The sequence below is a fragment of the Ornithorhynchus anatinus genome, chromosome 14 (assembly GCF_004115215.2).
Source record: "Ornithorhynchus anatinus isolate Pmale09 chromosome 14, mOrnAna1.pri.v4, whole genome shotgun sequence".
NCBI classification, from domain to species: Eukaryota; Metazoa; Chordata; class Mammalia; order Monotremata; family Ornithorhynchidae; genus Ornithorhynchus; species Ornithorhynchus anatinus.
Genome location: NC_041741.1, coordinates 3,223,925 through 3,284,872, shown reverse-complemented (window position 1 = coordinate 3,284,872; position 60,948 = coordinate 3,223,925). Strand labels below are relative to the sequence as shown.

The 60,948-nt window shown below is 49.8% G+C and overlaps 1 protein-coding gene across 4 annotated transcripts; it reads right to left on the bottom strand.

Moving 5' to 3' along the window:
• Nucleotides 1-365: 365 nt before the first annotated feature.
• On the bottom strand, nt 366-49,865 carry DDHD1 (DDHD domain containing 1). Of its 4 annotated transcripts, XM_029079033.2 has the most exons (14): nt 49,383-49,865; nt 28,224-28,397; nt 23,527-23,628; nt 21,345-21,473; nt 18,449-18,596; nt 17,630-17,736; nt 16,041-16,147; nt 14,179-14,441; nt 11,724-11,799; nt 10,785-10,934; nt 9,902-10,154; nt 8,049-8,261; nt 3,597-3,680; nt 366-1,343 (listed from the first exon to the last, which is right to left on the bottom strand). In XM_029079033.2, exons 1-14 carry the CDS (start codon nt 49,831-49,833, stop codon nt 1,162-1,164), a joined length of 2,439 nt encoding a protein of 812 aa, XP_028934866.1. In that variant the 5' UTR covers nt 49,834-49,865; the 3' UTR covers nt 366-1,161. The 4 variants fall into 4 exon arrangements, with proteins under 4 accessions (XP_028934866.1, XP_028934868.1, XP_028934867.1 ...); XM_029079035.2 differs by lacking the exons at nt 3,597-3,680; nt 23,527-23,628 and adding an exon at nt 27,212-27,232; XM_029079034.2 differs by lacking the exon at nt 23,527-23,628.
• Between the last annotated feature and the right edge of the window lie 11,083 nt (nt 49,866-60,948).

The window sequence follows — 60,948 nt, the reverse complement described above, 5'->3', positions numbered from 1 at the left end:
ATGTTGTTTGAAAGAAGAGTGCATCAGCACTGATTAGCTCACTCCTCTCAAGGGAGCCAGAGATCTTAAGGAATCATAAGCAACATCAAAACCTGCTCTCACTAACTGGGATCCGCTAACAGAATTCTACGCGCTTACGGATTCTCTTCGACACCCTAAAACCTCGGTACAGCGATCATCATCGTTCACCATTTTCCTTCCGGTGCTGCACTTCCCTGGCCCTCTCTCAAGAGTAGCTCGGGATATCAGTCTAAAGTGGAGTTCAGGGGAAAAAAAAACCAATCCCGTTTTTTGTAAGGTACGACCTAAAAGCAAAAACACGTTTTAAAAGCTTACCTTGCCCCAAAAACGGAACAACAGTTGTGTCATTTGTGTGAAACCACAAACTTTTTTAATGAAAAAAAATACTGAAAGTGTGCCACTGTGTCCAAATATTCATCTGAAGAATACAAAGATATGTCTTTCTGAGGAAAAAGTTTCTCAATGCTGTAGAAAATAAACGTGGTTCTTAAATTATGCCCAAAGAAAGCAGTAAAAAAAGTAATGCTTCATACACTGGAACAATTAGTCAGAGGTAATAAATTATATAAATACAGTAGTTCATTTGCTTCTGGCTTTTACAGCATTAATTTTCTAGAACAAGATGAAGTGAACACATCCTTTAAGCCTGCAGCTAGACTGGCCTCTCAGTCGGAACGGGGAGAAACGATTTCAACGAAGGTTCAGGGAAAGAAACACCACCCCTCGGCATTTACTGATACATTCAAATAAACAGGACCGTGGCAGTTTAGGGTTTGTAACGACATATATTTTGTTAATAAGTTAGATGTCATCGACTAAGTCATTTCCATACTCTAGACAAACCCAAGAGCGGTTATGATTTTCTACCATACAAGGTCTCCCAAGCCTTCCTCACCCACAGTTCTCTGTGTGATGCTACGTGGTATTGACACTGGAAAGAAAAAGAACGAGAACTTGGAATCAACTTCTTCGGCACGGAAAAATGCTTCAAATAAAACTAAGGTGCTTTGAAATTCAAGTTTGCTTGCTCTTTAGAAACCAGATCGAATCCAAACCGGGTTAAACCTGAAACCTCCACGTCTTTTCACCCGCGGCTTTTTGAACGTGCAGTTTTCTGCCACTGAAGTGCTTTCGAAGAGTTCAGATGGGCTCCAGGCTCCGTTTCTCGTCCTCGTCTTGCTCGTGCTTGTACATGAAGGTTAAAAGAAAGAGGGCGATGTCCAAGGAAGACCAGTACGCGGTGTGGGACGTCACCGCTGACCAGTACCGGCTCTCCACCAGGCCTTCTCGGAGCTCAAAGTCGATCCTGTGATCCAGTTCCACTGGAAAGAGCACGACAAAAAAGCAGACAGTTCAAAGAAAATCTTTCTTTTACCAGACACCCAAGAAAGCCCTAACCAAGAGCCAAAACGGCTTAGTCTAGTCTTTTGTCCTTTTTTTTCTTTAACCCCCCCCCCCCCCCGAAACGGTATCTGTTAAGCACTTGTTATGTGCCAGCCACTGTACTAAGCGCTGGGGTAGATACAAGATAATCAGGTTGGACCCAGGTCCTGTCCCACACAGGACTCACAGTAATAATCCCCACTTTACAGCTGAGGTAACTGAGGCCCAGAGAAGTGAAGTGCCTGGCCCAAGGTCACACAGCAGACGAGTTGGGGGAGCTGGGATTAGAGAAGCAGCATGGCCTAGTGGATAATAATGTTGGTATTCGTGAAGCGCTTACTATGTGCAGAGCACTGTTCTAAGCGCTGGGGGAGATACAGGGTAATCGGGTTGTCCCACGTGAGGCTCCCAGTTCATCCCCATTTTACAGATGAGGTAACTGAGGCACAGAGAAGTTAAGTGACTCACCCACAGTCACACAGCCGACAAGTGGCAGAGCCGGGAGTCGAACCCATGACCTCTGACTCCGAAGCCCAGGCTCTTTCCACTGAGCCACGCTGCTTCTCCGATAGAGCTCAGGTCTGGAAGTCAGGACCTGGGTTCTAATCCCGGCTCCGCCACTTGCCCGCTGGGTGACCTTGGGCAAGTCATTTCACTTCTCTGGGCCTCAGTTCTCTCATCTGCAAAACAGGGATTAATGAGCCCCGTGTGGGACAGGGACTGGGTCCAACCTGACTAGCTCCTATCTACCCCAGTGCTTGGTACATCGTAAGCGCTTAACGTACCATAAAAAAGGAATACTGCACTCTGCCTCGATCTCTGTATTATCAAAAACATCGATAAATAAGCACGTGGCTAGGCAGTCTGCTTCCTCTGACAACTATCTGCGTTGCCCTGGCTCGCCTGACAGAAGTAACTGATTGGCTCCTACAATTCATATGGAGCTGAAGAATAAAGATCCACAGAATTTCAAAACCATACTCTGCAAGCGGCTTTGTTTAAAAAAAACGACAACGAGAAAACAAACCTCCTCACAAAAAGCAATGAGGAATAGAATAAAAATCCCACCGCACCTATGGGCACCATCAAACGGAAGGAAGTATCTCAAAAGGACAGAGTTGGGCAGGAACTCTAGAGTGCGCTTGCTGCGGGCAGGGAACGGACCTGCCCACTCCATTCATTCAATAGCATTTATTGAGCGCTTACTATGTGCAGAACACTGTACTAAGCGCTTGGAATGAACAAGTCGGCAACAGATAGAGACGGTCCCTGCCGTTTGACGGGCTTACGGGTCTAATCTAATACAATCTACTGTATTCTACTTTCCCAAGCGCTTTAGAACGATGCTCTGCACAGAAATAAATGCTCAAAAATACGACTGATTCGCTGCTAAATACCATCGATGACGATAAAGTTGGAAGAAAACACTGTGGAGAATACCTTGGGCCATCGTGTACGAGGGCTAAAACATCAGGAAGAACAGAGGGGAGGGAAAAAAGAGAGAGAGAGAAGGGGAAGAGGTGGAAGAATCAGAGATGAAATGTCAAGACTCATCTGCTGGAAACTCAACTAGATCCTAAACATGCTTTGCTTTTCCAAGTGATTAAACGCTTCCTTTCATGTGTATACCGAGAAATCATCCAATGGTGAGAAGCCCGGAGGAAGAGTTGAGGTAGAGCCAAGAAGTTCAATCTAGTTTGCCCAAACCCTTGGGATAAAATGAGACATCACTGTCAAACTTGCAGAGACCAAATGGTGATCTTACTTAAAATTGGGAGACCAAGGAAGTGGAGAGTTACAAGTCCCTTGCATCTATATACACCCATTTTTTTTTTTAAACAGTCCAGGGAGAGCCTCGGAGAATTTTTTTAAGAGTGAAAGCAGATTCGGAGAAATATTAAGTGCAGGAACAAAAATAAGTGCGTTGAATGTCTGCTGCTGGGATGTTTACGTTTTTCTTGCAAGAAAGGAATTATTTAAATTTCAGTTTTAGGGCAAAACCACCTCAGTTTGCTTGGCGTACGAGACCTGGTTGGTCACTTCAGACTGATTAAAAATGAGGGAATCTGGGTACAGACCCAAGATGGTTGTTTTTAACATCCCAGGTGATTTCATTTGACGAATGGCTCAATCCAGTTGTTAAAGTGTCGGAAAGGTGTTATTCCCAAGGCTGTTCCCCGACTATACCATACCGATGAAATCGCCTTTATTCTCCATTACATTTCCCGGGAAAAGAAGTTGTGGGAGGTTAAGGAACGATTCTTGGAGTCTGAAATCTGCGAAAAAACAAAACAGATCATTGCTGAAGGGGATCCGTCGAGAGCTTGGCAGCTAATCGAACTGATCTCCGACGGAGCCTTGGCCAAAGGGCATGGCCACGTTCTCCTGATGTGAGGTGGAAAGCGGAGAGACTTTGGACCACTCCGAAGAGCCCTGTATTCGCCAGAGAGCAGATACGTATAACGCCGGTACGGAGATCAGCGTGGCGTTTCCTATAAGCACTCACACAATCTGGAGTTGGCTTCACCCTATCCTGGCGGAGGAGAGTCCGACGGATGTCTGGGATGCTTCCTTGCGCGACGCGAAGCGGGCAGAGAGCAACGATTCAAGCGGCCAGAGCATTTGGAGAGCAGCGGAGAGGTAAAGGAAGGGCCGGACGGTCCCGGGTGCCTCCTAAGGCCCCGGAAATCGACGTTCCGAATTGGGCCCAAGTCATCCCAGCTCGGACCAGAAAACGGAGCGCCTCTGCCTCATCCTTTGGCAGCGGGGAAATCGGCGTCAGGATCGGGGCTTCTCAGAAAATGGGGAGGGGGAGGAGGAAGACAGGAAAGGGGGGAAGAGCCCCCGGACGGTATCGCCACGTCCGGGAAGAAGGACTGCCGGAAAATGTCTCCCTCACTGATTTGTGCACGGAAGACTGGAGAGTTGAGGCCGCTAATTAAATAGGATATTCCATCGATCAATAATAATAACTGTGATATTTCTAAGCACTTACCGCATGCCAGGCACTGCACTAAGCATATATGGATACAAGCAGATCGGGTTGGACAGAGTCCCGTCCCACGTGGGGCTCCCGGTTTCATTACACGTTTTACAGATGAGGTCGCGGGCACAGAGAAGTGAAGTGACTTGCCCACGGCAGACAAGCGGCGGAGCCGAGATTAGAATCCACAACCTTAACCGGACTCTCGGGCCCATGTTCTATGCGCTACGCCACGCTGCTTCTCAATCCAGGACATTTACTGAGCACCTACTATATAGACAGCATTGTACTAAGCATTGAGGAAGGTACAATACAGCAGAATTAGCATGCGTTCTCTGCCCAGAACGAGCTTCCAGTTTAAAGGCGATAACAATGAAGAGTAGCTCAGAACATCCAACTCTCAAGGGGTTCGATCCCCAAATCTCTGTAATGTTCCTCAATTCCCTTATTTTCTATTTTACTGCTTGTTCCACATATTCATGGGAACCTGAATTGCCAGAGGAGGAGGACATTAAGTCCCACTAGCTTCTAAGCTCCTACTGGCAGCGATAATGTCTATTTCCTTCCTTTCCCATGTGCTCACAGGAGAGGCCTTCCAAATAGTCTTGATTGACTGATCGATTACGATTTAATCAAAGATTGCAGAGACGAGAGAGCCAGAGACCGTCTTCAGGGAGAAACGCTGGCCAAAATATAAGAACTTAACTTGGACGTGCAAATTGAGTTGGAGAAGAGGGGTGGCCAGGAGGGGCAGACGCTAAATTCCCCCTTGCCGCCATTTTATGACTACCCCACAGGCAGAATCAGGGCTGAGCAGCAGTTCTGCTCACACACAGATGTATTCTTATTACGAAGAACAACTGGAGTAGTTAAAGCACTTACTATGTGCCAAGCTCTGTTCCACTTATAGTAGGATAATCAGGTTGGACACAACCTCTGTCCCAAATGGGGTTCACGGCCTAAGTAGGAGGGGGGAGAGATATCGAATCCCCATTTTCCAGATGAGGAAACAGAGGCCGAGAAGTCAAGCGAAGCCCCCTCCTATCTCACCTGGCTACTCTCCTACTATAACCCAGCCCACGCACTTAGTTCCTCTAATGCCAACCTACTCACTATACCTCCATCTCGTCGATCTCGCCCCCCGACCTCTCTCCCTCGTCCTGCCTCCGGCCCGGAACGCCCTCCCTCCTCATAGCCAACGGACAATGACTCTCCCTCGGCTTCAAAGCTTTATGAAAGGCACACCTCCAAGAGGCCTTCCCTGAATAAGCCCTTCTTTCCTCTTCTCTCATACCCTTCTGTGTCGCCCTGACTCGCTCTTTTACCCACCATCCCCCAGCCCCACGGCATTTATGTCCCCATCTGCAATTTACTTCCACTGATGTCTGTCTCCCCTTCTAAACTACTAGCTTGTTGTGGGCAGGGAACGCGTCTCTTTACTGTACCCTCTTAAGCATTTAGTACGGTGCTCGGCCCACAGTAAGCGCTCAATAAACACAAGTGACTGACTGAAATGACTTGTCCAAGGGCTCGCAGCAGGCCAGTGGCGGAGCTGGGATTAGAACCCAGGTCCTGTGATTCCCAGGCCCGGGCTCCTCTCACCAGGCAGCACCGCTTCTCCTCTCACGCTCTTCCGGGCTTCCCGCGGCTCAGGAAGCACCAGGCAGGCGAGGCCACTTCTGCCGACCCACCCCACCCCCTAGGAACCGGAGCGTCTTCCAGGTTAATCCCGCCGCCTCTGAATTGCGTTCCGCTCACTGGGCTGCCGTGTCCTAAGCTCGGGCCACCTCTGGGCATTCGGATCCTCTGGGCTCAGGAAAAGGGGAGAGGAAAACCGAGGATGCCGAAGACAATCCCGTTCGACACTCCCTCCTTCTGTCTACTAACTCAGTAGAGAGAGTGAGACCTACAGGCCTTCTCTCCCGAACCTCGTGATTCACAAACACACACACACGAACCCTCGAGACTAAATCTGTTGTGGCCTGGGAACGTGGTCTATCCACGTGTCTCCTAACTCTGGTACACCGTTGTATGGTACTCTCCCAAGAGCTTAAGACAGAGCTCTGCACCCAGTGAGCACTCAGTAAATACTGACAGGACAGTGCGCGGCAGGCGGTAAGCGCTCGATAAGTACCACTGGGCCCGGAGATGCATCCGCTAGGCAGAAAGGTCTCAGGAGATCTGAGCCCAACTCACGGACAGAGAATTTCGGCCATCCAGTTTTCAAGGCTGGAATGGGAGCACGGATGAGATCGGCCCTGGAAGCATCTGGAACCGCACAATTATTCCAAGCATGAACAGGGAGGCGGCGTGCCTGGCGGACAGAACCCGGGCCTGGGGAGTCACAAGGACCTGGGTTCTAACCCCGGCTCCGCCGCTTGTCCGCTGTGTGACCTTGGGCAAGTGGCTTCACTTCTTCGGGCCTCAGTTCCCTCGTCTGGAAAACGGGGATGAAGACCGAGAGCCCCACGAGGGACGGGGATCGCGGCCAACGTGATAACCTCGTATCTACCCCAGAGCTTCCAACAGTGCTTGGCACCCAGTGGGCTCTGAACAGATACTATCATTATTATGCCCAGCCACAGCTAATTGGAAAGGAATCTGCAGATGCTTTAGCTGTGATGTCATGAGGCTCCGGGCCAAGTCGGTGCCCAGCTGAACTGCCAAGACCATGGGGGCTAAAATTAGTCTGGGGGCCTGGCCAGGCCCGGAGGCCTGGAGCGGGCCTCGTGCCGGGGATTCGCCTTGGCCAAGGCTTTCCTCCCTCAGGTGACGGTATTTGACCTTCGAAGGAATACGTGATGATAATAATAATAATTATGGCATTTGTTAAGCGCTAACTATATGCCAGGCACTTTACAAGCAACGCTCTCAGTGGCGCTTCACGTTCCTTCCCCTGAGAAGGACGGGTCATCAACTTCACCTTGGGATTCTGATGGGCCACTCGCATTCCCTCTTGACGTCTTTATTATTATTATATCTTATTGTAATGTAATAATAGTGGCATCTGTTAAGCGCTCACTACATACCAAGCACCGTACTAATCGCTGGGGTCGATATTCTTAATCCCCATTTTCCAGAGGAGGGAACTGAGGCTTGGAGAAGTGAAGCGATTTGCCCACAGAAGATAAGTGGCAGAGCGGGGATTAGAACCCAGTCCCTTCTGACTGCCAGGTTTGTGCTCTGCCCATTATGGCTTTTCCAGTGCTGTGCACATAGTTGGAGCTCAATAGATATCACTGATGGCAAAGGAAAGGAAAATTCTGATCACATCAAAAACTGGTTTCTAAAAATCGAGGGGGAGGGAGACGAGGGTACCAGCACCCATTCCATTTGGCCGACTAGATCGCTTTAAAAATCAGTACGCAATTAAAACCGAAGCAGACCCCAGCTCCCGCAAGCGGGCCGAGAGAGAATTAGCCAATTTCTGGAGAGAGCGCGAGAGAGGGAGAGTCATAGGGACGGGAAAGGAGAGAGAGGGAGAGAGAGAAAGGAAAAGAGGGAGAGAGAGGAAAAGAAAGGAAGACAGAGAGGGAGAGAGGACGGAGGGAGAGGAAAAGAGAGGGGGGAAAGAGTGAGGGGGGAGAGAAAGGGAGAGAGGAGGAGGAGAGAAAAGGAGAGAGAGGGTTGGGGAGGAGAAGAGAGGATGTGAGGCACTAACATGTGGAATCCAGGAAGCCGGAGCCGCTGTGAGGGAAGGGCTGGGGTCCGCCGACAGGGACGACCGCCTGGGCCCCGGGAGCCTTCTTGTCTTCGCCGCTCTCCATCCCTTCTTTCGACGACGTCTCCGACGACTGCGACGAGGTGGAGCTGCTGGACCGCCCGAACCTGGAGAAGAGCATCCCTCCGAGCCCCTTCCCGATGCTGGCGGCTCCTGCGACGGACACACACACACACACACACAGGCGGAGCTGTGGCTATCCCCGTCGAGCCGGCCCACGGCCCGGCTACGCCCCACGCTGGAGGCCCACGGGGCCGGATGGGCCACAGCGCTCGGCAGGGCTGCCCGGCGGGGAAACCCCCACCCTCCCTCCCTCCTCCCTGCATATAAAACCCACCCGGCCTTCCTCAACGTCGCCACATAAATCTAGACTATTGAAACAGATTCCGTTCCTGAAAGCTAAAGAGACGATTCTGTCCCCAACCCTTCTTCCTCAAAGACGTTTAATGCTTACGATGAAAATCCCGTCGGCAATAAAGCCAGGGCGACAAGCAATTCAAGGGCTCGGCTGGCCCTTAGGGATCCAGGGCTCCGTCCCACAGAACATTAGCCGTAGAGGGAATCGGCGGGGGAAGCAGCATGGCCTAGCGGGGAGAGCACGGGCCGGGGAGCCAGAGGACCTGGCTTCTCATCCCGGCTCCTGTGAGACGTGGGCCAAGTCGCCTAACTTTTCTGCGCTTCACTTTTCTCAACAGAAAAATGGGGACTGCATTGACTGCGAGCCCCACGCGGGCTAGGGCTGTAAATGGACCGAGGAACTTACAACGGTGCGTGACACATAAGAAAGTGCTTAACAATTTCCCTTAAAAAAGTAAATACATAAAGAATCTAATCTGGGAGATTTTATTATTCCTGTTTAGACCGCCATCTCGTGGAGATAGTGCACTAAGGCACCTTCTGGTTTTGTTTTTTTTAAACTTTTGGTATTTGTCAAATGCTTGCTACGTGCCAAGTGCCAAGTACTGCACTAAGCACCGGGATAGACACAAGCTAATCAGGTTGGACACCGTCCCTGTCCCACAGAGGGCTCACAGTCTTAATCTCCATTTTCCAGATGAGGGAACTGAGGCAGAGAGAGGTGAAGTGACTTATCCAAGGTCACCCGGCAGGCCAAGTGGCGGAGCCGGGATTAGAACCCAGGTCCTCTGACTCCCAGGCCCGGGAGCTTTCCACTAGGTCACCGCTGTTTCCCTCTAACGGAGTAATAAGCCTGAACGGACCTTGTGGCCTTCGAAACGGTTCCATGTGGAAAGCCCCCGGTGATTCTCTGGAGGGACAGCCGGGAGCAGGGCGAGGTATCTGGGCCCCGAAGCAGGTCCCGAGCTCTCAGCTCCACAAGCAGGAAGGCATCCCGGCCTCGGGGCGACACTTTTCCGGGCACAAAGACTAGACTGCTTCCTTTTAGGGTCAAACGGCTACGGAGGACTGTGAGCCCGTCGTCGGGTAGGGATCGGCAGCGTGGCTTAGTGGAGAGAGCCCGGGCTTGGGAATCAGAAGTCGTGGATTCTAATCCCGGCTGCGCCACTTGTCAGCTGCGTGACTTTGGGCAAGTCACTTCACTGGGCCTCAGTTCCCTCACCTGTGAAATGGGGATTAAGACTGTGAGCCCCAGGTGGGACAACCTAATCGCCTTGAATCTCCCCCAGCGCTTAGAACAGTGCTTGGCACATAGTAAGCGCTTAACAAATGCCATCATCACCATTATTATTATTGTCTCGGTTGCCAAATTGCACTTTCCAGGTGCTTATTAAGCGCTCGACCAATTCGAGCGATTGAATGAATGAATGACTTACCCAATATGCTCGCCTTGCCTATGTTGGTGATGGATTCCCCGTAGTGTCTTCGGGACATGACCGGAGAAGTCACTGGGCTCGGGATACTTGACAGGCTGTCGCTCTCTTGGGCTGAGGTAGGTTCTTTTGCTGGATTGAGAAAGCTCGGCTTCATGTGCTCGTACGGTAAAGGGTTTGTGGTGTTGTACCAGTGGATCTGGACGGGGGAGATGTTACTGTAGTGCTTCAGAATTAACGGTTCTAATCGATAGGCCTTGATTTAGATAGGCACAGGAAAGAAAAAAAAAAGATTACGCCACAGGATGAATCGGGACGTGGGTAATTCTTCGCAACAGGTCATGTCCTTTCTTTTCTGAATCGACAAAGAAATACCACCGTAAGACCGTAAAACAATAAAACGCTGGACTTGTCCAACTTCTTTCTTTTTAATGGCATCTGTTACGCGCTTACCGTGTGCCAGCCACTGGGGTAGATATAAGCTAATCAGGTTAGACCCCGTCCATGTCTTACGGACACTCCCCATTTTAATAATAATAATTGCGATATCTGTCAAGCGCTTGCTATGTGCCAGGCACTGTACTGTGCTGTCCGACATGGGGCTCACAGTCTTAAATCCCCATTTGGGAGATGAGGTGAGGGAAGCCCAGAGAAGTGAAGTGACTTGGCCAAGGTCACACAACAGACACGGGGCGGAGCCGGGTTCAGAACCCAGGTCCTTCTGACTCCCAGGCCCGGGTTCAATCCTTTAGGCCACGCTGCTCCTCTTGAGGAAGTGTTGTGAAGAGTAGAGGAGCGGCGAGGGGAAGAAAGCATCCCGCACCGCTCCCCCAGACACCGTCGTCCCCGCCCTAAGTCCCTCCTCCCCCCGGGCGGCCCGACTCACCACCGGATCCGTGGGATGGAAAATGTTGAGCAGCCGGTTGCAGATGACCCGGGGTAGGATGTGGTCCTGGCTCCCGCTGGTGCCCGGTCGGATGCCCCGTAGGGCCAAGAAGACGGCCAGGGGGGACCCCATGCAGAAAAAGTTTTCTACCTAGGGACAAAAGACGTTGGACCTTCTAGGTTAGAGGCTCTGGTTTTCCGGAGCGGTATTCTCCCGTCCACCGACCCAACGATTCCCATTCCGGCTGGATCCTCCACCCCAGATGGCTACGGAGGTGCAGCCAAAAAGGAACGGGGAGAGGGCCTGGGGGTGGGGGAGGCTCCAATTTAGTGTCACGTTGTCTCTGGATTCCAAGGGCGGACGACAGTCCGCCCGCCGTCGCGCCCCCTTAGACCGTAAGCTCCTCGAAGGTGGGGTCACATCGTCTAATAATCAACACTAACTACTACTTTACTCTCCGAAGTGCTCGGTACGTGCTCTGCCCAGAGTAAGTGCCCAAAAAAGAGTACTGACTGATTCGTCGAGGGCGGACCGAGTTGCAGAGCAGGGAGAGGCCGTTCCTGGATCAGCTGTCCGATTCCGTCAGCAACTACTGTTGCAATCCTGGAGCAAATTCATTCGTTCATTCAATCCTATTTACTGAACGCTTACTGTGCGCAAAGCACTGTACTGAGCGCTTCGGAAACGCTTGCGATTCGCCCGCAAACAGCGGGCCTGGTGATCCGGGGACATGGAACCATAGTCATGGGGGCAATCTGGCACTCCACATGCGTGGGTTTAGTTTTACGGCTGCGGATTCGATTCCTTCACTTCTCTACAACCTTGGGAGTACACGGCATCGCTCGGACGCAGCAAAAGGGCGGTTAGAGAGTAGCGAGAAACAAACGAGTCCACTCACTGGCTTCAAGTACCTTTTATCCTCCCTTGAAACTTACATACCTTAAATTTTAAGGCAGGTGTTTTGGTCGTGTCTACTGACTTCAGGCCTTGCAGCCTCTCTTCTATTTCTCTCATCCTAAAAAATCGGTAAGAACGTGGACAAAGTATACGTTGTTCAACTTAGCGGGTTTGGAGAGGTTCTTGTTAACAGACAAATGGAACAGAGTGACCTTTTTAGCCCTTACTGAGTTAAGCTAAACAGAGGCTGGACCTTTTCCCTTCTGACGATCAAGACCGATCGGGTATAAGATCAATCAATCCATCGATCAATCAGTCGTAAAGGACGACATCCTGTGGAGCTGAGGAAAAGCTTCAGGAAGAACCTTTCTGACCCAACTCGGAACAGAATAGCATTTCTGCTATTTCTTGGGGCCGTCTGGATTGTAAGCCCTAGGTGGGCAGGAAATGTGACTGTTTATTGATGTATTGTACTCTTCCAAGTGCTTAATACAGTGCTCTGCACACAATAAGGGCTCATAAATCTGACTGAATAATGAATGGGCTAACTGTGGCCCGGACCGTGTTGAGCCAAAGTTAGCCTGGTCCCCAGGCATTCTAGCGAGATGGTGATGGTGGGGGTTAGAGGAGTGGCCAGATTCCTGGGGCTGGGGGCTTGGGATCCCTGGCTTCTCAGGTACCAGGACCCCAGAGGAGGAAGGGGAAGATAGCTTGGGGGACTGAGGAACAGGGATCGACTGTGGACAGGGATCGACTGTAATTCCCAACTGTGGATTCTTTATTATTATTTGTAGTAGTAACAATAATAATATCTGTTAAGCACTTACTATGTACCAGGCACTGTACTAAGCTCTGGGGTGGAGCTAAGCAAATTGGGTTGGACACAGTCCCTGTCCCATGTGGGGCTCACAGCTTCAACCCCCATTTTACAGATGAGGTAACCCAGGCCCAGAGAAGTGAAGTGACTTGCCCAAGGTCACACAGCAGAGAAGGGGAAGAGCTGGGAGTAGGTCTCATGACCTTCTGTCCGAGCTCTAGTCACTACGCCATACTGCTCCCTAGTGCTTTTTTCTTTTTATTCTTTTCTTCCTCTTTATTTTTTTCCCCAGTGATTAATTAATTAGTTCAGTACTCTGAACTAAGGGGCACAATTACTATTATTACTATTGCTGCAAAAGGTGAGTGATTATATACCGCCGAGTCCCCTCATCAGCAGTGCAGTGATGCAAGCAAGAAGCTCAACATCCACTTGGACGGTAGTAAGCGGGAAAAAGCCTCATTCATTCATTCATTCATTCATTCATTCAATACTATTTATTGAGCGCTTACTATGTGCAGAGCACTGTACTAAGCGATTGGAATGAACAAGTCGGCAACAGATAGAGACGGTCCCTGCCCTTTGACGGGCTTACAGTCTAATCGGGGGAGACAGACGGAAGAACAATGGCAATAAATCCACCTGGACTGTAGTAAGCGGGAAAAAGCCTCATCCACCCGGACTGTACTAAGCGCAAAAAGCCTCACGCCTAAACATCTCCCCGGACTTTTGATTAATCCAAAATGAGTTTCGGTGATTCATTCATATTTATTGAGCGCTTACTGTGTGCACTAAGCGCTTGGGAGAGTACACTACAATAATAGACTCGTTCCCTACCCACAGTGGTCCTCATAAAGACATGGCCTAGAGGCTAGAACCCAGACCTGGGAGTAAGAAGGACCTGGGTTCTAACCCCGGCTCTGCCCCTTGTATGCTGGGTGACCTTGGAAGGGAAGCAGCGTGGCTCAGTGGAAAGAGCCTGGGCTTTGGAGTCAGAGCTCATGAGTTCAAATCCCAGCTCTGCCACCTGTCAGCTGTGTGACTGTGGGCAAGTCACTTAACTTCTCTGTGCCTCAGTTACCTCATCTGTAAAATGAGGATGAAGACTGTGAGCCCCACGTGGGACAACCTGATTCCCCTGTGTCTACCCCAGCGCTTAGAACAGTGCTCTGCACATAGTAAGCGCTTAACAAATACCAACATTATTATTATTATTACCTTGGATGAGTCTGAGTCCCACCTCCCTCAACTGTAAAATGTGGATTAAGGCTATCAGACTCATGGGGAACAGGGACTGTGTCCAACCTGATTAGCTTGTATCTACCCCAGCGCTTAGTACAGTTCCTGGCACAGAGTAAGCATTTAACAAATACCATAAAAAGGAAAAAAAAAAAGACGTGGCATGAGAAACACTGCCATGTTAAGGTGAACGATCTTCCCATTTTAGAACAACAAGGGTCGGAGGTCTCATCAGCACCTACGGCGCCGGAAGAAAGTCAGCTCGTCGTGAGCAGGGAACGTGTCTATCGTTGTACCGTCCTCTCCCAAGCGCTTAGAACAGTGCTCTGCACGCGGTAAGTGCTGAATCAGGATAATAATAATAATGATGGCATTGAATGCAGGGGAGTGAACTCCGGCCTGGTGGCGGCTGGGGAGGGAGGAAGGGGCGGGGACCCTTACCGTCGCTGGGTTATGTACAGCTCGTCGAGGAGATGGCGCTCCTCGAAGCTCAGCCACCGATCCGCGGGTTCCTCCCTCTCTTTCTGCAGCAGCTGCTCGTAGAGCCGTACTGGGTTCCACCCGGTCATTATGTCGTAGGTGATGACGCACCCCAACGAGTGCGACACGATCGACACTTTACCCCCCTTTGCCTCGAAGTCCGGATTCCGGGAGCAGAAGAGCGAGTACAACCGATTCAGCTCTTGCTGAAGGCCTTTCACGAGCTGTGGGGAGAGAGAGAAAAACAAAGTCTCGATACCGACTTCAGCCCTCATGAGAAGCAGCACGGCACAGTGGATAGAGCACAGGCCTGGGAGTCAGAAGGTCAGGGGTTCTAATTCCGGCTCTGCCACATGTCCCTTCTGACCTTGGTCACTTCTCTGGGCCTCAGTTACCTCATCTGGAAAATGGAGATTATGCGTGAGCTCCATGGAGGACAGGGACTGGGTCCAGCCTGATTAACTCGTATCTATCCCAGCACTTAGAACATTGGTCGGAACATACTAAGCGCTTAACAACTGCCAACATTATTATTATTATTATTATTTTGTGGAGAGCACCGCTTCGATGCTGATGAACTGGGTCTCCCCGCTCGCCATCCTGCCTTGCCTTTAGGTGTCAATTTCAGCACGTCGGCATCAAGACGGTCAGAAGCCACGTCTTTGGCATTTCCGGGGTGCTCGGGCATTAGGGAAGTGGGGCGTTGTAACCACCCTGCGAATTTCTCGCACCGGTCTGGAACTTGTCGCCAGGATGCTGCCAGGCCGGCCGGCCCCTAAATCACATCGGAGCCGTCTCGATTCCGTTCCAACCTCCTCCTCTCTCCCTGCGTCACCCGTGAGGGTACGGCTTAGGGGGCACGTTTTCATCAGCACCGTTCCATCGCCGAAAGGCATCGATGCGGGGGCTGGCTAGTGAGAAACCCCGATCATCTTCGAACTGCCGACCCTTGAGTGCTTTCTGCTTCCTGTCTTTGTGCATGTATTTTCAGTCTTGCCAGAGAAGCATATTAGCTTTTCTTCTCTGTCCACTCGACTCGACTTGATGGAGATCCCAGTCTTTTTCCAATCAGTTTGGTTTGCCATCTCCATATGAGCGGAGCCCATCCTTGCCATTCATGATCAAGACTGATGTCCCACCTCCCCCCACCCCCTATGAGTGGGGGTAACTCGCCCAGGTAGTGACAACAGGCAAGGCGCGAAAGGCAACCGCTGGTTTTGGGAGAAACCGAGAAACTTCATTTTAATGCGTCTTCAGTGGAATCGAAAATATGTTGTAATCTCAACTCCCTGAGCTGCCTCCCTACCGTATTCTCCTCTCCCAATCATTTAGTACAGTGCTCTGCACACAATTTAACAGACACATTCCCTGCCCTCAATGAGTTTACAGTCTAGAGGGTTATCACGCCAATCCCGTCCCCTCTGTGTCGGCTTGTGACCTTTCCTCTCCCTTTCCTGCCCCTTGGCCACACCTCCCCTTAGAATCCCAGGGTTAAGATGTCTTAGGGAGGACAGTTCATTTTCACAGGCCCAAGCACTTCTGTTTCACGAGCATGATTAATCGACTGCGAGAGCGACCCAGTTGTTCAAAGTGGCCTGAGATCGAGGGTGAGCATATTACGTCCAAAGTCCAAGGCCGGACTTAAATTACACCTTCAAATACCCGGTGTGTGGAGCATTGCATGCAGGCTATTTACCGAAGGGAGTCCTCTTCTCATCCCACCCCAACTCTTTTAATTGGGGTGGAAAATCCATGCTAGCATCCAGCACTCATCTGTTCGTATTTGGAGGCACCCAAGGTCAACACTGCTTCAAAACACTTACTTCATCTCGATAAAGTGGACTGGTATAATACATTATGTCCATCGCACTGCTGTTCAACATGTCCCTTAAACCTCGTACTTTGTCGGGAGTAATGGAATCAACAGTGTCTGGAAAATAAGAGGACAACGGAGTCAAACATTCCCATCTTGACGCGCCTGGCTGCTAGAAGAGTCGGTGGCAGATTACGACCCAACTTAAAACACTGGGTGAATCCACCCGTTCACCCTCTTGTACTGGCTTGTGTCAGCTAATGAAGAGGGTTCAACCTATTCTTACAAATGGCCGTTATATTACAAGTCACAGAGAAGATGCTGTCTCGGATGCAAATCGATGAAGGGCCACTCTTCTCCCATTTGAGAGAGATAAATTCTCAAATTCTCCTATTTGAGAGACTATTCTCCCGCACTCCCCACTTACCCCAGCACATTTTAAAGAGGGTGGATGTGTGAGCACATATTTGCACGGCTAATTTTGGTTAAATGGATGGATTAACATCACACTAGGAACTCAGTTTCAGATATCCTGATCTGGGTGTATCTACAGCTAATCTCATGTGGTGCCTTTTTTCTTAAAGTAAAAAGAACATTAACTGAATGAATGTTTCTCTTATTGTAATGGTGCTCTTATTTTAATAAGTCTCACTGAGTTCCATTCACGTATTAGTGAGATTAACTGGTTTTGAAAAGGTAAATGCACACCTCTGCCTCTATTATTCTGCAGGGATTTTTGAACCTTCTAATACCAATAATGATGGTATTGGTTAAGCGCTTACTATGTGCCAAGCACTGTTCTAAGCACTGGAGCACCGTTTTAAGCGCTGGAGATGAACTGCTACGTCAATCTTCCGACCTCCTGAGGCAGTCAGGGCCACTGTTCTTTCTCTGTAATACTCCCCAAGATAAGGAATGATAAGAATTTCATAGGTCCCAAACAGAAGTTCATAAAGTAGGGCTTCTTCTGTAAATCAATGGTATTTATTGAGTGCTTACTGGGTACGGTGCTCTGAACTGCATTTAGAGCACTGTTCTAAGCACTTGGGAGAGCACAAAATAACAAAGTTGGTAGATGTGATCCCCACCCACAAAGGGCTTAAACTCCAGAGTCGGGGAGAGAGATAGTAAATTAAATTAGCCAGAAGCAAATCTTCAGAAAAGTCTTAACATGGTGACAGTTTTTCAACTTTTGGGGTTTGAGTTACTTGGGAACAAAAGTACCCCTCTCACGTTTCTTTTCTAATGAGCTTGCTCTCTGTCCCCAAAGGGCTCTTCTCAGTGGTTTAGAGGTATTTTTGAATGCCAAAAAAACTCAGATAATTAAATACAAAAAAGTAAGGTTCCTTTTGAAAGTGAAATTCAGTGCCTGTATTCGGACCAGAGATTGGACGCTATCTCCGGTCATCACACGTACATACCGGAACCTCTAAGACTGAAACATCGGGACGGCTGAATGGAAAACACTCCAGTTGAGAAGAATTTCAGCGCAAGATAGGGTTAACGCCATTTTTGTAGCTGCAAATAACTACGACTACCTTTGGCCGGGATAAGCAGTAAACCAGTGACTGAGATCCTTCCCTTCTGTAGTGAACCTACCTCCATCAAGTGCAAGTTTGGATCGCCATTCCACCGGCAGGAACTCCACATGCGTTGCATGATTGGAAAAGTGCTTTTCTTCTATTTTTCGTGCAGCATCTCTCATCCTAAAAAGGGGAATGCTTTCATTAGCGAGAAGCAGCATAGCCTGGTGGATAGATCCCGGTCTGGGGTTCAGAAGAACCTGGGTTCTAATCCTGGCTCCGCCGTCTGTCTGCAATGTGACTCTGGGCAAGTTTCACTTCTCTATGCCTCAGTTCCAAATGTATTCATAATTTCAAGGGTATTTATTAAGTGCTTATTACGTGCCAGGCTCTGTACTAAGCGCTGGGGCAGATACAAGCTACTCATGTTGGACAGGGTCCATGTCCCACACGGGACTCACAGCCTTCGTCCCCATTTTACAGATGAGGGAACCGAGGTCCAGAGAAGTGGACTTGCCCAAGGTCACGCAGTACACAAGAGGCAGAACCGGGATTAGAACCCAGGTCCTTCTGATTGGCAGGTCCATGCTCTGTCCACTAGGCCACGCTCCTATATTAAAGAGTCGACGGGCAACGCATGTAGATTTAGGCTCCTTTTGCAGTGATCTGAAAACCAAGGTTCATTGTCTGCGGACCAAGTTGTGGGCTGGAATTTAGTTTTTCCACAGGGCATCTTCTTTCTAGACCAAAGTTCAAATTGCAGCCTTATGGGTCGAGTGGAAAACGGCCTTTCAGAAGGCCTCCGTCTCCCACGGGCAGAGAGAGACGGTCGCGCTTTCTGCCCAAGGGGGAAGTTAGATCTGGCGAGGGGGACGATAGAGACGGGAGAACTCACATGGCTGTGTTTTTGATTATTCGTCCTTGGTCCATTTTCTGCCCAATGCCGTGCACGACAAACACAATGTGAGTGGTCTGCGAGGGCTTGTCTTCTAACGTGGCTTCTTCTACGTAGCCTCGGTGAAGTCTGGTTCCGCTACTTGAAGCTGTAGAGAAACCGGGATTCTAGTTGGCGGCCTTGCTCTAAGAAGAGTGGATTTCTCCTTTGTTCCCCAAATAGGAAAATACAAAAAAAAAAATCCTACAGTGGATGTGCTGGTTGTGGAGGGGGTGGAAGAGATGAGGAGAGTAAGAGAGTTGGGAAACGTTTCCAAGCTTAAAGTTCAGGTGTTGAACTGGAAACCAGGCGCATGGATAACTGCACACTGCTAAACACATAGGATCAAACTTTTGCCAGGCTCCAAACCAGGTTTAAAAGAGAGCAGGGCAAGGAATTTACAAGCGCAATGGTTTTTTGCAGTTCCTTGGTCACTATACATCGTATTTTTGTTAATGTCTGTCTCGCCCTCTAGACTGTAAGCTCGTTTTGGGCAGGGAATGCGTCTGTTATATTGTATTCTCCTAAGTGTTTAGTGCAGTGCCCTGCCCCCAGTAAGCGCTCAACAACTCGATCGACTGACTGACCAACTACAAGTCTTTAGCAAGGATTCCCCCAGGTTTAAGCCAAAAATACTTGTGCCAGTCAATTACCATGTACTTTAGTGCCTCATGATATTCCTTTTGCTTAATTGCTTTCTACTTTAGTTGAAAACTGGAGTTCGCAATCATCGCCACACTTCTCCACCCATTCCAATATTCAGCTCATCGTGGGCAGCAAACGTGTCTACCAACTCTGTTGTATTGTACTCTCCCAAACGCTCAGTGCAGTGTTCTCCACACAGTAAGCACTCAATAACTACAGTGATTGATTAAGCAAAAAGCAAACAAAAAAACCCCCAAGTCTGGTGACATCCTCCATCTTGCCAAATCTCATGGGCGCAGCTTTGCCCTAATCCTCCCTGACCTAGCCACTTCTGACCCCGTGGATCACTCCCTTCTCCAGGAAACGTGACCTAACCTTGGTTTTCCTGACAGAGTTCTCCTCCTATGTCTCTGGCTGCCCCTTTGCTGGATCCCCTTCCAACCCTCACGCTCTAAGTGTGGGTGTCCTGTTTTGGAACCGATCCCTTCTCATGTTACCCTAACTTCCTCGGGGAGCTCATCCGCTCTATTGAACCGAAGGACTCCCATTCCATCTTGTTAGTTCTTTCTCCTCCTCTGCCTTCTCCCATTTCCCCTTGCCTCCGGGATCTCTACAAAGGATGTCCTTCCCTACAAGACTTTCAGCTCATGACGTCTACACCCCAACTCACGTTACCTCTCAACTTTCCCACCACAGTCAACACCAGCCCCATCGTTTGTGTCCCTGAAGCCCACCACCTTGGCATTACCCTTGACCTTGAGCTCCCTTTCAACTCTCTCCATCAAGTCTGTCCCCTAAATTCTGCAGGAGTTTCTTCCACAACTTTTCATGGATTCACCCCTTTCCTCCCCTTCCAAATCGCCACCAGCCCGGTCCAGAGTACAGCATTAGCCTCCTCGCTGGTCTCTGGCTCCAGCCGCTCCAGCCCACGGTTCACTGCTCCCAGATTCTTTTCTAAAATAGTGCTGAGCCCATCGCAGGGCTTCTCAGAAACCTTCAATGACTTCCCATCTCTCCAATCTCTCTCCACCCATTCCAATATTCAATATTCAATTTTCCTGACTCTTGGCTTTAAGGCATTCCACTAGCGACTCACATTTTACTTCTCCTCTCTCTCTTCCCACCCCAGCTCAGTCTCCGTTCGTCTCAGGGTCACCTTCCCTTAGGCCTAATCTCTCCCACCTCCAACCCCCTGCTCACACCCGCTCTCCCTGCGTAGAAGCCCGTCCCTCTTCAATTCCACCAGACCACAGCTTCCCCATCTTCGAGACTCTCCTGAAATCCCATGTCTTCTGAGAGTCTTTCCCCAATTTTTTTTTTTAATCACAGCACATCCTTCCCAAGATTACCTCAGCACTCGTGTTCTCAGTCACCATAGCATTTCTGTAAATTCTTCTGTGGGAATTGCTTAGAAATGCCTCAAAGACAGGCACTGTGGCTTTTCCCTCGACCGGTCCTGCTTAAGTGCTCTGTAGCAGTGGTAGTAAGAGCATTTATTCAACAAAAGTACAAATCAAGGAAGTCACGCATTCCTTGCCCACAAGGTGCTTTCACTTTAGTGGGGAGAGAGACATCAAATATCGACAGGTACAAATAAGTTCATACTGGTTTTACACAACTCAAGGGGCTGGAAATTAATTGGGGAAGGCAGGTTGGAGGAGGAGGACTCTGAACATACAAGAGCCTTCAAGATGCAGGACTACCTCTGGCCTGGAACGCCCTCCTTCTTCATACCTGACAGACGATTACTCTCCCTCCTTCGAAGCCTTTTTGAAGGCCCGTCTCCTCCAAAAGGCCTTCCCTGACTAAGCCCTCCCTTTCCTCTTCTCCCTCTCCCTTCTGTGTCTCCTTGGCTTGCTCCCTTTATTCATCCCCCCTCCCAGCCCCACACCATCTACGTACATACCTGTAATTTTATTGATTTATATTAACATCTGTCTCCCACTCTAGACCGTACGCTCATTGTGGGAATAATGTAACACTCTCCCAAGCTCTCAGCTCAATGCTCCGCACAGAGTAAGCATTCAATAAATATTACCGACTGACTGACAGAAGTAACAGGAGGGGGAATGTGAATTAGGTCAAATTGGCAGTATAATTTCACCTTCATTAACAATGGAATGAAGGTACCTCATCTCTGTTTCAGTGGATAGGGCGAAAAGCTCAGTTTCTCCATTTACTGACCGGGGGGACTGCAGTAGCCGACGATTACCTTTAGAAAAACCCAACTTCTGGGTAACGGTTCTTGCAATTTTTGACGTCGTTGCGTCGCTGTACAGATACACTTCATCCATACTATGCCAATCCACGTGGTTGCGGCTCAGCTTGAAACTATGAACAGCTATAGCAAAAGAGAGGAGACTTTAGCTGGAAGGTTACTGAAACGGACCGTATATTTAAAGAAAAAAATATTTATATAAAGACACGAATAACCCCCAAATAATATCTAAGCAAACCTTTACGCTTTCAAGTCAATCAACTAAAACAACGGAATAGCAGACATGCATTCGTTTCAAGACGGTGCTCCGAATTTGCAGTGCGGTCGATTTCTGCCTCTGCCCACCCCCCATATACGTAACGGTATATTTTAGAGTTGAAAGGCGCTATGCCAAATTTCACCCTGTCTTCTTTTCCCGCCTCGAACCAGAGTCGGGCGCAGAGTACTTGAAGAAAATCACACAGCTCTGATCAGGAAAAAATCAGAAAGGCCAAATCATATCATGCGTTCTCTGAACTAACTGAGAGTCTAAGTTGAGGGTAGTAATTTTAAGTTTACTGTAGAATTTGTCGCGGAACGAAAATGCTTTGTTAAGGACAATGTTAACCGTGCCTTTTAGGTAGTCACCTATTTAGGGCAAAGTAGCAACTTGTGCTAGATGAGCAATAGGAAGTGTTGACTGATTATTTTTAACACTGTCCATTTTACCTCACGTCGAAGGCCAGATAATAAACTCAGTGGGGCTGATAAACTCATCGCATTTATTTAATTATAGCTTATTGTATATAATTAACACGTATCCATATTCTGATTGCCAAGAGACCGCCTCCCAATTCTGAAAAAGAACAGCACTTCTGGGGTTATTCCTAAGAGAGGCGCTTCAGAATTATTTGGAGGAATTTTTTCAAGCGAAATCTTCAGGTTATTTTAGACATCTTTTTCATTCCAGATAAAATGAAAAGTTCCCTGAGGGAGAATGCATTTCCCTTGAAAACCAGGAGAGAAGTTTAACATTTAGTGGACGGGCAGCAATCCACCGGTGGAACTCAGGAGAGATGGCGTAGTGCATAAAGCATAGGCCTGGGAGTCAGAAAGCTCCGGGTTCTAATCCTACCTCCTCCGCTTGCTTGCTGTGTGACCCTGGCCAAGTCACTTCACTTCTCTGGGTCTCAGTCCCCTCACCTACAAAATGGGGATAGAGGCTGGGAGTCCCATGCGGGACAGGGACTGTGTATCCACTCCAGCGCTTAGTGCGGTGTTTGGCACGTAGTAAGCTCTTAACGAATACTCCAACTATTATTATTATTAGGGGAGAGGGCCTCCACTATAGGAGACAGAGGTGCAGGTGGGGCAAATAACTACGGATTTGACCCCGAGTGCTCCTAAGTTTAAAGGCACGTCAACGAGATGTAAAGGAAAAGATGATTTCTGTGAGGTATTCAAAGCCTCCTGAGAGCTACTTGGAAATCAAGAATAAATGTTAGGGAGACCTAGAAAGTCTTAAGGGAAAAAAGTCACAACATACGATAGGGGACTGAGCCACAATACGGAAGGTCTTGGAAAGGGTTTCCTCTATTTAAGGCATGTGGAGAATCGATCGATCACTGGTATCAACGGTGCCTCAATCGGGGCTTGGGAGTCGACCTGGGTTCTAATCCCGGGCTCCACCACTTGCCTGCTGTGTGGCCTCAGGGAAGGCACTTCATTTCTCTGGGCCTCATCTGTAAAATGGGGATTAAGACCGTGAGTCCCACGTGGGACAGGGGTTGTGTCCAACCCAATCGTGTTGTGGGCAAGGCATGAGTCTGTTTACTGTTGTACCGTACTCTTCCAAGCGCTTAGTACAGTGCACTGCACACAGTAAGCACTCAATAAGTACGACCGAATGAATGAATTACCTTGTATTTACCCCGGCGCTTAGTTCAGTGCCCGGCACATAGTAAGCGCTTAACAAATACCACTATTATTTTTATTCTATTAAAAGGCTTCGCTGACCGCATTCTTCAGGAGACCGTCGAACTTATTCCCACGAATGGAAATAAAAATCCCAATGCCAACGCAAGGAACGGGTCTGTCTACCTATTTTTATTAAAACGCACCAACAACCGAATGCCATAAGCCAGGGAAAGACCAAGCAGAGAAACAAACAAAAAACAAAACGCCACGGTTACCATACCTTGGGAATGCTTTCTTTTAAGACATGCACCATCGGCATTCTCCTTATATCCTCTCCATTTGAACAGAGAAGGAAGGGAGAAGGGAGGGAGGTGGTAGACAACTAGAAGCAAAAACACTGAGCTTCAAAGTCAATTGGAAATGGGGCGGCCTCTGTCGACCCGTCACTGGTCACATCGGAACGGAAATGCGGTTGCACTTGGTTCTAAATCCACGTTACGTCCAAAAATCCCACCCTCGGCCACTGAAACTTGCCAATTCAGGTGAAATGCCCTGTTTCCCCTCTTCATTATAAAGGCAAATACGGAACGTCATCGGGCAGCGTCAGCCAGCTGATTAGATTTCCATACCGACAGCCTCCGCCCGGATGGCCACAAAAACCAAAGTTTGCCGTTTTCAAGCGCTCGTTGATGGAGCAAAAAAAAAATAATATCTCGTTAAATGAGCTGCCGTTTTTAATCTGTGAAAGCAGCTGCCTTAAGATTATCCGGCACACTGTTAAAAGATCACCATTTCCTTTCTTTAAATTACTGAAGTGTACCAGAGTCTTCTTTTGGTGAGAAGACAGAGGCCTTTTATTTTTCCACGCTGTTGTCCGGAATTTCTACAGATCCTTTTCTCTGTGCACATAACCAACAGGATGAAGTGAAAATCAGGGCGCTGGCCTGGTCACAAACGGCTTCACTCATCCCTGCTGAGAAAACTCTGGTATCCTACAGTAATGAAGGGCTCTCGGCAATAAGAGCGTATGACACGTCGCCTTGCAAGTCAAAAAGCGGGCAATGGAGGGAAAACTTTGGGAATTCAGTAGGCGGGTCGTAGAGGTAAAAATGTGAACCACATGACTGGTCACGTTGGGCATAAATGAAGAGAAAACTTGGGAGAGGAGATTTCATCTTATAAATCTCACGAGTCTCTCATTTCCCAAAGGCTATTCATTTAAAGATTCCCTTGAAGTCTGACCGCATCATGTAAATTCTCTCCAGTTTGTGTTTACGAACTATAGGGAGGCCTAGAATTTACTTTGGGATTTTTCTTGTGTTCAAGTAGACTTGGTTTTCAGCCTCACTCCCTCCTATCTAAATGAGACTCTAAAAAAAACCAAACTGTTAAATGCACCACAGAAATGAAAACAAGCACTCTACAAATCAGCATGGTTAAAAAAAAATAAACAGAAAATCTTTTGCAGATCTGAGTGAAAAAGTACAGATTTTCTTCCATGGCATCAACACCTCGGGATGGGGGGGAAGGGGGTGACGAGAACCACCACAGCCCCCCATCCACGACTCGAGGTGGTGCCAAGATGTCGCGGCTGGTCTCACAAACGAACAGTTTACAGAGGACATTTTTAGAACTGAAGTTTCTTTATTGAAAATGTTTCTTCTTTCATGTGCCTTCTTTCTGGTCAGTTATTGTGTAGATAAATAGGTGGGAGCCCTTCCGTTTGACGGGCCACCGGACAGATAGTCAGTGTTTTTCAGCCACGATAAACAATTCGGCAGAAGAGAGAAATGAAGGGGGTGCAGGGCAAGAAGCTAGGATGAATTTAGGTCCTGCAATCCACACTCCCCTAATTCCAATCCCCCTACGTCGTCAGGTTTTAACAGAAGAGGCGCTACGAGAACTGACATTTTTTGATTCTGGATTTAGGGGAATAGGTGGTTCTCTTCCACTTGAAGGGATAATTATTCAATCTTTATCAGCCGCAAGAAACAATCTGGCGGAAGAGTGAAATAAAGCGGGGAGGTGGGGGATGAGAGAGGGAAGCTCCTTCAAGTTTAAGGCCTGCAATCAGCACCCAACCCTAATCCCAATCCTCCGATATCACTGGGTTTGGACCAAAAGAGCAGCAGCAGAACTTTCTGATTCCCGATTTACAGAATCGGAAAAACGACGGGACTCTTTGGCTTCCCTAATGACTAGCTGCCGGACCTTGCCTCGCAGGATGGGTGGAGGGGGATGGGAGGCCTAGCTGACACCCAAAATGGGCCACTGAAATAATATTAATAATAATAGTATTTAAGTGTTTTCTATGTGCCACGTACTGTACTAAGCGCTGGAGTGGATACAAGCAAATCAAGTTGGACACAGTCCCTGCCCCATGTGGGGCTCACAGTCTCAATCTCCATTTTACAGGTGAGATAACTGAGGCACAGGGAGGAGAAATGACTTGCCCAAGGTCCCAAAGCAGGCAAGTAGCGGAACCAAGATGAGAAGCCATGAGTTTCTGACTCCCAGGCCCGTGCTCTATCCACTAGGCCACGCTGCCTCTCACCCCGAAAGTATGGGGGTGTGGTCGCAGCAAACTCCTCACAGATGTCTGCCGCTTCCCCCCCTCAGCCCTCGCTCTTCGGGCTCGGCGGGAGTCCAGCGCTCCGGGTCCGGAGGGCCCTGACCTCCCACTTAACTTAATTTTGGAGTTAATTCAGATTTGTGCTAGTCCTTAACAGTGGCGGCTGGGCCCTGGGCCACTTTGTGTGCCATGTGACCTCGGGCAAGTCACTCGCTTCTCCGTGCCCGTTACCTCATCTGGCGAATGGAGACTGAGACTATGAGCCCCATGTGGGACAGGGACTGTGTCCAACCTGATTAGCTTGTATCCCACCCCAGCGCTTAGGACTGTGCTGGGCACACAGTAAGCACTTAAGGAATATCATTAATTTAAAAAAAAAATACAGCGGGGTGAAATGTTCAGATGGCGGAGACGCTATTAGGGAGCAAGTGTTGGGATCTGAACAACTGTAGCCCGTACGCTCCTTGCGGATATGAATCATGTTTTTCATTTCTTTTGTACATTCTCCCAAGTGCTCGGCATGATGCCTTCCCCAGTCGGCCCCTCAGAAACAAAAAAAGTAAACCTTTTTTATTGATTCTGGAGAGATGGCATTGAGTTGCTCTCACACCACCACGGGGAGTCATTCACTTGGAGGATTAAGCAATTGGACTGTGCTAGGAGGACCGATCTTTTACCTCTTCAAGACTCCAGTAATAACTTGGTTCCAAAGTTTCACCTTGGGCTTCCACTCTCAGATTACACTATTTTATCCTAACTGCTACTATAGAACCATGTACGGCTGTCACTTCAAGTTGTCTGGTTTAACAAACACGGAATTCCGAAGGGACGGAGAGCCGAAGGACCCGAAGCACTCCCATCTCCCTGGTGGTGCTCAAGGCTTCATGCTCCAACAACCACCACCTTCCTCTCTGGGAATCGCGAGTGCTAAAATGCGCATCTGCAGGGACGGGGACAAGACTGAATCCGTTTTTCCTCTGCCGCGAGATCAAAAGCGCTCACGATCTCCAAGAGAGCCGTACGCTGGCAGCGGACCGGAGCCAACCTGGCGACCGAAGGCCGGAAAAACTTGGGTTTGTGGTTGATGCCCACGTGAGGCGGGATTAAGCGGCGGGTCTCTCTGGAATCTCACAGGCGGTGTGATTAATTTCAACTTGCTCTGCCTATGCAGGGGATCGGGGAAAGCCATCTCGTTTATTCACTCCCAAATGGGCCATTTGGTGGCAAGACGAGATGATTTGAGGACACCCACGGGTCAGTGTACGTGAGGGGTTCTGAGGATTCAGATGCCTCCGGAGAACCTCCCAAACAGAGGCAGACATGGATGAAGAAACACTTCCGAAACCATCAGAGAACGCTACAGAACTCTAGTCTACCTGTTCTGTTTACTTACCCGAGTAGTTGATCCCACTGCCTGCAGTAAACGGAATAAAGGGATTTGTAAACTTTACTGGGAGAATCACGGATTCGCTCAAGCGTTGACATTGAGGATGAAGTTGGCACCACGGTGGGAATGTTACTAAATGCCTGCCCCATACCAAAAGGGAATAGACAAAAACAACTATGCTCTGCTCCAAGTCTAAACCAAGATAAGGGCTCCCGCTCCCTTCATTCATCCCCTGCCCCAGCCCCATGGCACACACACACACACATACATGTATATAAAGATATATATATCTTTAATTAACATACATTAATGTCTTTCTCCCCCCTACACCGTGAGCTCGTTGTGGGCAGGGAATGTATTTGGTTATTATATTGTACTCTTCCAAGCGCTCAGTACAGTGCTTTGCACACAGTAAGCGCTCAACAAATACGACTGAATGAATAAGGGAAAGAGGATACGAACTACAACACTATCTTAAAAAGGGAAGTGGACGGGGGAAGACAGTAGACGGCTAAATCCACAGTGTGTTCAGAGAAGTGGTGTGGCCCCGTGGGTAGAGCACAGGCCTGGGAGTCAGAAGGTCATGGGTTCTAGTCCTGGCCCCGCCACTTGTCTGCCACCTTGGGGAAGTCACTTTAATTCTCTGTGTCTCCGTTCCCTCCTCTATAAAATGGGGATTAAGACTCTGGGTCCTACATGGGACTGGGACTGTGTCCAATCTGATTAGCTTCTTCTACCCCCGTGCTTAGTACAGTGTCTGGCACATAGTGAGTGCCTAACAAATACCATAAAAAAAGTCACTTCACTTCCCTGGCCTCAGTCCCCTCATCTATAAAATGGGGATTAAGACTGTGAGCCCTAAGAGGGACAGGGACTGTGACCAACCCGATTACCTTCTTTCTCCCCCGGCACCAAGTACGGTGCCTGGCACATCCTGAGGGCTTAACAAATATCACCATTATTATTAGTTGACCCTCGTTTACACCGGAGAACATTCGCTTTGAATGGGTTGTCTTACCGTCCTTTCCATCTAAGGGTTTCGGTATTTCGATATCGAAATTCTCTTGCATTTGCTGACCCTTGAAACAGCTGAGATGCTCTTGCTCGATTAAGTTGCTTTCTTCTTCTTCTAAAGGCTGCCAGGTACCGTCAATAAACCACTGCCCTCGCATTACTGGTATTTTATCGGTTTCTGAATGAGAAAGAAGGAAAAGGAAAAGAAAAAACACCACAGGGTTAGGCTTTTCAGAAACTCGCAGTACAAAAGGAAACTTCCAAAAGCGAGACCTGCTCTAAAATTAATGAGCTCTCTCGGCCTGACCTACCTCAAGCGCTTAGTACGGTGCTCAAGAGCTCTGTACAGTGCTTAAACGCTTAGTATGTTCTGCACAAAGTAAGCGCTCAATCAGTATGATGTACTGATGGATTGATAACAAAATAAAATGATGCCTAGATTCTGGAAAAGTTTATCAACCAAGTAGAGTCATCCCCTCCTATCCCAGCCCCTGGGACCAAGACCAGCCTCCCCACCCCTTGTCCTCTGTTCTAAGAAGGCAGGGTCTGCATTCATTCATCCATTCAATTGTATTTATCAAGTCCTTAATGAGTGCAGAGCACTGTACTAAGCACTTGGGAGGATACAATTCAACAGTAAACAACACATTTTTTGCCCACAGTGAGGTTACAGACTGGGTCAGGGAAAGACAAACATTAATGCAAATAAATAAATGACAGATATGTACATTAGTGCTATGGGGCTGGGAGGGGGGAAAGAATAAAGGGAGCAAGTCAGGGAGAAGAGGAGGGGGGGGATCAGTCTTGGAGATGTGAGTTCAATAAGGCTTTGAAGGAGGGGAGAGACTTGTTCGATTGGAAGAGGGAGGGTGTTCCAGACATTCCAGACCAGAGGCAAGAGGTGGACAAGACCTCTGTAAAATGGGGACGAGGACTGGGCCGTCCAGGTGGGACAGGGACTGTGTCTACACTTCGGCTTGCACCTACCCCAGCGCTTAGTACAATACCTGGCCCACAGTAAGCACTTAAATGAGCTCGTTGTGGACAGGGAATGTGTCTATTGTTATATTATACTCTCCTAAACGCTTAGTACAGTGCTGTGCATGCAGTAAGCGCTCAATAAATACCACTGGAGGAAGGAATGAAATACCATGAAAAAAAGGCAAGTCATTCTGGAGATGGTTCCTTGAGTGGCCACCGGGGGCCGCCACGTGCTCAATAAATACTCTTGGTTGGCTAATTATTTTTATGCTAATAATAATAATAATAATAATCACCACTACTGGAGATAGGTTATAAACTGAAGCAATTCCCTAGCAGTTTACAGAGGATTCTCACACTTTTCCACGACCGCCCCCAAAATATGCCAGCTGTGTGACTTTGGGCAAGTCACTTAACTTCTCGGTGCTTCGGTTACCTCACCTGTAAAATGGGGATTAAAATTGTGAGCCCCAGGTGGGACAACCTGATTACCTTGTATCCCCCAGCGCTTAGAAGAGTGCTTTGCATATAGTAAGCACTTAACAAATACCACCATTTTATGTCATGAGGAAAGCAAGCACTACCCTATTTCGAGGCGCTAGAACAGTAGAGCCCAGGCCAGACTCACAAGGCGATTTCAGCGGCACTGCCAAAATCGGAAGGCAGAAATCTCAAGTCTCTGACTTGGGTTTAGCTCTCCAGGCAACCCAGAGCAGAGGCTAATGATCGAGAAGAGGATTTGTTTAAGTTTTTCGCCCTTTTGGTCCTCACAGATCTTGGACCTTCAAACTCTATTTGGTCATTCTGTCTTCAAAGAGAAAGATTTCCCCCCCCACCCCCTTCTACTGTACTCTGAATGGTTTTCATTCACTTTCACTAACCTCGCACCTAAGGAACCCTCAATTTATCTGCCGCTTCGGATTATGATTTCCCAAGGATTACACTAAAACCACCAAGAATGAGTTCTCCTTCGATTGTGCCCTGCTTCCCAACGGTGGAGAGGTATTTCCCGGGCCGCCGGTCGGAATCCTGGATGGAGATCAGGGGACCAGGTTGTTGACAACCTCTTCAAAACAGCACTTTGATTTCCCAGGTGCAAAAGACTCACACGACCCAAATGACATTATCACCTTTCCACTGGCCAGCAAAGTCGTCAATTTTCAGGAATTTGGGGAAGAGATACGTAGCTCTAAAATAAACTGTGTAATTAGAAATAATTCAGAAATATGCCCAAATAGATGGTTTGTGTGTGCAATTTGACAGGCAGGTGGCATTAGCTCTGATCATGTACCTACTTAATAATAATAATTATGGTGTCTTTTAAGTGCTTACTATGGGCCAAGCACTGTTCTAAGCGCTGGGGTAGATACAAGGTCATCTGGTTGGCCCATGTGGGGCTCACAGTCTTAATCCCCATTTTACAGATGAGGTTACTGCGGCATAGAGAAATGAAGTGACTTGCCCAAAGTCACACAAAAGACAAGTGGCGGAGTCGGGATTAGAACCCACGTCCTCTGACTCCCAAGCCCAGGGTCTTGCCACTAGGCCATGACCGGGGGGGGGGGGGGGGCCCAGTCAGTAAGCTCGTTGTGGGCAGGATATGTATCTGTTTATTGTTGCATTGCACTCTCCCAGGCGCTTAGTACAGTGCTCTGCACACGGTAAGCGCTCAATAAATACGGTTGAATGAATGAATTTATTGAGCGCTTACTATATGCAGAGCACTGTACTAAGGGCTTGGGAGAGTACAATAACAACAGACATATTCAATCATTCAATCGTATTTCATTCAATCGTATTTATTGAGCGCTTACTGTGTGCAGAGCCTCAACGAGCTTCCAATCTAGAGGGGGCGACAGACATTAATAGAAATAAATAAATTACAGATCCGTAAGTGGTTTGGAGGGGAGAACGAATACAGCAACTAATCCTAACGAGGGTCGAGGTACTTTTGAAATACAGCTTAGCCCTCGGGAAGTACCGTGTACAAAACGGAAAAGGCACTGCTAGGTTCATTAAATTATAATTAAAATGAACCTAGCAGTGCCTTTTCTGTTTTGTACCTCGATAAACTGCAGGTAACCCCTTCATTAGCCAGACATAGGAGTCCTCTCCCCCCAGCGTGATTTACAACAGGAAGACAGTCTGTTGCCTGGTGGAAAGAGCAAGAGGATCAGGAGGCGGAATTCCTTCCATGCCGGGCTACAAAATGGCCCCCGAGAGCTTAGTTCAGTGTTTTGCGCAGAAGCAGCGCTCAATAAATCCCACTGCCTGGTTGATTGAGGGCTCGGCACCTCGCTTCTGTGTCTCTCTCCCCAAATTGGGGTTGCTGGAATGCTGGAAGATGAATGAGTTCACATACAAAGTAACAAACTACAGGAGGTCCTGCATTGGTTAGTCCTTGTGGCCTCTTTTCCTTTTCTTCCATTCCCTTCTGCGTCACCCTGATTTGCTCCCTTTATTCATCCCCTGCCCCACGACATTTATGTCCATAACTGTCCTTTATTTCTTTATATTCACATTTGTCTCCCCCTCTAGTCTGTAAGCCCATTATGGGCAGGGTATATTTGTTTTCTGAACTCTCCCAGGTGCTTAGTACAGTGTTCTGGACGCAGTGAGCTCTCAATAAATGCGACTAAATGCCCTGCATCTTTCGGGTGGACATAATTGTACCTTTTTGTTGACATGGGGTTGCGTTGAGCACTTACTAGGCTCCGGACACCGCTCGTAGCGCTGAGGTAGAAACAAGCTAACAAGGTTGGACGCAGTCCATGTCCCACGTGTGGTTCACAGTCCCGTTTCACATATGAGGGGACTGAGGCTCGGAGAAATGAAGCGACTCGACCGAGGTCACACAGCAGATCAGTGGCGGAGGCAGGATTAATAATAATGGTATTTGTTAAGCGCTTACTATGTGCCAAGCACTGTTCTAAGCGCTGACCCAGGTCAGGATCAGGACCCAGGTCCTCTGACTCCCAGGCCTGGGCTCTTTCCACTAGGCTATGCTGCCTCTCTACCTTGTGGAATGGGGTTCCTTTTACTGAAAATACGCATGGAGAATTCACAGAATGGTAATGACCAGTGAAGTCTATGTTCAAGAGGACTGCGGTTCATCATTTTGATGCTTAAGATCAATTCTATTTTTTCAAGTTAATGAGATACAGATTTTCAAAAAGTCTTCAGGCGGGGCTGGGAGCTAACGTTATAGGCTTCGCATTTTATTTCGTTGACTATTGTAATCTGCTTTTACATCTGTCCAAACTAAACAGATCAGGGAGCACATTCTTCCAAGATGGTGATTTTCTCTTAACCTGATAAGCTACTTTTTGGAAAAATAAAGAGTCAGAGGAATGTTGAGTTGCAGAGATAAATGCAGGTGATAAAAGGGCCCAAGAAAAAAGAATGTCGCTGGGAAGCAAAATGCTAAAACTAATGGATCCTCATCATTTGAAGTGAGCTTTAAGGTTTTGATTATTTGAGGTTTCATCACCCGCCTACCCAAGATGAATGAATTCATAAAGTTTTAAAAGATGAATGACCAAATTTTTCTGTTTTAAAGAGCCTTCCTTATATATCTTTTACATTGTTCACACTAAAGGTACTTTCACACTAAAGGTACTGACACGGGGGTCAGCAGATGTTGACTTAGTTCACCCACCACCCATCAGGTATTTTCGGGTTTTCCCTGGGTAAACGTTGTTTATACTAAAATGCAAATAAAAATATATTAGATTGCTGTCTCTCCTGTCTCTCCGATGCACTTTTCAATCACACCCAGAGGAAATGACGGCGATTTCTGACCATGAGTATTCCACACTAGATGGTAAGTTCCTTGGGGATCATCAACGGGTCCACCAACTCTGCTACACTGTAATACTCATCATGGTTTCCGATAAGCGCCTACTATGTGCCAAGCACTGTTCCCAGCGCTGGAGCAGATACAAAGTAATCAGGTTGGACGCAGTCCTTGTCCCACACAGGATTCAGAGTCCTAATCCCCATTTTACAGATGAGGTAACTGAGACACAGAGAAGGTAAGTACCCAAGGTCGCACAGCAGACAAATGGTAAGAGCCAGGCCCTCTGACTCCCAAGCCAGTAGGTCACGTTGTACTCTCCTAAGTGCTTAGTCCAGTGTTCTGCACAGTAAGCCCTCAATAAACGTGACCGATCGATCCGTTAGCTGCTGAAAGCCTGGATCTTCTTTTCCAAGAATCGGAGCGGACGCGAGCGCAAGAAATGAAGACTCCGGTTTTGAATATTTCATGTGCTCTGCGGCCTCGGCCTTGCTTTACAGCCGACGGAATGGATTTCCCTCCGTCCTCTGTGGGCCCGACCGAAAACAATGGTCGTCAAGTGAGTCTTCCAAATACTTCATTTGAGTCGGGCCCAGACGAACAAAAGAAAAAAAAGTCTCACACTGGGAAGCCAAGGCCAGCACAAGTGGGCCTCGCCGGGCCAGAAGGGAATTTCAAAGACCTCTCTATCCGATCAACACTGCTGCCTCAGTTCAGCGGATCCGCTGTCTCAAAAGGCCCGACAGATTTTAGCTCTGTGGGGGTGTTCAAAGGAAGGAACGGCTGCAGAAAATCCTTTCAAGACAGCTTCTACCGCATCGGCCGTTAGTCCTTTCAACGGCCCACATTCTACGGAAAATCGGGCCGTGCTGATGCACGGGTTTTGAGTGAAATTTGATTCTGCAGGGATTCTTTTTCCCCTAGCGGATGACCTAGCGGAAAGGGCACGGGCCCGGGAGTCTGAGCACCTGGGTTCTAATCCCGGCTCCCTCACTTGCCTGCTGTGTGACCACGGGCGACTCGCTTCACTTCTCCGGGCCTCGTCTGTAAAATGGGGATTCGATACCTGTTCTCCATCCTTCTTAAGATTGTGAACCCCTCTTTTTCTTTTCATGGCATGTGTAAAGCGCTTACTATGTGCCGGGTACTGTACTAAACGCTGGGGCAGAATACCTTGTAACAAATACTTTTAACAAACACCACAGTTACTATTATTATTATTAGATTCAGGCTAATCAGGTGGGATATAGACCATGTCTCACCTGGGGCTCACAGTCTTAATCCCCATTTTACAGATGAGGGAACCGAAGCCCAGAGAAATTATGTGGCTTGCCCAAGGATGCAAAGCATTCATTCATTCAATTGCATTTATTAAGCGCTTACTGTGTGCAGAGGACTATACTAAGTGCTTGGGAAAATACAACAGTAAACAGTGACACCCTGCCCACAACAAGCTCACAGCAGACAAATGGCAGAGCTGGGATTAGAACCTAGGTCCTTCTAACTCATTCAATTGTATTTGTTGAGCGCTTACTGTGTGCAAAGCGCTGTACTAAGCGCCTGGAATGTACCATTCGGCAACAGAGACAATCCCTGCCCAACAACGGGCTCACAGTCTAAAAGCCCAGACCCTTGCTCTATCCACTGGGCCACGCTGCTTCTCACATGTGGGATCTGATTATGATGAGAAGCAGCGTGGCTCAGTGGAAAGAGCACGGACTTTGGAGTCAGAGGTCATGAGTTCGAATGCCGCCTCTGCCACTTGTCAGCTGTGTGACTGTGGGCAAGTCACTTAACTTCTCTGTGCCTCAGTTACCTCATCTGTAAAATGGGGATTAAGATTGTGAGCCCCACGTGGGACAACCCGATTCCCCTGTGTCTACCCCAGCGCTTAGAACAGCGCTCTGCACATAGTAGGCGCTTAACAAATACCAACATTATTATCATCTTGCATTCATTCGCTCGTTCAATCGATTTATTGAGTGCTTAGTGTGTGCAGAGCACTGTACTAAGCACCTGGGAGAGTACGGTACAAGCAATGGACACATTCTCTGCCCACAATGACCTTACATTTAGAGGGGAGAATTCTTCCAAGTGCTTAATAGTGCCCTTCTCCAAAATAAGCTCTCAATACATGTTAAGCGAGAAGCAGCCTGGCTCAGTGGAAAGAGCACGGGCTGGGGAGTAAGAGATCATGGGTTCAAATCCTGGCTCAGCCACTTGTCAGCTGGGTGACTTTGGGCAAGTCACAACTTTCTCTGTACCTCAGTTACCTTATCTGTAAATGGGGATTAAGACTGTGAGCCCCACGTGGGGCAACCTGATCGCCTTGTATCCTCCAGCACCTAGAACAGTGCTTTGCACATAGTAAGCGCTTAACAAATGCCAACGTTATTATTATTAACTGATTGAATTTACTCAATTTCACAGAGATGCCAAGTTGGCGAGAGTCACGCTCCTAGGAAGACGGGGTTAGAGGCCTGCCTATGTGCATCATTAGCGAAGGCCGCTTAAAGGGTCATTTTGGGGGAGGCTAAGGTGCTTAGGTGAAGTTTATGGCACAGAGCCTGAAAGAGCCCTGACAATCACCTCAGCCCAGCGCTAAATCCAGCCAAGTTCAAGAGGAACTCTGCTCTCTCCCTTCCGCCAGCCGGGAGTCAGGGCATTGGGGGGGGGGGGGGGGCATCTGGAAATAAGCCAGGAGGGACCCAGAACTTGCTTAATTCATTCAATAGTATTTATGGAGCGCTTACTATGTGCAGAGCACTGTACTAAGCACTTGGAATGTACAGTTCGGCAACAGATAGAGACCTAAAGCTGCTGGACTTGGGGTGTGGGGATGCAGGACTTGGGAGGTGGGGATGCAGGACGTGGCGTTTTCTCGTAGGATCCTGGGGGTGACGGGGTGTCGGCCCGTGTGTTGGAAGAGCCCGATTTTCCAGCCCTTGAAAGCTGTTTTTAAGTGAGAAAGTCAGCAGCCTCTTAGAGATGGAGGGAGGGAGAAGGGCTACAAAATAATAATAATAATAATTATGGTATTTGTTAAGTGCTTACTATGTGCCAGGCCTGGATTAGGGACTTAAGGAACTCTGGCTCTCCTCCACAAACCCGACACGAGAGGAGATGAGTTGTCAGGGTCCTACGGAGACACGGCGTGGCTTAGTGGGTTAGTGCATGGGCCTGAGGGTCAGAAGGACCTGGGTTCTAATCCCGGCTCTGCTACTTGTCTGCTGTGTGACCTCGGGCAAGTCACTTCACTTCTCTGGGCCTCAGTTCCCTCATCTGGAAAATGGTGATTAGCCCCATGTAGGACAGGGACTGCATCCGACCCATATAGTGCCTGGACATAATAAGTGCTTAACAAACACCACGATTACTATTATTATTATTACTATGCCTCAGAGGAAAGCAACCTGCCAGGTCAGGTATCAGTTTGTGGGGATTAAGCTGTGTTTGTTGTGGGTGGGAAGAGTGATCGTTCAACTGGGGACTCCCAGGAAAGCTGGCTTAACTTTCTACTGGACTTTTTTTTATCGAAGGGGAAGCAAGACAGGCGAATGCTCCCCTTCTCACAAAAAAATGGTGGCCCAAACTCCCAACCAACACCTCCAGATTTGCTGGAGGAGAAAAGTTGGCAAATTACCCTTTTGAAGCAAGGAGGCTGAAATCTGGAGAGTTAATATTGCTTTTCTTCCTTCACCCAATAACACAATATAGCCGACCAATATGAACTCCCTCAAGCATGTAGCACAGTGCTCTGCACACAGTGAGCGCTCGATAAAATACTACCGACTGACTGACATTTTAGTCAACGCTGAGGGGCAAAAACCGTTTGGCATCTAACGTCTCTCTTCACCTCACACCTTTACCTCACCAACTTTATCCTGCTGACGATCAAACTGAACACCAATGACACAGACGCCTTCGAAGGGATCCAAGTCCAGCAGCTTTAGGTCATTAATATTGTCGGTCAAATTCTTACCAATATTTAGAAGCCACTAAAGCTGAGGACTCTATCGCTCCTTCAGAGACACCGATGTAAGCCCTCTGACTTGAGACACGATTAAAAAAATAATAGTCCATTAATTATTCTTAATTACCGAGCACCGGACTATAATCCTGAAAGTTTGCCTTGGTCTAAAACTCTCAATTATCCTTCACACAGGATCGAGAGTCTCTCACCCATATTATATTGAACTCTCCCAAGAACTTAGTAGAGTGCTTTGCACACAGTAAGCACTCAGTAGATATGATTGAAAGGCCACCAATCTCAAGTCCCCACATGATTTCATACACTTTATCTGACTGGTGGCTAGAGGATTCTGGCTACCTTGGGCCTATTTTTAAACTGCAGGGGTGGGGTGGGGAACCAAAAAAAGTCCCTCCTGAGTCTTCCCAATTTCAAAACCTAATCTTTCTCCTTCTTGCATCTGTTCTGGAAATTATTTTAGTGCCTGTCTTCCCCTTTAGCTCACCAAATCCCAAAATGGAAAATGGAGGACGAGGAGCGTGTCAAACACTATTATTATTATTATTACTAATAATTGTCGCATTTGTTAAGCATTTACTCTATACCAGGCACCTTTCTAGGCGCTGGGGCAGACACAAGACAATCAGGTCGAACACAGCCCCCGCTCCACCTGGGGTTCCCTGTCTTCATCCCCATTTTCCAGCTGAGGCCCAGTGCAGCCAAGTGACTTAGCCAAGGTCACACAGAAGACAAGTGGTGGAGCTGGGATGAGAACCCAGGCCCTTCCGACTCCCAGGTCCGTGCCCTACCCACTAGGCCGCATGGCTTCTCTCTGCACCACCGAGTGACTGAAGGGACCAGACACTTGCAGAATTTCTCAACTTCATTCAATCCTTTTTATTGAGCTCGCACTGTGTGCAGAGCACTGTACTAAACGCCTGGAAAGTGTAATTCGGCACGGTGAAAGGGGCAAGTCTCTGCAGCTGACTAGTGCACGCACGTGAAGGATGGTGTGACCCGAAATGAGTGTGTGAAAAATTAAAACAAGCAGCGGAGGCTTCAGCTTAATCCTGGTTACAACCAACTTTTCACGATCCACTTCCCGGCCAGCAGCCAAACCATCATTATCTTTACTGGGCCATTAAAGAGAGAACTCTCTACTTAGGACACTGCTTCAAACTTCTGCATTCCAAGAGTGCGGTTTGAAAGGCCATCTTCCCCCAGGCCGCCCCCTTTCTTATTGCTATCTGTTCAGAGCTGGTGCCAGACACTGCGCTAAGCGCCGGGGTGGATAGGAGTTAATCAGGTTGGGCACAGACCGTGTCCCGCAAGGGGCTCACGGTCTTCAGACTTGTTTTACGGCTGCTGGAGGACCAGAGAAGTGAAGTGACTGGCCCAAGGTCACTCGGCAGACGAGTGGCAGAGCCGGGATTAGAACCCGGGTACTCTGACTCCCGGGCTCCTTCTACTAGGCCACACTGCTTTCAGAGAAGCAGCGTGTCTCTGGATCCCAGACCTAGGCTCTATCCAGCTGGCCACCCTGCTCCTCAAACATAATTGCTAGCTGAGGTGGCCTAAGCCTTTAGGAGTGAGGATTCCAAAGGAGTTTAGCCTAGTGAAAAGAACCCGGGGGTTCTCTGTGCCTCAGTTCCCTCCTCTGTAAAATGGGGATCGAGACTGAGAGTCCCATGTGGGACAGGGACTGGGTTGAACCTGAATGGCTTTTATCCACCCCAGCGCTCCTGGCACATAGTAAGCGCTTAACAAATATCATTATTATTATTATTCCTTGCTGCCTCTCTAAGGCTAGAGGCAAATTGAAACTCCCTGCAGAGCCAGAGTCCTGTCTTCCCTTGACTACCTTCCGGACGTCAACTCCAGTGGCTGAGAAGCGGCGTGACCTAGCGGGCTTGGGAGTCAGAAGGATCTGGGTTCTGATCCCGAATCCGCCACTTGTCTGTTGCGTGACCTTGGGCGAGTCTATTCATTTCTCTGGGCCTCGTTTCCCTCCTCTGTCAGATGGGGGCTAAGACTGTGAGCCCCACGTGGGACACAAACCGTGTCCAATGTGCTTGGCTGGTATCTACCCCAGCACTTAGTACAGTGCCTGGTACATAGTAAACGCTTAACAAATACCATGAAAAAAAGCACCCATCATTGCCAATCATCCAGCTCGCCCATGGGAAAGGCCGGATGTCTGAGGAGGGCCTGGGGGGCCTCCCCATTTCCCCTCCCAAAGCTCCCCAGGTCTGGGCCTCTGCTGGACTCCTTACCCCGTCCCCCTGCAGAGGCCCAGCCTGGTCCAGTATGTAACTGGTCAGCTGCAGGAGGCCAAGAGGGACCTAGATAAGTTCACACAACTGACAAGCAAGCGTGGCCTAGAGGAAAGAGCCAGAAGACTTGGGTTCTCATCCCAGTGACCTGGGGCAAGTCACTTCTCTGGGCCTCGGTGACCTCGTCCGGAAAATGGGGTTGAAGACTGTGAGCCCCATGTGAGACATGAACTGTGTCCAACCTGATAGCTTTTCTCTACCCCAGTGCTTAGTAGAGTGCCTGGCGCGCGTAGTAAGCACTTAAATCCCATTTTAAAAAAGCACTTAAACTGAATATACCCCCTTGGGCAAAGACATCTTGTGGGTTATTTTTCTCCCTTTGACTAATGAAGCAAGCTCGTGCTGTTAAGGCCCTGGGGATAAGAGGTCACCCTAGTTACCCTGGAAGGGGTGGATCTGACAGGTTGGTGATTCAAACTTACCTCATAAATGCATCAAAATCCCATTCATCTTTTAGCCCGAAGAATGAATGAATTACAAGTAGTATCGCCTCGATTACACGGTGCCTCAGTAAACCACTTTTTTGGCTGTGTGTGGTATTTCTTAAGCGCTTCCTAGGCGCCAGGCACTAAACTAAGCACTGCAGTAGATTCAAGCTAATCAGGTTGGACGCAGACCCTGTCCTATATGGGAGTCACAGTCTTCATCCCCCGATCTGCAGATAAGGGAACTGAGGCAGAGACAAGTGACTTGCCCAAGGCCGCACGACAGACAAGCGGTGGAGCAGGGATTAGAACCCAGGGCCTCTGACTCCCAGACCCGGGCTCTTTCCACTAGGCCGTGCCGCTTGAGCTATGCGTCCGATCTGACTTGGATCTATGTCAGCATTTAAAATAGTGCTTGGCACATAGTGAGCGCTTAACAAGTACTAATCATTATTATTACTTTGGAAAAGGGGGGCTTTAGGAGGGATGTATTTGGGCAGATTTGACAGTGGAAGAAGTTCCAGAGGGTAAAGACAGAGGCGGCGGAGCTGTGAGCAGGTGTGTACACGTGTGGGGGGTGGGGGAGAGGGGGCTTGGCTAGGAAGGTGGGAGGTAGCGGAAAGCCTTGACACAGCCAACCGTCAGGAGTTTCTGTTCTACGGGGAGCCCTGACACAGCCAACAGTCAGGAGTTTCTGTTTTATGGTACACCCTGAAAGTAGGAAGTGAAAGGAGAGGATTCAGTCAACGGGACCGAGTGTCACGGGGTCAAGGCCTGGTCATGGTGGGGGAATATCATCTCCCTAAAGAGAAGGTGGGGTGGATCTCCACAGCTTTCTGGATTATGATTTTTTTTTGTGGCATGTTAAGCCCCTGCTACGTGCCCGGCACTGTACTAAGTGCTGGGGTAGATACCAGTTAAGTTGGACACAGTCAACGTCCCACATGGGGCTCAGAGTCTTCATCCCCCATTAACAGCTGAGGAAACTGAGGTCCAGAGAAGTTCAGTGACTTGCCCAAGGTCACCCAGCAGACAAGTGGGGGATTACAGCCCAGGTCCTTCTGACTCCCAGGGCCGGGCTCTATCCATTAGGCCGCGTTGCTTCTCTGACTGTACAAAGCAGAAGAACCCGTTACGGCGTATGCCCTTTCTTATTTGCTCCTTAAGCACTGGGGAAGAGGTTTTTGAGGTGAATGATTACCTTGTGTGGGTCGTCCCAAGACGGTCTGTTTCAAGAGCCATGGGAAAAGGAGGGAAGGATTCAGCAAGATGAGGAAGGGCAACTTTTTTTTTAAAAAAAGGTATTTGTTAAGCGCTTACTGTGTGCCAGGCACTTTACTAAGCGCTGGGGTGGATATAAGCGAATCAGGTTGGGTGTAGTCCCTGTCCCACATGGGGCTCATAGTCTTAATCCCCATTTTGCAGCTGAGGTAACAGAGGCCCGGAGAAGTGAGGTGACTTGCCCAGGGTGGCACGGCGGCCAAGCTGGGATTAGATCCTCGGTCCTTCTGACTTCCAAGACGCTCGAAGGAAGCACACCGTCACCGGCCTGCGGGCTCACGGGAAGGGCAGGGGGCATGAAAAGCTCCTCGGGAGCAAAAGGCGCTGCTCAACCCTGGACATTCTGCACCAAGAAAGCCGGCTCTACGGGCTCGGGAGAAAATGCCATCGGGGCTGCTCGAGGACAGGAACGGTAATAAAGTGGCTAAAAATCAAGATTGTTGCGTGAGTAGAGGGTAAATAGAAAATGAGGTCCGACTGCTAAAGAAGAGGAAGGGGTAGGGGCAGATGACAGGAAAAGAAATGTAAAAGGCTAGAAAAGTGATAGAGCGGCCAATAACACTTCTACTAACAATAATAATTGTGGTATTTGTTAAACCGTTGCGACGTACCAGGCACTATACTCCAACTCCCTCCTGGACCCCCTCCTATCTGGCTTCCGTCCCCCTCCGCTCCACCGAAAATGCCCTCTCAAAAGTCACCCGTGACCTCCTCCTCGCCAAATCCAACGGCTCCTACTCCATCCCGATCCTCCTCGATCTCTCGGCTGCCGTGGACAACGTCGACCGTCCCCTTCTCCTCCACGCGTTATCCCACCTCGGCTTCACGGACTCCGTCCCCTCCCGGTTCTCCTCTTCTCTCTCTGGCCCTTCGTCCTCGGTCTCCTTCGCGGGCTCCCCCTCCTCCTCCCCGTCTCCTAACCGTAGGGGCTCCTCAAGGGTCGGTTCTCGGGCCCCTTCCGTTCTCCAACTAGACTCTCTCCCTCGGTGAACTCATCCGCTCCCACGGCTTCGACTATCATCGCTACGCCGACGACACCCAAATCGACAACTCCTCCCGGGTCCTCTCCCCCTCCCTCCGGGCTCGCATCTCCTCCCGCCTCCGGGACGCCTCCACCCGGACGTCCGCCCGCCACCTCAAACTCAACGTGTCCGAGACCGAGCTCCTCATCTTCCCTCCCAAACCTTGTCCTCGCCCTGGCTTTCCCATCGCCGTGGACGGCACTACCATCCTTTCCGTCTCTCAAGCGCGCAACCTCGGTATCAACCTTGACTCGGCTCTCTCACTGACCCCACACAACCGATCCGTCACCGAGACCTGCCGGTCTCACCTTCACCATATCGCCAATATCCGCCCTTTCCTCTCCATCCAAACCTCAACCACGTTAGTGCAATCCCTCATCCTATCCCAACTGGATGACTGCATCATCCTCCTTTCTCATCTCCCATCCTCGGGTCTCTCCCCGCTTCAGTCTATACGTCGCTCCGCTGCCCGGGTCATCTTTCTACAGAAACGCTCTGGGCACGTCACTCCCCTTCTCACAAACCTCCAGGGGTTGCCTATCAACCTTCTCGTGAAGCAAAAACTTCTCACTCTTGTCTTGAAAGCCGTCCATCACCCGGCCCCTCGTACCTCACCTCCCTTCTCTCCTCCTCCATCGCAGCCCGCACGCTCCGCTCCTCTGCCGCCGCTCACCTCCTCACTGGGCCTCCTCCTCGCCCGGCCGGCCGTCGACCCCCGGCCCGCAATTATTATTATGTAAAGAAGCAGCGATGCCCCATTTTTTTACGGTCCCCAAAGACCCAACCGGAGGAAATGGTCAGAACGGGGGGCGGGGAACTGACTTCAGGCTGTCATAAGGATCTCCCTGATCCTAGGGACGCTACGACCCTGTCATCACTCGATGCGGAACCGCGACATCTTTGCACTTTACGATCTCACGCTTCCCCCCAAATAAGTGCCAAAGCGAGGAGTGGCTTCCGAACTAAGCCCCGGTTGTCGATTAAAACTGTTTGAGGAGGGGGCGCGGCCGGGGTGGATTTGGCAGCGGGTAAATTCTGAAAAGCGCCCGTCTGTCCGAAGCGGCGCAGGCGGCGGGTACGGTAGGTAGGTAGATCACGGTTTCGCCGCTTTTTGGATTTGGAGCGCACACAGGGCGAATCCAGAGGCTCCTCGCCTTTCCCCACCTCCCTTGCGGGACTCTCTCCCTGAGCTCGCCGATGAAAAGCACCTTGCCATCACCCGGGAGTGGTGACGGGAGGGACACAAAGCTGCTATTTAAATCAAGGGGAAGCCGGGAGTTAACGAGTCCGAGTGAGATTATCAGAGCGGCCCGGATCAAGAAACGAAAGCTTCCGAGCCGGAGATCGGTTCCACTCCCACTTCCAGAGGCCAACGGGAGGGTGCCCCACTTTCCCCGGGGAATGCTGTTGCCGAACTGTCCATTCCAAGCGCTCAGCCCAGTGCTCCGCACATAGTAAGCGCTCAATAAATACTCCTGAATGAATGAAGGCTTGCCCTCTTGCCCCTCGCTTTCCCAACCCGGGTAGGGGATGGTGTCTACACCCTCCGTGGGACTCGGGGCACCGAGCACAGTGCTCTGCACATCGTAAGAGCTCATTAGATATCACTGATGGATCGCCCCTCGATAACGGCCTTCTCCACTATGGCAGGGAATGTGTCTGTTTCTCGTTCTATCGTACTCTCCCAAGTACTTAGCCCAGTGCTCTGCACGCAGTAAGCGCTCGATAAATACGGCCATGAATTTCCTCGCTCTGCTGCGCTCTAAGCAGCGTGGCTCAGCGGAAAGATCCCGGGCTTGGGAGGCAGAGGTCATGGGTTCGTATCCCGACTCTGCCCCTTGTCAGCTGTGTGACTGTGGGCCAGTCACTTCACTTCTCTGTGCCTCAGTTCCCTCATCTGTAAAATGGGGATGAAAACCGTGGGACAACCTCATTCCCCTGTATCTACCCCAGCGCTTAGAACAGTGCTCTGCACGTAGTAAGCGCTTAACAAATACCAACATTATTATTATTATTATTAATGCAGGGGCCTCAGGAAACCGCAAGCTTCTTGAGGGCGGGGACCGCGGCTCCTAGCTCTCGACTGTCTAGTACAGTGCCCTCTGCACTCAGTAAATGCTCCATAAACACTCTAAGTCTTCCGCTCTGGGCTGTTAGCTCCTGGTGGGCAGGGCGCTTGTCTACCCACCGCTGTATCGTTCTCTCCCAAGCGCCTAGTACAGTGCTCTCCACACAGAAAGCGCCCCGTAAATACCCCTGACGGACTGATCTATCTAAATAAGTATGGCATTTCTTAAGCGCTTACTATGTGCCGAGCACCGCTCTAAGCACCGGGGTAGATACAAGGTAATCAGGGTGTCCCACGGGGGGCTCACAGTTTAATCCCCATTTTCCAGAGCCACTGTTCCTGTTTTATCGCCATCGTTCTCGTCTGTCCGTCTCCCCCGATCAGACCGTGCGCCCGTCAAACGGCAGGGACCGTCTCTATCTGTTGCCGACTTGTTCATTCCAAGCGCTTGGTCCAGTGCTCTGCACCTAGTAAGCGCTCAATAAATACTACTGAATGAATGAAAGGCCCAGAGAAGTGAAGTGGCTTGCCCGAGGTCACCCAGCAGAGAGTGGCGGAGGCGGGCTCGTGTGCGCTCTAAGCTCCTCGTGGGCAGGGAACCCGACTGTCTTCGCCCAGGCGCTCAGTACAGCGCTCGGCACACGGTAGACGCTCAGTAAATATGACTGACTGGTGCGCCGCCCTCTGCCAAACACTCTACACCCAAAGAGTGTTAAATCCCTTGTCCCTCCCACAACACTTCGAACAGCAAGCACTTAATAACCATCCCTGATGGACTAAATTGAGCTATTCACGCATCAGCTCCAGACCGTTACAGGCAGGACTGTATCTGTTGCTATATTATCCTCTCCCAAGTGCTCAGTACAGTGCTCTGCACATAGTAGGCACTCCATAAATACAACCGAATGAACAGCGCTTGACACATAGGAAGCGCTTAAGAAATACCACCATCATTATCTCTAATTCTAATAATTTTGGCCCTTAAGTGCTCACTCATATTATATTGAACTCTCCCAAGCACTTAGTACAGTGCTCTCCACCCAGTTAGCGCTCAAAAATACGCTTGAATGAATGAATGGCGGAGCTGGGATTAGAACCCGCAACCGCCGACTCCCACGCCCGTGCTCTCGGGAAGCAGCGTGGCTTAGTGGAAGGAGCCCGGGCTTGGGAGTCAGAGGACGTGGGTTCTAATCCCGCCTCCGCCTCCGTCTGCTGTGTGACCCTGGGCAAGCCACATCGCTTCTCTGTGCCTCAGTTCCCTCATCTGTAAAATGGGGATTGAGACTGGGAGCCCCACGTGGGACAACCTGATGACCTTCGATCTACCCCAGGGTTTAGAACACTGCTTGGCACATAGTAAGTGCTTAACCGCAAGCCCGGTGTGGGCAGGGATCGTCTTGAATTGTACTTTCCATGCACTCAGTACAGCACCCGGCACAGAAGGCCGGGCTGGGCAGGGATTGTCTCTATTGCTGAAATGTACTTTCCAAGCACTTAGTACACTGCCCGGCAAAGAACGCCGGTGTGGGCCGGGATTGTTTCACTTTTTTGCTGAAATGTACTTTCTAAGCGCTCAGTACAGTGCCTGGCACAGAAGGCTAATGTGAGCAGGGATCGTCTCTTTCTACTGCTGACCTATACTTTCCAAGCGCTTAGTACAGTGCCCGGCACACAAGGCCCGTGTGGGCAGGGATTGTTCTGTGGAAAGAGCCCGGGCTTGGGCGTCAGAGGTCATGGGTTCTAATTCCGCTTGCCAGCTGTGTGACTTTGGGCAAGTCACTTCACTTCTCTGGGCCTCAGTTACCGCATCTGTAAAATGGGGATGAAGACTGTGAGCCTCACGTGGGACAACCTGACGACCCTGTATCTACACCAGCGCTAAGAACAGCGCTGTGCACCTGCTAAGCGCTTAACAAATAATAATAATAATGTTGGTATTTGCTAAGCGCTTACTATGTGCCGAGCACTGTTCTAAGCGCTGGGGTAGGCACAGGGGAATCAGGTTGTCCCACGTGGGGCTCACCGTTAATCCCCATTTTACAGATGAGGGAACTGAGGCACAGAGAAGTTCAGTGACTTGCCCACAGTCACACAGCTGACAAGTGGCAGAGCTGGGATTCGAACTCATGAGCCCTGACTCCAAAGCCCGTGCTCTTTCCACTGCGCCACGCTGCTTCTCAACATTACCAACATTATTATATTTTGCGGAAACGTAATGATAATAAAATTGACGATGGTATTTGTTAAGCGCTTACTCTGTGCCAAGCGCTGTTCTGAGCACTGGAGAAGACACAAGGTTATCAGGCTGTCCCATGTGGGGCTCACAGTCTCATCCCCATTTTCCAGACCAGGTCACTGAGGCCCAGAGAAGTGACTTGCCCAAAGTCACACAGCTAAGTGGCGGGATTAGAATCTATGACCTCTTCCAAACCCGGGCTCTTGCCACTAGCCCATGCTGCTTCCCACGCTACTTTCCAAGCGCTCGGTACAGTGCTCTGCACACAGTCAGCGCTCAATCACTTCATTCGATCGTATTTATTGAGCGCTCACTGTGTGCAATCAATACGCCTGACTGACTGAACAAATACCGCAATGATGATCATTCCCACCACCGAGCCATTCGGTCGTATTTTTTGAGCGCTTGCTGTGTGCAGAGCACTGTACTAAGCGCTTGGAAAGCACAATTCAAAACCAGATAGAGACGATTCCTGCCCCACCAAGGGCTCACAATCTAGAAGGGGGCAGACGGCAAAACAAAACAAGTAGTCAGGCAACAATACCATCAAAATAGAATCAGAGAGAGATACACATCATTAATAAAATAGAGCAATAAATAATATATACAAATATACACAAGTGTTGAGGAGAAGGGGGTAGAACAGAGCAGGCCGCCTGGATGGCTCCCAGCGCTCAGTACAGTGCCTGGCATATGGCTTCCCCCGTATTATAGGAAATCGACAGAGAAGCAGCAGGGCTCAGTGGCAAGAGCCCGGGCTTAGGAGTCAGAGGTCCTGGGTTCTAATCCCGGCTCCGTCACTTGACAGCTGTGTGACTTTGGGCGAGTCCCTTCACCTTTCTGGGCCTCAGTTCCCTCATCTGTCAAATGGGGATGAAGACGGTGAGCCCCACGTGGGACCACCTGACCACCTTGTAGCCTCCCCAGCGCTTAGAACAGTGCTTTGCACACAGTAAGCACTTAACAGATGCCATCATTATTAAGTGCTCAATAAATATGATTGAATGAATGAATGAATGTGAGGCTGTTGTTGGGCAGGGACTGTCTCTATCTGTTGCTGAATTGGACTCTCCCAAGTGCTCAGTACAGTGTTCTGCACCTAGTAAGTGCTCAATAAATACGACTGCCTGAATGAATATAAGCCCGTTGTGGGCAGCGATTGTCTCTCCCTGCTGCTGAACTGGACTCTCCCAAGCGATCAGTCCAGTGCTCTGCACCTAGCGAGCGCTCAATAAATACGACTGACTGAATGAAAGAATGAATGGGAGCTCAACACATACGACTGACTGAATGAAAGAATGAATGGGAGCCTCTTGTTGGGCAGGGATTGTCTCTATCTATCGCTGAACTGGACTCTTGCAAGCGCTCAGCACAGCGCTCTGCACCTAGCAAGCGCTCAATCAATACAATTGAATGAATGTGAGGTTGTTGTTGGGCAGGGATTGTCTCTGTTGCTGAACTGGACTCTCCCAAGCGCTCAGTCCAGTGTTCTGCACCTAGTAAGCGCTCAGGAAATACCAATGAATGAATATGAGCCCGCTGGGGGGCAGGGATTGTCTCTTTTTCCGAACTGGCCTCTCCCAAGCGCTCAGTACAGTGCTGTGCACATAAGTGCCAACGAATGAATGAATGTGAGCCCGCTATGGGGCAGGGATTGTCTCTGTTGCCGAACTGGCCTCTCCCAAGCGCTTAGTACAGTGCTGTGCCCATAAGCATGAACGAATGAATGCCTGTGAGCCCATTGTGGGGCAGGGATTGTCTCTGTTTCCGAACTGGACTTTCCCTAGCGCTCAGTACAGTGCTCTGCACATAAGCACGAATGAATGAATGAAAGAATGAATACATGTGAGCCCGCTGTTGGGTAGGGATTGTCTCTGTTGCTGAACTGGACTCTCCCAAGTGCTTAGTACAGTGCTCTGCACATAAAAAGGGCGAATGAATGAATGCCTGTGAGCCCGCTGTGGGGCAGGGATCGTCTCTGTCGCCCAACTGTCCTCTCCCCAGCGCTCAGCACAGTGCTGTGCACATAAGCGCGGATGAATGAAAGCTTGGGAGCTCACTGTGGGGCAGGGACCGTCTCTGCTTCCGACCTGTCCTCTCCCCAGTGCTGAGCACAGTGCTGTGCGCATCAGTGCGACTGAACCAATGAAGGCTCCTCTCCCCAGCGCTCAGCACAATGCTCTGCACATAAGAAGCCCGAATGAATGAATGAATGCATGCTGGTGAGCCCGCTGTGGGGCAGGGACCGTCTCTGTCGCCCAACTGTCCTCTCCTCAGCGTTCAGCCCAGTGCTGCGCCCATCAGCGCGACTGAACGAACGAAGGCTCCTCTCCCCAGCGCTCAGCCCAGTGCTGTGCACATAAGAAGCCCGAATGAATGAATGAATGCATGCTGGTGAGCCCGCTGTGGGGCAGGGACCGTCTCTGTCGCCCAACTGTCCTCTCCCCAGCGCTCAGCCCAATGCTGCGCACACAAGAAGCCCGAATGAATGAATGAATGCATGCTGGTGAGCCCGCTGTGGGGCAGGGACCGTCTCTGTCGCCCAACTGTCCTCTCCTCAGCGTTCAGCCCAGTGCTGCGTGCATCAGCGCGACTGAACGAACGAAGGCTCCTCTCCTCAGCGCTCAGCCCAATGCTCTGCACACAAGAAGCCCGAATGAATGAATGAATGCATGCTGGTGAGCCCGCTGTGGGGCAGGGACCGTCTCTGTCGCCCAACTGTCCTCTCCCCAGCGTTCAGCCCAGTGCTGCGTGCATCAGCGCGACTGAACGAACGAAGGCTCCTCTCCCCAGCGCTCAGCCCAGTGCTGTGCACACAAGAAGCCCGAATGAATGAATGAATGCATGCTGGTGAGCCCGCTGTGGGGCAGGGACCGTCTCTGTCGCCCAACTGTCCTCTCCTCAGCGTTCAGCCCAGTGCTGCGCGCATCAGCGCGACTGAACGAACGAAGCCTCCTCTCCCCAGCGCTCAGCGCCATGGCGGCTCCGCCCACAGTGCGCGCCGGGCGGGCGGAGGAGCCGGGCGAAGGAGGGGGGGGGGGACGGACTCACGGTTCCAGTAGACGGGGGTGCAGACGCCGAGGGCCACGTCCACCTCGTAGAGACCCCCGCGGACGCAGACGGGGTCGGGGGGCGGCGGCCGCTCGGCGTCGTCGGCGTCGCGGGCCCAGGCGTTCCTGAAGGCCAGCTCCATGCGCAGCGAGTCGTAGCCGATGAAGGGCTTCCACGTCTTCTTGTCCTCCTTGAAGAACCAGCGCACCTCCTCGGGGCCCAGCTCCGTCACCACCTCGTAGCGCGGGGGTCGTTTCCTCTCCGGGACCGGCGGCGGGGGGGGGGAGGGGCGGCGGGGGGGGGGGGGGGGGGCGGCGGGGGGGGCGGCGGGGGGGGGGGCCGGGCCGCCCTCGGCGTCGCTGTAGAAGCGCAGCGACGAGCCCGACTCGGCCGAGCTGAGGTCGTAGGCCTCGTCGCTGAGGTAAACGTCCGCCGCCCCGGACGACTCCATGAGGAGACCTCCCTCCCTCCCTCTCTCCCTCCCGCCCGCCCGCCCGCCGGCCTTCGCCTCAGCCCCCGCACGCCCCAGGCGGCGGCCCGCGCCGCGGCCCACGCGCCGCCCCATTCTCACGCACGCGCAGACGTAGGCGGCCCGACGGACGCGCCCCTCCGCCCCCTCCACCAATCCCCGGCCGCCCCCGGGGACACGCCTTTCCCCCCCCCCCGCGCGCGCTCTAGCCCCTCCCGCAGGCCCCGCCCCCCGCCGCGCGCCCGCTCCGGGCCCCGCCCCCCACCCCGCGCGCGCAGGACCCCCTCCCCCCGGCCTCGCTCTACCCCCTAGCGCGGGCCCCGCCCCCCGCCGCGCGCCCGCTCCGGGCCCCGCCCCCCTCCCCGCGCGCGCGCGCAGGACCCCCTCCCCTCCCCCCGGCCCCGCCCCCGGCCTCGCTCTACTCCCTAGCGCGGGCCCCGCCCTCCGCCGCGCGCGCGCCGGACCCCGCCCCCCCCACGGTCCCACCCCCGACCTCCCTGCAGGCCCCGCCCCCCAGCGCGCGCTCTACCCCCTCCCGCAGGCCCCGCCCCCCGCCACGCGCGCTCTAGCCCCTCTCGCAGCGCGCGCCGGATCCCGCCCCCTCCCACGGCCCCGCCCCCGGCCTCCCTGCAGGCCCCGCCCCCCGGCGCGCGCCGGATCCCCCTCCAGGGCCCCGCCCCCCAGCGCGCGCCGGCCTCGCTCCGAGCCCCGCCCCCCCCCCTCCTGCGGAGCACGTGGCCTCGTGGGACCAGCCCGGGCTGGGGAGTCAGAGGTCGCGGGTTCGAATCCCGCCTCCGCCCCTTGTCCGCTGGGTGACTCTGGGCCTCAGTGACCTCATCTGTCAAATGGGAATGAAGACTGGGAGCCCCACCACGGTCCACCCGATTGCCTTGTAATAATGAGAAGAATAAAGATGATGGCATTTGTCAAGCGCTTACTATGTACCAAGCAGTGTTCTAAACGCTGGGGGGGATACGGGGTCATCAGGGTGTCCCACGTGGGGCTCCCAATCTCCATCCCCATTTTCCAGATGAGGTCACTGAGGCCTAGTGAAGTGGCTTGCCCGAGGTCACACAGCTGGTAAGGGGTGGAGGCGGGATTAGAACCCATGGCCTCTGTCTCCCAAGCCTGGGCTCTTTCCACTGAGCCACGCTGCTTCTCAAATGAATGAATGAATCAATGAATCAATGAGTCAAGCAATCAATCAATCTCACACCAGGCCCCTCTTCTGCAGCCCCCCCTCCCCCAGTTTCCGCTCCAACTATTGGAGGGCCCGGCTCGTCTCCATGGCAACACCTCCCCTCAACTCCATCACCCCTTCAGCCTCTGAGGTGACAAACATCTCCTTCAACTGCCCTTTCCCCTCTAGGCCTGTGCATCTCTAATTCTGTTGAATTGCACTGTATCATCCATTCAGTGGTATTTATTGACCACTTACTGTGTGCAGACCACTGTACTAAACGCTTGGAAAGTAAACATCAAAGTGTTTAAGGGGTTTGGACTCAAGTGCACAGAAGGGAGGGGGATGAGAGATTAGCTGGGGAAGGCTTTGTGGTTTATTGTTGTAGTGAACTTTCCCAAGCGCTTAGTACAGTGCTCTGCACGCAGTAAGTGCTCAATAAATACGATTGAATGAATATGATTTTAGTAGAGCTTTGAAGATGATTTTAGTAGAGCTTTGAAGATGGGGAGGGTGGTGGTCTTCCTTCTGATTACACGTGTATCTGGCCTGATTACAAAACATTAATTTTAAATATCGCATAGTAAATCTGTCAATATCTAATATTTTTCCAGAAGTGAAACGGAAGTCTCAGGCTATCCGCTAAAGAGAGGATGCACGCAAGTACTTCAAATGTAATAATTGATCGGGATGATGTTTGTGATAAAGATGTACCGATTTGTGTTGTCCATACAAATCCTATTCAGGGGAAAGAGCACAGGCTTGGGAGTCAGAGGACGTGGGTTTTTATCCCGGCTCTGCCACTTGACTGCTGTGTGACTTTGGGAAAATCGCTTAACTTCTCTGGGCCTCAGTTACCTCATCTGTAAAATGGGGATTAAGACTTTGAGCCCCTCGTGGAACAACCTGATGACCATGTATCTACCCCAGCGCTTAGAACAGTGCTTGGCACATAGTAAGCACTTAACAAATACAATCATCATTATTGATATTATTATTACTTCTTGTTCATTAAGCACTTACAATGAGCAACAGCTGTACTAACCCCCGGGTTCATTCAATTCAGAAACAATCCATGTCCCGCAAGTGCATCATTATGTAAAGGGGACTTTTATACAAATCTTGTATATTCTATTATTCGTCCCATCTGTAATTTATTTAAGTGTCCGTTCCCCCCAGAAAGCCTGGAACCTCTGACTTCTAATCCCAGCTCCACCTTTGGCCTGTGGTGTGACCTTGGGCAAGTCACTTAACTTCTCAATTCCTCCTTCTCCTACCTCCAGGACAGCTCCACCTGGATGTCCGCCCGCCACCTAAAACTCAACATGTCTAAAACTGAGCTCCTTATCTTCCCTCCCAAGCCCTGTCCTCTCCCTGATTCCCTCTCACTGTGGTCGGCACGACCGTCCTTCCCGTCTCACAGCCCATGACCTCGGTGTCGTCCTTGACTCCGCTCTCTCATTCACCCCACACATCCAATCTGTCACCAACCCCTGGTGGTCTCGCCTTCACAATATTGCTAAGATCCGTCCTTTCCATCCAAACGGCTATCGGCTGGTACAAGCCCTCATGATATCCCCACTGGATTATTGTGCCAGCCTCCTTTCGGATCTCCTTTCCTCCTATCTCTCCCCACTCCAGTCTATTCTTCATTCCACCGCCCGGATCATCTTCCTACAGAAAGGCTCTGGGCCTGTCCCTCCCCTCCTCAAAAACCTCCAGCGGTTGCCTATCGACCTTCGCACGAAACAAAAACTCCTCACTCTTGGCTTCAAAGCTCTCCATCACCTTGCCCCCTCCTACCTCTCCTCCCTTCTCTTTACCGCCCACTCCGTAGGCTCCGCTCCTCTGCCGCCCACCTCCTCACTGTCCCCCGCTCTCGCCTATCCTGTCGACCCCTGTCCCACGTCCTCCCACTGTCCTGGAACGCCCTCCCTCCTCACCTCCGCCAAACTAACTCTCTTCCCCTCTTCAAAGCCCTACTGAGAGCTCACCTCCTCCAAGAGGCCTTCCCAGACTGAGCCCCCCCTTTCCCTCTGCTCCCCCTCCCTTCCCCTCTGTCTCTCCCCCCTCCCCTCAGCACTGTGCTCATTTGTGTATATTATTTATTACCCTATTTATTTTCTTAATGAGGTGTACATCCCCTTGATTCTATTTATCTTGATGATGTTGTCTTGTTTTTGTTTTGTTCTCTTTTGCTTTGCTATCTCCCCCGTTTAGATTGTGAGCCCGTCATTGGGCAGGGATGGTCTCTATCTGATGCCCAATTGTACATTCCAAGAGCTTAGTCCAGTGCTCTGCACATAATAAGCACTCAGTAAATACTACTGAATGAATGAATGAGAGCAAAATAGAACAGACATATTCACTGCCCACAACGAGCTTCCGGTCTAGAACAGTCTGTACTAAGCACTGGGGTAGATACGAGTGAAGCGGGTTGGACACAGTCCACGTCCCACATGAGGATCAAGGTCTTAATCCTCCTTTTAAGTGGTGGAGCCGGAATTAGAACCCAGGTCCTTCTGACTCCCAGGCCTGACCTCTCACCACTAGGTCATGCTGCTTCTGTATGCCAATGTGACTGCACGAGGCTGCTGAACTGATTCCATTCCACCATCCTGTTTTTGTGGGGGGGTTTTATGGTGTTTGTTAAATGCTGACAATGTGCCAGGCACTGTACTAACTGCTGGGGTAGATACGAGCTAACTGGGTTGGACACAGTCCATGTCCCACGTGAGGCTCACAGCCTTAATCTTCCTTTTACAGATGCGATAGCTGAGGCCCAGAGTAGTTAAATGACTTGCCCAAGGTCACACAGCAGAGATGTGGCAGAGTGAAGATTAGAACCCGGGTCCTTCTGAGTCCCAGAGACGGTAAGCGACTTGCCCAAGGTCACACAGCAGACGTGTGGCAGAGCTGGGATTGGAACGCAGGTCCTTTTGAGTCCTAGGCCTTATCCACTAGGCCACACTGCTTCCCGTTGCTGAGGGTGGTTCATTGGACATGCTGGAAAATCTGCTCGGGAAGTGAGTTCTGGACCCATCTAGGCCGTCCAGACAGGCAATGACAGAACTGCCTTGGAGATCGTCAACCTGCTATGGAATCTGATGGCCCGTTCATTCATTCATTCATTCATTCATGAGAAGCAATGTGGCTAAGTGGAAAGAGCCCGGGCTTGGGAGTCAGAGGTCATGAGTTCGAATCCCAAATCTGCCACTTGTCAGCTGTGTGACTGTGGGCAAGTCACTTCACTTCTCGGTGCCTCAGTTACCTCATCTGTAAAACGGGGATTAACTGTGAGCCTCATGTGGGACAACCTGATGACCCTGTATCTGCCCCAGCGCTTAGAACAGTGCTCTGCACAAAGTAAGCGCTTAACAAATACTATTATAATATTATAATAATATATAATATAATAATATAATATATTATTATTATTTATTGAGCATTTACTGAGGGCAGAGCACTGTACTAAGTGCTTGGAAAGTACAATTCACCACACTCTCTCTGTCAGTTTGCCCAGAGCCATTCCGGCCTTCTCAATTCTTTTTTCTAATCACGCCCAGTCTTCTTGTAGCACATAGATAAAATGGCGGGAAGCGATCCAACCTAATGCGAACTAAAGATATCATTAAGTAACAGTCATCGATCCATCAACCAGTGATCTTTATTGAGCGCGTATGTGTCGAGCACTTTACCAAGTGCTCGGGGAATACAGTACGACGGAGTTTAGAGACACGTTCCCTGCCCACGACAGGCTTACGCTCGAGGATCACGATGCAAAACAGATGGGGAACTGACAAGGCTGGGTCACTCTAACTTCAGGAGGACAAATATATAACCCGGTTGAATAATGAAGAATTATTTCCTAATCTATGAGAAATGATAATATCAGTCAATCCCATCAATCAATAGGGAAGCAGTGTGGCCTAGTGCATAGAGCATGGGCCCGGGAGACAGAAGGACCTGAGTTCTAATCACAGCTCTGCCACTCATCTGCTCTATAACCTTGGTCAAGTCACTTCACTTCTCTGGGCCTCAGTTACCTCATCTGGAAAAAAGGGATTAATAATAATAATGTTGGTATTTGTTAAGCGCTTACTATGTGCAGAGCACTGTTCTAAGCGCTGGGGTAAATACAGGGTAATCAGGTTGTCCCACGTGAGGCTCACAGTTAATCCCCATTTTACAGATGAGGTAACTGAGGCAGAGAGAAGTTAAGTGACTTGCCCACAGTCACACAGCTGCCAAGTGGCAGAGCCGGGATTCGTACCCATGATCTCTGACTCCCAAGCCCGTGCTCTTTCCACTGAGCCACGTTGCTTCACTGTGAGCCCCATGTGGGACAGGGACCGTGTCTAACTTGATTACCTTATATCTACCCCAATGCTTAAAACAGTGCCTGGCACCTAGTAACTGCTTAACAAATACCATGAAAAAAAACCAATCGTATTTATTGAGTGCTTACTGTGTGCAGAGTGCTGTACTAAGCACTTGGGAGAGTACAGTTTTTATAATAATACTAATTGTTCTTCTTATTAATTATTATTATTACAGTATAATAGAGTTGGAAGACCCATTCCCTGCCCACAGTGAGTTTATGGTATAGAAGACTCTAATATAGAGGACTGTAATATATAATGATATCCGCAGTATCCATGTATCACGTAGATAGCAGGCCTTCGAGACCCTAACAGGAGAGTCTTTCCTATCAACACAAAAACCTTGACAGACAGAGCTATCTATCTGGCCCCATTTTAAGTTGCCATTTGTAAAGCTGCCAAGAGCCACTCCTTAATGGATGTCGTGAAGCAACCGATAGCGTTCAAAATGGATGAAGAAAGCTGCGTCACGGCACAGCATGGTTTAATGGAGCTTTTCAACAACAGCCAAATTTTATTAGAATGCCAAAAACACACCAAGCCCACCTGCCCGTGAAGGTGTCGATCGCCTTTCTAACACCTCTTCAGCACTTAAGCTCTTCCTCCTAGAACCATCCCCTAGTTCTGGCCTAAATCTCCTTTGGGGAAGTGTAAACTGGTTGTGGGCAGGGAATGTTACTGGTGTGTTGTTGTACTGTCCTCTCCCAAGTGCTGAGTTCCGTGCTCTGCACACAGAAAGCGCTCAACTAATACGATAGACCGATGATTGACTGTTAACGGGAGGGGACAGGGAAGTGAAGTAATAGGATCGCCTCTCTTTCTTTTTTTTATGGTATTTGTTAAGCACTTATTATGAGCCAGGCACCGTCCTAAATCTTAGGGTAGATACACGGTAATCAGATTGGACCCGGTCCATGTCCCATATAGGGCTTAATCCCCATCTGAAGTAAGATGAAGTAACTGAAGCAGATGAAGTAACTGAAGCAGATGAAGTAACTGAGGCACAGAAAAGTGAAGTGACTTGCCCAAGGTCATCCAGGTTCTTCCGACACTCAGGCCCGGGCTCTACCCACTGAGCCACCGGTTGTGAGTACACCAGGGCCCAGTTGGTGCAAAAGTTACCAGTTTCCCTCCCCAGGCTATCAAGCGTGTATTTTTAATGGCCCTGTTGCTTTGAAAAGAAAACTTCACAAAGGACAACCTTGCTTGCTTGCCTCTACCCCAGAACTAAGAGTTCTGGGAAATTGAAATTGCAAGTTTTCCCAGAAGGAGTGGCTTTTAATATTCCTCTTTCTCTCGGAAAACAGGCTGAAGAGTAGTTCCTTTAGTTTGGCCCTGATCTTTCACCAGAAGCCTCTTTGCGTGTCTAAATTTTCTCTGCTGACTTCCTGTGCCCTAGATAAGTTCCCATGGCTCAAAGTACACTTCTCCAAGGGTGATGCAACGAGGTACCTTTGCCCTACAGAGATTTACTTTAGGGAACTAGAATTCAAGTCTGCCGGCTGAAGGCTCAAACATCCTCGGTGGGCTGGGGGCTTTTCGCCTTTCTCCAAGAACAGGTGCCAATTCTTTATCCCGAGCATGGCGGCGAAAGGGATCTCACCAAGAGACAAGAACCGGGAGGAAGTAGGCCTCAGAGGGCCAATGGACAGAAAAAACCCACCATTTGAGGGGTCTTTTCAATCCTGACTGGAAACTCCCTGACTCAGTCGATCGATGATATTTATGGAGCGCTCACTGTGTGTGGAGAGCTTTATTGAGCGCGTGGGAGAGTCCAGCGTAACAGAGTTGGTAGACACGTTCCCTGCCCACATCGAGCTTCCAGTCTAGAGGGGGTTTAGAGTCTAGAAGTCTAGAAGGATTAAAACCCAGGTCCTCTTACTCCGACCAGGCCTTTCTTCTAGGCCCCACTGCTTCTGGCCTAACCCAACTCGTAGATAATGAAGCTAATCGCTGATCACACTTCTAACAGGCCAAGTCTCATTTAGCTCCACAAAGATAGTAATTGCCCTCCTGAGGCCAGGAATCTTAACATCCTCGGCGGCGTTCACTCTGAGGCCAATCCCCCAGTGCATTTACGCTCTAAGGCGGAGGAAAACCAACCCGTTTGGCTGTCAAAGTCCAGATGGATTTGAGAGGCAAGACCTAAACCCACCGAGGCGATGTGATTTTGCAGTCAGGCCAGGCTCTTAGGAGAGTTGACCTTTGTCCTCAGCTGGGCCACCCACAGACTCCATGTGTCAAAGTCTGCTAACTGTATTGCCCTCTCCCAAGCGCTAATAAAGTTAATAATAATAATAATGTTGGTATTTGTTAAGCGCTTACTATGTGCCGAGCACTGTTCTAAGCGCTGGGGTAGACACAAGGGAATCAGGTTGTCCCACGTGGGGCTCACAGTCTTAATCCCCATTTTACAGATGAGGTAACTGAGGCACAGAGAAGTTAAGTGACTTGCTCACAGTCACACAGCTGACAAGTGGCGGACCCGGGATTCAAACTCATGACCTCTGACTCCAAAGCCCGTGCTCTTTCCACTGAGCCACGCTGCTCTGTGCCCGGTAGTTGCTCCATAAATGCTCTCAATTGATCGACTGTTTGATTGACAGGAGGGTTTTGCTACTTATTCCTTTGGTCACCATGTAACGTGAAAGGACCGAAAAGCATTAACTTGAGGTAGGGAGGGAAGAGACTTTTCCCTATAAGACTGGGCCCTAATTAAAGTATATTCCTATATATATGTGTGTGTATCTATCAATCTACATATATCTAAATATAAATATATAGATTTATCTATATATCTATACAGGGGGAATGCTCCTTTAAAAGAAGTTCTCCTAAAACTTTCCCTGTACAAAGGTGAGCGCACTGTGACCAGAGTAAAGTCATTTCTCCATTCTGTGAAACAGTCAGTTCTTAAATTGTGCCTGGGTCCTGGCTCTGAAATTGGCTTCTCTGGGCTTTCTAGTACTTCACCGGTGAACCGGCAAGTGAATATAGCCCAGAAGTGCCCAGGTTCTATATCAAAGGCAGAGATAGGTTGTCATCACGGGGCCAGCGTGGACCCTGCAGCAATGTGCCCTAATGGGTAGAGCACAGGCTTGGGAATCACAAGGACCTGGGTTCTAATCCTAGCTCCATCACTAGCCCGCTTTGTGACCTTGGGCGAGTCACTTAATTTCTCTGGGCCTCATTTCCCTCATTTGTAAAATGGGGATTAAGACTGTGAGCCCCATGTAGGGCAGGGACTGTGTTCAACCTGATTAGATTGTACCTACCCCAGCGCTTAGTTCAGTGCTTGACACATAGTAAGTGCTTAACAAATACTCTTATTATGATTATTATTACGGAGCAGGCGGAAAAAGTTTTTATCCTGACTTCACTATGAGAGCCCAGCTAACTTAGCCCTGGGATGAATTTTTGGTTGACCCCGGGCCAATTTTGGCTAAAAACCCCCCACTTAGTACAGTGCCCCACACGGAGTAAGTGTTCAGTAAGTACGACTGATTGATAAAAAAAGGAAATATCCGTTAGGAAACTCCTTAAAGAGGAAGACACTGGCTCGGGTCAATCGCAGCTCCGGTCTCTATTGTCTCAGTTGAAAAGTGGACAGAATGATAGTTTTCATTCATTCGGTTGTATTTATTAGGCACTTACTGTGTGCAGAGCACTGGACTGAGTGCTCAGGAGCGGACAATAGAACAATAAACAGACACATTCCTTGCCCACAGTGAGCTTACAGTCTAGAGGGGGAGACGGACATGAATAGGAATCAGTAGATGATGGTTATGGATATAAGCGGTGTGAGGCTGGGAGGGGGGATGAGTAAAGGGAGCAAATCAGCAGAAGGGAGTGGGAGAAGAAGAAAGGGGGTTCCCTAGGTGTGACCGAGATAAAGGATTCATTCATTAATTCAACTGTATTTACTGAGTGCTTACTGTGTGTGGAACATTGAACTAAGTGCTTGGAAAGTACAATTCGGCAACAGAGACAGTCGCTACCCAACAACGGGCTCACAGTCTAGAAGGGGGGATTTAGATAAAGTACTAGAAGAGCTAGGTAGCAACATGGCTTAGAGGAAAGAACCAAGTGATTAGGAATCAGGATAATAATAATGATGGCATTTGTTAAGCGCTTACTGTGTGCAGAGTACTGTTCTAAGCACTGAGGGGATATAAAGGGATCAGGTTGTCCCACACGGGGCTCACAGTCTTAATCCCCATTTTGCAGATGAGGTAACTGAGGCACAGAGAAGTGAAGTGACTTGCCCACAGTCACACGGCTGACAAGTGGCAGAGCCGGGATTTGAACCCACGACCTCTGATTCCCAAGCCCATGCTCTTTCCACTGAGCCACGCTGCTTATCAGGAGTCCCAGCTCTGCTACTGGCCTGCTGTGTGACCTTGGGCAAGCCCCTTCACCTCTCTGGACCTCAATTATCTCATCTGTCAAATGGGGATAAGATGCTCGCTCTCCCTCCCTCTTAGACATGGGACAGAGACTGTGTGCCATCTGCTTATCTTGTATCTACAGCACTTATCTGGAGGCACCTGGAGGGTTTCCAGTCCTCTACCAGTCTCGGCTACAGGAGGGAGAGTGAAGCAGAGGCCTGTCCATTCCATTCCTAGCTTGGCCAGTGGTTAACGAGTGGAAGGCCATGGGCTACAAGTCAAAACTCAGCCGTGCTGGGCAGCAGCGGCATGGGAGAGAGTCAAGGGCAGAGAATGAAGTTTACCGCATGGAAGAAGGCAACGGTCAACCACTTTTGAATTTTTACTGAAAAAACTCTTTGGTTCCATTCCCAGTGCTTAGCACGATGTTCTTTAGGGAGCTCTCAATAAATGCTATTACTACTGCTGGTGCAAAGGTTCCAAATTGGGGATTTGCTGTATCAAAGCTCGGTATGGGTAGGGAACGTGTCTGCTAATTCTGTTATATTGTACTCACCCAATAATCATAATAATGGTATTTCATTCACTCATTCAGGAGTATTTATTGACCGCTTACTATGTGCAGGGGGCTGTACTAAGCACTTGGAATGTACAGTTCAGCAAAAGATAGAGACCATCCCTGCCCAAGGACGGGCTCACAGTCTAAAATGGGGGAGACAGACAGCAAAGCAAAACAGAACAAAACAAAAAGATAACATCATCAAGATAAATAGAATCAAGGGGATGTACACCTCATTAAGAAAATAAATATATGTTAAGCACTTACCATGTGCCAGGCACTGTACTAAGCGCTAGGGTGGATACAAGCAAATAGAATTGGACATAGTCCCTGCCCCACGTGCGGCTGAACCGTCTCAATCCCCATTTTACAGATGAGGTAACAGGCACAGAGAAGTGACTTGCCCAAGGTCACACAGCAGACAAGTGGCGGAGCTGGAATTTGAACCCACGACCTTCCGACTCCCAGGTCCCTGCTCTATCCACTACGCTATACTGCTTCACAAGCATTTAGAACAGTGCTCTGCGCATAGGAAGCCCTCAATAAATACCAATAATTGAAAAAGGAGATTCTGTAGAAGAATTTAAT

Excerpts from the sequence above, each read along its gene's own strand:
- DDHD1 (XM_029079033.2), bottom strand. The coding sequence starts at position 49,833 with ATGGAGTCGTCCGGGGCGGCGGACGTTTACCTCAGCGACGAGGCCTAC. Across the intron at positions 8,262-9,901 it reads AGGCAAGGCGAGCATATTGG|GAGCCGCCAGCATCGGGAAG; the intron begins GTAAGTCATTCA and ends TGTCCGTCGCAG. Across the intron at positions 3,681-8,048 it reads CGGCTTCCTGGATTCCACAT|ATTTCAGACTCCAAGAATCG; the intron begins GTTAGTGCCTCA and ends GTTTTTTCGCAG.